General features: G+C 40.0%; 1 protein-coding gene across 1 annotated transcript; it reads right to left on the bottom strand.

The window, feature by feature from the left end:
- Window positions 1-26,930: 26,930 nt before the first annotated feature.
- On the bottom strand, window positions 26,931-38,356 carry muc3a (mucin 3A, cell surface associated; the record flags this gene model as incomplete). The annotated part of the gene is made up of 10 exons (XM_038288197.1): window positions 38,142-38,356; window positions 31,818-35,240; window positions 31,602-31,717; window positions 30,483-30,544; window positions 30,278-30,320; window positions 30,153-30,190; window positions 28,770-28,888; window positions 28,608-28,664; window positions 28,120-28,289; window positions 26,931-26,981 (listed from the first exon to the last, which is right to left on the bottom strand). Coding segments are annotated over exons 1-10 (4,146 nt in total), but the record flags the coding sequence as incomplete, so codon positions are not given.
- Window positions 38,357-65,567: the final 27,211 nt, after the last annotated feature.

The following is a 65,567-nucleotide window of genomic DNA, read 5'->3' as shown; positions in this document are numbered from 1 at the left end:
AGCTAACTTCTATGTTTTCTATTTCTATTTTTTCTATTGTCCTTTAACATCCTGTCAGGTAAATTAGGCCATGAAAAGACAATATCTAAGTTTGGCTACTGCTCTCTAATGAGAATATCTTAGTGGCACTCATCAGATTTAACTATCTGGAAATTAAAGGCGCCAATAAAGTTAAAGCTGATATATTTTTCTCATTTTTATTTCAAAAAATTGACTGTAGTTGACTGTTTTAATGAGTGTTTGGCTATGTAAAACAAATGGCTAGTCTTGGCCACATGAGCTCTCTATGGCCAAGAACCTTTAAAATCACTCATGTTTGAATAACTGAACATTATTCAGGCTAATCGAATTTTACACATATATATAGAAAAGATCAAAGGAATTCATGACATCATCAGTGAATTCCACACCCATTGACTCCGCCCACATTCCATGATGTCTATGATGAGGTCACAAGACTTTGACTGCCCAACCACATTTGCTTTTCCTACGCTTTCCAAACAGGTGGAAACATTTTGGGCGAGCGCGTAAAAAGCCTCTTTTTACACCAGTAATTTACGCAGAAAACCTTCCTGGTAAAAACTAGTACGTTTTTCATATGTAATTAGTCGAAACCTCTTCACACTTAACCCAGCAACAGTGGAATTGGTTAGAATCAAGCGGTTTAATGCAGAATTTTGCAAACTTTTACAGTTTTGCTTCAGTGAAGTTTCAAACGTTTTACGTTTTTTTAAATATTTTTGGTTTCATAATGGAAGTTCAATGACGGAATCTTTGCGTTCCTAGAGTGAGCCAAGTAGCGCTTTCAAACATTTTACTTTTGACAAACAACTTTTGCTAACTCGCTGAATGTTTAAACTACCCATACGAATTATACATCAAAACGTAGGTGATTTTGTCAGGATTCAGGAAATGGAACTCTCAATGACGACATGCGGCTAAACATGTCATCACTGGTCAGATCAGGGAGGGGACCAGAGAAAATTACAGAGTCCAACATTGTTTTGGCTAACTTACACACCGAAGCAACACTAATGTTAGTGACCTCCGATCGTCATTACCGCGTGAATACCCAGTGGGTACGTCATTGAGCGGGGAAATGGGTTAGAAATATGGATGGGTTAGTGGTAACCAGTGGGCAGTCATCTACAACTACGTTTTCTGCGTACGGTTACCCAATCGCATAGCTGCTCAGGCAATGTTAGAGGACAACTAGGTGGGGTGTCTTGGTGGCTTAAAGGTGGGCATATTTTAACACCTGGATGTTCAAGCTAGGCTTTAAAGTGCTTCTGGACAGTTGGAGTTACTTAGATAAGGAGATATCACAGAAAGAAAAAGACCGAGAAGCCTGAACAACAACGCAGCTCAGCAGTCAAAACAGGAAGTGACCGAGATATTTCTAGCTCCATAAGCAGGCAGCAAGGTACCAGAAGAAAAGACTAGTGATCATGACATTTCTAGAAACTAGTGAACCAATCGAGGAGGTTTTAAAACCCTGTGGGCGAGCCAGAGCCCCTGGAGAGAACCCACAGATGCACAGTCACAGCACGCCAACATCACAGAGAAACACAGCAGGTGAGCTTTGAACCCTGCAGTGCAGTGATGCAGCAGTGTTAATAACTATGCACAAGCTTTTTTAAAGAATAAACTAGTGTGATTTACTCACACACATCCCAACAAAGTGGGCTTATACGTACAAAATTCCCCATCCCCCAATCATGTGTGACTATATATTATGCTGTAATATCTTAACACTTCACTGGAACTGAGCTTTCCTGCCACCGTCTCCACAGATTGTTCCTCTGAATCTGCTTCAGAGGTCGTCCTCATCTCTGGATCAGTGGAGGTTTCACATCCAGGTTGGGACGTCCTCATCTCTGGATCAGTGGAGGTTTCACATCCAGGTTTGGACGTCCTCATCTCTGGATCAGTGGAGGTTTCACATCCAGGTTGGGACAGCTGTGAAACCTCTTCTATTTCTGACTCACTGTCTTGTGAGTCGGTTTGCTCGGATGTCTCACTTACTGTAGTCTGAAAGTATTTAATGAGCGTCGCGTCTTTTCTAAAATAGGGCTCAATATCATCAAGATATTTTTTCATATCCTTCATTTTCTTCATGATGGAAGTTATTTGTTTTTCAATCTTGTGTTGCTTCGTTTTTCGCAAGAAGGGGAACCATTTAGACATAACAAGTTCCAAGTTTTGTTTTTCTTCCTGAATCTTTTGTAATAAACTTTCTTCAGTTTTCTCCAACTCAGCAACCAATTCTTGAGTCTCTCTGTAACTCTTATCCAGTTTAGTTTGAAATGAGATTTCTTTTGTCAAGCTCTCAATCATTTCCATCAATATCTTGTTGTTTTTCTCTAACTTTTCCTCCTGCGCTTTTGCAATTTTGAACTGAAGCTTCATTACAGTTGTATTGACTAACTGTTCTTCTGCTGTTTTTGCCTGCTGCTTAAGTTCAGCATTTCTCCGACGTAAAGCTTCTACTTTTTCCTCTTCCTGATGTTGTTTCATCCGGAAAGCCTCCTGGGCTTTGAGTTCCTGTTGAAGCTCATGGACCCTTTTTTCCAACTGTTTGCTCAACTTTATCTCATTTTTAATCCAGCTGTTAGCATCACATGTAAAGTCTATTTTAGGAAAGTCCTTTTCAAGTTGCTCGTTCAGTCCACAGAGGTGTTGGACGTTTCTCCTATTCAACTCACGCAAGTGTGTTAAATCAATATACTTTTTCAGGAAAGGCATTTTGTGATTTCTTGCAGTTTAAATCCAAAAGAGCTTTGAGGAGCAATAATAGTCAGCTTACCTGCTGGGAGCCTCAGGTAGAATGATACCACGACTCTCAAAACACATCGATATAGAAAAGACTCCGCCCACATTCTTTTTTGTGGACTCCGCCCACAAAAAAGAATGTGGGCGGAGTCCACAAATTTATTTATGTTTACACCCCGCCCACAAAAAAGAATGTGGGTGGAGTCCACAAATTTCATTTTGTTTACACTGGTGTAAACAAAATGAGAAAATAAATCTGTCTAGGTCTAAGTCTTAGGCGGCTGGCCAAGGCTTGGAGCCTTTGTTTGGCACTTTCCAGTGCTTCAGTTATGGGCATCTGGCTATACCTCTTGGCAGTGTTGTGCCTGAACGCGTTCATTGAACGAAAGTTCATGAACTCGTTCATATTTTGGGCGAACGTGAACTGAACGTACTGCATTACTGCCTGATGAACGTTATTGTGAACTCGTTCATTCTGGTGTCTGTGAACGGCACGCTCTCTCAGTTCAGCTCCGTTCAATCGGTTGCCAGATTTCTATAAAGCCCTCCAGGCGACACCCCGGCTAAATCAAACCGTAAACAGGCCTTAATATGTAGCGGGAAAAACACCCAATCTGGCAACACCAGCTACCAGCGTCGTAGCCTACAGCCGCGTGCATCATCAAAACAAAATGCAGCATGGAGGCGAACGTGGAGGCGACAAAGCAGCAGTATTGATCACTTAAAACAGGTTTATGACCAGGTGGTCGGTGAGGATGATGGCAACAAGTTTGCCCGCCGGCTTTCAGTAAAAAAATCCGCACTTCAGTAACCTTAAATTCCTACCTCAGCCTGGTCCCTCAGTTTGTGTTAGTAAAATCTTCTTGAGCGGAGGTCTTCAACAGGGGATCCGCGACCCCTAGGGGGTCTACGGAGGTACTGCATGAGGGTCTGCATGGTTAGTTGATATTTTTATATTCCCCCCTGCATTTATTTTCCCCACTAATTGAAATGTCTTTAAATACTCATTAACATGAAATCAACACACTGTAGTAAACAGATAAATGGAGGCAGAAGATGTCTTTCAGTCATCAGTGCTCACATTCAGCGACACACAGGAGCTCTTTCAAGCTGGGCACCGTTTCCTTCACAACACCTGTCCCATCAACCAGGAATCAGAATCAGAAAAACTTTAATAATCCCAGGGAGAAATTAATTTCTTTACATTACTCCATCTGTAATAGAGTGACTATAGGACACAATTTCATACAATATATATAGTTAGGGGGTCCCCGCTCCATCTCGCCATCAGTTTGGGGGTCCTTGGTCTGGAAAACATAGAAGACCCCTGTTCTTGAGGGTTTTACTATCCATGTAACTTGTTTGTTAAACCTGCCTGGTATAATTTTCCAGGATTCCAGTATTCCTTTTTAGTATGTATTGAAATGGAATTTCAAATGGAAAAAATTATTTAAAAAAAAACAAAAACATTTGCACCTTAAAGACTACTTTCCTGTTTTTCTTTTAATAATTCCTCATAAAAAAGACCATTCAAGCAGCACATTTTTCCTGATGTTTTTGAGAATATACTGTAGGGGTGAAAGCTGCAGCTGCTACTAGTGTGAAGTGATGGACAGCAACAAAGCGTTAAAGCAACAATGGGGAAATGCTGTCCCCTCAATGCTAATGGAAACCCTGGTTGGATAAGGATTCAAAACTGGATATGAAGATGAAATCTGACGCACAGTTTCAGAGTTACAACTGATAAAATAATTGCTGTCTGTGGTTCTACAGTAGGCTATGGTGTAATTGAGCAATATATGAAAAAAAAAAAAAAAGAACTATGAACTAGTTCATTTTTTGGTTTTGAATTATGAACTATGAACTGAACTAGTTCATTTTAAAATGTGTGAACTGAACTTTGAACTAGTTCACGTAGAAAGAGAACTTTGCCAACACTGCCTCTTGGGTACCTGCTTTTTCATTGTAGGCCTACCTCTTAAAGCCTCGGTTAATTGACACATTTCTTTCCTTGTTGCCTTTATATTATCCTCAGCCTTCTTTTCTATGGTGGGTATTTCATCACATGGTTGTTCTTACAGCCAAGTATCTCTAGGATTACCGCTGCTGTGCAGTATACAGCACTAGCATTAGTGTCAGTGATGGTTGAGCTTCATTCACGTTTGCTAGTAGACTTTCTGATGGTAACTCACTTAGTCTCTGTAACTGGCTTTGGGGTCTCCTGGTGGACATCTTTGTCATGATCTTATTTTCAGGTCAGTTGCTGCCTCCTCCAGTGTGGGTACGCTTATTGGAGTGTACACAATCTCTGGTGGGGGGGCTGGTGTTAACTCCCCTCTGACCTGGGTTTCTAGTTCCTCCTTGCTAAAACAGTGGTTTTGGTTTGGTCAGTTTCAAGTTGTCAAAGCAGTTGTCGTTTATGTCAAAAGGGCTCGAAACCTTGGATAGGGGATGTCCAAGACGAAGTCGTAACAGAACCAAGTTCCAGAACTGATCAGACTAACAGAGCAGACAGGGGCAAAGCAAAACTCGGGATCCACAAGACAGAAACCAGTCACAAACAGAAAAATCAGAATTATAGTCAAACGCTAGAGTTACTCTCACCAAACAGAATAAAATGGCACCGCTAGCTTGAAAACAAACAGTATATATAAGAGCTGGAACCAGGTGGATCAGATAAGCAATGATGAGAAAACAGGCAAAGTTAAACAGCTGGGTGGAATGAGCAATCAAGCCACCAGAGCCAGGACCATGACAGTTTATGAATGTTAGAACATTGAGTTAATAGTTGTTTGGCTGTGATTGTAGACTGTGGGTATTTAAGTCTCCATTTCTCCCACATCCTTTGCATATAGCCTCTCTAATTAGGGTTATTTAGGTAGTAAGATTGTAATAGAGCCCTGTTCCCGCATCTGGTGTTGTTCCAGTAGCCCATTTGACATCAAGGTAACCACATATTGACCATTTTATATTCTCCCAGTCCTCTTCTGGATCCTCCATAGGCTCTCTGGCAAACTTCAGGTGGGGACGGACATGTCCTGCCTCTAGCAGGGTGACACGTCTGGCACTGCAGGATCTGAGACCCTCTGGGTGTAATGTGTTACTTATGGTAGCCTTTGTTTCTTTGTTCCCAGCTCTCTGCAGGCCATTCATCAGGTCACTCCCTGTAGCTCTGGGATTTTTGCTCACTGTTCTCATGATCATTTTGACCCCATAGGATGAGATCTTGTGTGGAGCCCCAGATCCACGGAGATTATCAGTGATCTTGTATGTCTTCCATTTTCTTGCAATTTTTTTTCCCACCAAGCTGTTTGCCTATTGTAGATTCACTCTTCCCAGCCTGGTGCAGGCCTACAATTTTCTTCCTGGTGTCCTTTGACAGCTCTTAGGTCTTGGCCATGGTTGAGTTTGGAGTGTGACTGTTTGAGGCAGTGGACAGGTGTCTTTTATACAGATAACGGGTTCAAAAAGGTGCCAATAATACAGGTAATGAGTGGAGGACAGAAGAGATTCTTAAAGGAAAAGTTTCAGGCCTGCGAGAGCCAGAAATATTGCTGGTTTGTGGGTGACCAAATACTTGTTTTCCACCATAAAAAGTTTTTAAAAGTCGTAGGGAAGCGACCGTTCCAACCGTTGCATTCCCGAATTCTCCCGAGTGGTGCCCGACTTTACACAAGTGAATAAAGTGTATGTGGTCGTTTATCAAGGAGGCGTGGTTTGTTGTGGCGGAAGGTTCGCAAGCAAGTTTGGTTGTGGCCGGTTTGTCGGAATCATCTTGCTAACCAGTTAGCAACTTAGTGCTAGCAGGTTCCCAATGGGAAATTCCAAGCAGAGGAGAGTTTAGTGTCGGAGGTCGTGGATGAGTCTCCTCCGTCATCCATTTTTTATTTAGAGGAGGAAAGCGGGGACGAAGATGTTGTGGAAGAGGACGCCAGGGCGGCAGAAGCTTGGTTTGGTGTAGAAGGCTTCCAGCCGTACATGTTTGAGCCCTTGCCTCGCAACGCTGCCAGTTCTGTTAGCTCTACGCCTGCCGAAGACACAGACGTCCATCCCCGTGAACACTGGGACGCAACTCAATGGGAAAGGAAAGGATTCTGATTTCAACCGTTGCATATATTAGCTGCGACACATGAATCAAGATGCTATGACCGAAAACATTTGATTGACAGATGACCGTTGATATATGATTGGCCGAATTTAGATGTTCAGGCTGACATATAAACAGAGATGGGAAGTAACGAAGTACAAATACTTCGTTACTGTACTCAAGTAGATTTTTCTGATATTTTTACTTTACTTTACTACTTATTTTTATGGCGACTTTTTACATCTACTCTTTACATTTTTACACAAATATCTGTACTTTCTACTCCTTACATTTAAAAAAATTGGCTCGTTACTTTAGTTTTGAATCATTTCAATGGAGTTACCGTTATTATTCTTCACGTCATCAATACCAAATTCAATCTAATTGGATGGGAATCTACGTTGCATTTGATGCACCACTACAAGATGAATCGACAGATTCGGCGGTAATTATTGGCGGCAAATCATTGCAGCTTGGTGGCGGTGGCGTTAGCATAGTAGCATGGACGACGAGATGATTGAAAATGAACACAACGGAGATCTAGTCCTATTGGCAGACATCCATTTAAAATGTAGGCAACGGCATGAAAAAAGTGGTTTCTACTTTTGCTTTTATACTTTAAGTACATTTACAAGCCTGTACTTTGTTACTTTTACTTGAGTAAAGAAGTTTAATCAGTACTTCCACTTTTACCAGAGTATTTTTTTAACACAAGTATCTGTACTTTTACTCAAGTACGGAAAGTGAGTACTTTTGCCATCTCTGCATATAACTAACTGGCCTGCATAAGATAATGGAAAAAAACAGATTTTAAGACAGGATTTTTTTTTTAAACAAATGTTCTACATTTTGGGACAATAATGTCTGATAAAGAGAACATTTATATACGTGTTTAAGCCAGAATGATTTTAAATTTAAATATAATTTCCCTACGACTGTAAAAATCCTACAATGTGATTTCCTGGATTTTTTTTTTTCCTCATTTCATCTCATAGTTAAAGTTGACCTATGATGAAAATTACAGACCATTCTCATTATTCTAAGAAGAAACTTGCACAATCAGTGGCTGACTAAATACTATGCGGCCCCACTGTATATTAGTCCAAATAATATGAATTAACAATCCGAGGGCCAAGGAAAGAAGATGCTAATATGGAGAAGTTCTACATGGAGGTACTTATTAGGACAATGATTCATCTTAAAGACCATAAACTAAGTATGTTTTTTTTATCCATCCATTATCCCTGCTGGGGTGGCGAGGGGTGCTGGTGCCTTTCTCCAGCTGTCGATGGGCAAAGTTTTCTTTCTGTTTACAATAAATATTTAACTATTAATATGAATACCAATAAATACCTTTCTGCCAATGACCCAAACTGATTGAGCATTTTACAGTTTCACTGCATCAGCAAGCATTTATTAGAGACATCCAGTTTTGGCGGCAGAGGAATGAGAAATAAAGTGAGCTGCTGTTGGTCTCCATCCAGTAGGCTAATCTCTAATGGCACTGGGAACAGTGTTTGCTGCTGAGCCAGGGCTATCATCTAAATGCAGCCGCAGCAGCGCTGTCTCCGCATCATCTATCAATCCTCTTTTTGCTTAGCCTCACTGTTGCCCCACTTCATTTGGATTTTCTTTTATACGCTCTGTACTTACAGACACCAACACACCCAATGCGGCTCTTTCAATTTACAGTCCTTCCTTAGTCTCCGTGTTTAGATCTATTTCTCTCCTTTACGGGGAAAGCCTAAAATGTCCAGATTCCTCTGACATAGCATCTCTACTCTGCAGAGAAATTTACTCTGTGACAACCAGACATAAATATGATCCATACATGTTGATGGTGAGCACAACCTTAGCATTAAGGTAATGGTTCTATTTTGACGATCAACAGGAAACAAACACAAAAATCTTACTTTTTTTTTTTTTTTTACTTATTGATGAAAGAGAGTTTAGAGAGCCCAAATTATGCAGAACAAAGGACAAGTTTAACCCCTTAAACCCTGAGGGTCTTAGGAGCAAATTCCTCCTGAAATTCCATCTATGAATTAGAGTAAATCCAGCTCCCAAATTGGAAATACAATTGTTTGTATTTGTGTGACAGAAATAGCCTCGTGAGACCATCCTGATCTCGCGAGCTTTCAAGGTTTCACTCGCTAATCAGTCTGGAGACTCTCCGTTAAAGAAAGTTTGGAGCCGTTCACCAAACGAACGTCCAATCAGCGTTGGCTTTGAGGCGGGTTGAGGTGTGACGCAACGAGAAGCGCAACAGTGCAGTCTAAAGAACATGGCGGCTTCAGCCGATGAAGCTAGCGTTAGCGTGGCTATCGAGCAAGTTATATGGGAATTACAGAGTATTTCTTCACTGAAAGAAGAGCAAAACACTGCTCTGGAGGCTTTTCTCAGAGGAAAAGATGTTTTTGCTCTTCTCCCCACTGGTTTCGGCAAGAGTAAGCCTGGCTTGTGGTTGTGTTTTCGTCGTTGCTCTGTTAGTACGTCATATGCTTCGGTGATCTGATTGGTTTATTTGGCCCGTCTATCACCAACATAGGCCAATCAGCTAACCAGCATTTTCGCCCCTTCCCAAAATTACTTCAACAGAAGGTTTCCAGATGGATATGCGGAGCAAATCCATCTGGCGGAGTCAGGTTATGATAGAAAGCCATTGAGGAATATCTTTCAGGTGGAACCACTATTTTAAATGTCACCATGTCTGATTTATAGGTGATTAAACAAAGAAAAAAAAGAAAAAAAATGTAACCTTGCCACTGAATCAGTTGAAGCATGTTTGTTCCACAAAGGTTTTAGTGGGCAGTGCGCTAGGAGGAAATGGGATTTTAGCACAATACCTAAAGTGCAAAATGCATTATTTCTCCTCATCAAAGGGAATCTGTTCAGACAAATATTCTGATTTCCATTATTGGAGACCTTCTGCATGAGGCAAAGCCTTTTCTCCCAAGATTTAGTCGTTGTTTCATTGAAATATACCAATAAAATCACCAAACTGAATAGAAATTAAGAATAACAGAGCAGCTAATGTAACGCATGCCGGTTACATCACCTGAAATGGTCGCACAATGACCTCTGACCCCTCCTTGGAAAGATCTGAGCCTCTAGTTTCCAATCATTTTATTTGTTTACACAGCTATAAAACAAAAAGCATTTGTGAAAAAACTATTTTGAAACACGTTTTAGAAATTTTAAAGCCCCATTTGAAAGGTGTGTGGATGAAACACCATGTGACTGCGTTTGGGCCATTTCTATAAATAGATCATAATAATACATTTTATTTAACAGCTCCTTTCTTGACACTCAAGGTCACTTTACAGAAAATACAAAAAATAAATAAAAAGGAAGATGAAAATAAAAATACAGATACAGGAACATAAAAACAGTCATGGATAGGGAAAAGAGCCGTGTATTCACAGATATGCGAGCTGGAACAGATGGGTTTGGAGTCTGGCATTGAATCAGGGGAGAGAGTCAATACTGCGGAGGATGGGAGGAAGCTCTGCTCCCCATTTCTGGTAGATGGTTTTATAATATTCATAGAAAAATTAACTTTATGAGAAAAACAGCGAGGAATAGAAAGGAGGAAATAGTGATATAAAGGTTGCGGTTTGGCCATAAGGCTTAAATATTACGCTGTTTAAAATAGGGAAACATGATCCAGGGAAGGAAACAGTGGAGTACGTCAAAATGTTTTGCACTAAATATATAAATGAGAGAAATTAATTGATAAACAGATAAAAAATCAATAAATTAAAGTTAAACTTAAAATACATTTTAGACTTGGATTCTAAATCAGAGTGTTTTTCTCTTACTATTGAAATTTCTTAAAAAGACACATTTTCAAAAAAATTTTTTTTTTTTTTTTTTTTTTTTTTTTAGGATATCGACTTAGTTAATTCCTGATCCAAACTCAGTTGGTGGCAGTAATGCACCAAAAAGTTGTTTCCTAACCGCCATAAAAAACAATAAGAAGAAGAGAAGCAGCTGCTAATTCTTGCAAGTTGTGTGAGAGACGCTTCCTGCAAACTAGCTGCAGAGAATGGAGGACCCATGTAAAAAAAACCTAAAGAAAATTGACTTTTATATAGACTCTTACTGCTGCTGCTGTGTTTAATTTATTTATTATGTGTAATGTGAGCGGAGTCCTCCTTTGTTTTGTTCTCCTTGATTTGAAAATGGCTGCAGTGATGTAAATAATTTGGGAAACATGTATCCATGTTGTGCTCTATGGGGTTGTAATTGTGGTTAAATATCTGGACAAGGTGCAACATGGTGGTACATTTTGTAAAACTCTGTCATGTATATATGTAGATTAGATTGGTTCAATTATTCTGCAGCCATTTATAGTTTATGTGTTTCCTGAATATTATGTGTTCACTGACCGTCCTGTTTTTCTGTCCAAAGCTTTTTACCTGACTGTTGTTAGGACTGACCACATAAAGGGGAAATAAAATAAAAAAGAATGGAAAAAGTCTCTAATGTTGAGTCTGACCAGCTGCAGTCTTAAGGTCATGAATCCATCGCTTTCAAGTCCTAAAGTCATGGTCCTGCTGCTGCAGCTGCTGCAGGAACTTACAGTCAAGCATCTGGGACTGGATCCACAGCACCATCTGCTGGTAGGCAAGGCAAGGCAAGGCAAGGCAAATTTATTTGTATAGCACAATTCAGTACAAAGACGATGCAAAGTGCTTTACATGATTAAAATACAGGAAGATAAAACAGGATAGAAGCAAGTAGGAAAAAATAAAAATAAATAAAATAAAATAAAAAAAATACAGAAAAAAAAAAGAATATTAAAGCAGTTGGACTAAAGAAAAAAAAAAGTTGAACTAATGATGTTTTAGTTGAACTGTTTAACTAGAACAATGGAAGGCAATCCTAAACAAATGTGTTTTTAGTCTTGATGTAAAGGAACTCAGGCTTTCTGCACTTTTCCACTTTTCTGGAAGTTTGTTCCAGATCAGTGGAGCATAGGAACTAAATGCTGCTTCTCCATGTTTAGTTCTGGTTCTAGGTCTGCAGAGCAGGCTGGAGCCAGAAGACCTGAGTGGTCTGGAGGGTTGATACACTGATAGCAAGTCTGTGATGTATTTAGGTGCTAAGCCATTCAGAGATTTATAGACTAACAGAAGGATTTTAAAGTCTATTCTCTGAGATACAGGGAGCCAGTGGAAGGACTTTAGAACTGGGGTGATGTGCTCTACTTTCTTAGTCTTAGTGAGGACACGGGCAGCAGCGTTCTGGATCAGCTGCAGCTGTCTGATCCACTTTTTGAGGCAGACCTGTGAAAACACCGTTGCAGTAATCAATTCGACTAAAAGTAAATGCATGGATTAGTTTTTCCAGATCATGCTGAGACATTAGTCCTTTAATCCTGGAAATGTTCTTCAGGTGATAGAAAGCCCACCTTGTAATTGTCTTTAAATGCTTTTGGAGGTTCAAGTCTGAATTCAGCACTACACCTAGATTTGGGGCCTGATCAGTGGTTACTAGCTGAAGCCACTGAAGCTGTGTGCTAACTTTAGATCTCTCCTCTATTGGTCCAAAGATTATTACTTCAGTTTTGTTTTTATTCAGTTGAAGAAAATTATGGAACATCCAGGCATTGATTTCTTCTAAGCATTTCCTCAGTGCTTGAACTGGTTCATAGTCACCTGGTGACATGGTGATGTAAAGCTGTGTGTCGTCTGCATAGTTATGGTAGCTGATGTTGTTTTTTATTAACTGAGCAAGAGGGAGCATGTAGATATTGAATAGGAGGGGACCCAGGATGGACCCTTGGGGAACCCCACATGTGATTTTTTGTCATCTCTGATGTAAAGTTGCCTACTGACACAAAAAAGTCCCTGTCCTTTAAGTAGGATTTAAACCAGTTGAGAGCTGTACCAGAGAGGCCGACCCAGTTTTCCAGGCGCTCTAACAGGATGGAGTGATCTACAGTATCGAATGCTGCACTGAGGTCCAATAGTACCAGCACTGTGGTTCTTCCGCAGTCTGTATTTATACGGATGGCTGCTGGTGACAAAGAGCAGCTGCAACCTTGGAGAATATAGAAAATGATTGCCTAGAATCAACATTTATAAGAATATTTGACAGAAATGGGAGCTCAGATTGGCTAAAGAAGGTCTGATAAAGAAGTTAGCATCATTTTGAGATGGAGATAAAAGCTTTAAGGCCGGCGGGTCCGGTACAGGGCCCATCTACCACCTGCTCATGTTTATCTATAAACACAGTCACATGGTGTTTCATCCACACGCCTTTCAAAATGAGGCTTTAAAATTTCTAAAACATGTTTTAATTGTATAACTTTATGTTTTATAGATGTGTAACCACATAAAATGAGATGTAAAATTCCACCTGACATGTGTGACTGTTGGAGGAAAGCAACAGCAGGTGTTCATTCTTGGCCACACCCGCTAAAACTTTTTTTAGTGTCTCTGCTGTTAGAAATATTGTAAAGAAAATGCAGAGAGAAAATCAAATGTTCAACCTTCATAACTGAAATATGTTTAGCACATATTTTACATAGTTCGTATGAAAAAATATTTTGAAAATTTTCTTGATGTTTTTGTAAGTTTTTTTGATGTCTGATTCTCGTTTTAAATAAAATAACCCTGTTTGGTGACAAAAATTGTACAATTTGTCTTATTTTCAATTCAGTTTGGGGATGGTATTGTGTGCTCAATGCTAAATTTGAATGAATCAATGACTAAATCTTAGGAGCAAAGGCTTTGTCTTATGCAGAAGGTCTCCAATAATGTAAATCAGCATATTCTTTTTTTATGTGTAGAAAAATGCATTTTTGCACATTTGGCACCACTGAGCTCAAATCCCATTTCAACCTATCACTCTGCCCACTAAAGACTTTTTGGAACAAACATTCTTCAACTGATTCAGTCCAGATTTGAGGGTTCAACCAGAGTTTTAAATGGGCTTTCAGGAAGTTTTGCAGTGTTGGCTAAATATTTTTAACTTTTATCTTTGTCGATTAACCTGGCTATAAATCAGACATTTTCACATTTAAAATAAAAAATATCCCTCAATGCCTTTCTTTCATACAAATACACACAACTGTATTTCCAATTTATAGTTTAGGAGCTGAACTTGCTTTAATTCAAATATGTAATTTCAGGAGGAAATTGCTCCTAAGACCCTCGGGGCTTAAGGGTTTAGCCACTAACTTCTGAAAACGAACGATGGATAAGGAGAGAAATCAGAAGGTCCAGTTTATCAAATGTTCAGGTTGAACCGGGGAATATATCCTGAATATTTCCTGTAGAGGTCTCTGCAGAACGGAGGAATGCAATTGGTCTAGTAAAAGGCTCAGGAAGTAGGTATTCCTAATAAGGAGAGAGGAGAGCACAATATGGAGCTAACGTTCAATAAGTTCATGAGTTAAAGAATGAAAACTGTAAATATCCATCCTCTGACATTTATTGAATGAGGTTTTAGTCGATTCGCATCTGTTGTTTGATTCAAAGGAATCTTTCAATGGTGGACGTGTTTCTGTTGGGAAGAGTTCATTGATCTGAATATTAACTCAAGTTTAGAAAAGGCAGCGGGATCTTCTAAAGCTTTAACTCACTGAAACTATAGAAAAGATGGAAATAAATATATTTATATTCATATCAGAAGTTTTATACAGCGTGCACGAGCCGGGCACCGCCTGATCTCTGACATTCTGGAGGGAGAAACACAGGTAAGTGACCATGATCACCTGACAGGAGATGATTATCAGAGTGAGTCACTTACCTGGTTTGTAAGTTCACTCTATCCTCTCAATTATAGGCAGGATCAGCCGATGCGCTCACGACGAGATACGGCCCTGAGCCGCCTAGAGTGTCCCTGATGCTGCAGCCCAGGAGAACATGCAGGAAACCGATACAGGTCAGGGGAAAACAGATCAGGCCGGAACAGTTCCAAGATCCAGGGGTCTGTAGTCCGACCAGGGGTGCTTATCCGCTGAGGAACAGATAGATCCTGGGTTCCGGGAATCCTCAGAGCGTGGAGGCAGGTAGAGTCCAGACGTGTGCCCAGACAGACAAGCACAGAAGCAGACAGGCAGGATCAGATGCAGAGGGGTAGGCTCAGTGGGTGAGAGAACAAGACGTGGTACCAGAAATTCTGCAGGAAACTTTAAACTGGTCTCCTCCTAGTACCCAGGCTTGCAGGAATAAAACTGAGCCTCTCAATCCGCTGGCAGCCTGGAACCAGGGAATAAACTAAAACTACCAAACAGAAAAACGGAAAACAAATAATCATCTGGTCACTTGGGCTGAACTGAATATAAAGCACAGACGCAGGTGGAAAAGATGAGTGAAAATTAGGAACCGGGCAGAACTAGGCAGGTGAGTGAAATGAACAATTAAGGTGAAGCTATCAGGCCAGATCATGACATACAGTGTCTGCCTGTCCACCCTAACCCCTAAATCCCTCCATCACTGTATAGAGCGGGGACTATGTAGTGAACTTTATAGTGAACTCAGTTAACTGACCGTTCAGACAGATGATCCCTGCTTTTTGCTCCGTTGGTCACGTAACTCCTCCTCAACCGTGCGGTGCCTGCGCCATTATTGTTATTAGTCACCGCTGTCGGGTAGCAGCAGCCTATGGCGACAGCGGGCCACTGTGACAGCAAATCCCAGAATGCTTTGCGCAGAGAGCTCAAGTATTCCGGGGTATTTCTGCTTGTCACTACCCGATCCGTCCCAGAAGCACGAACGGAATAAAATCTGTATTGTGGTACTGAATATACTTATTTATATACTTAAAACATTAAAGAATGCTAAACTACATTGTATAGAAAATATGGATGGATACGTTTTACATTCTCTCCATTGTATTGGGTGACGTCATCATCGGACACGCTCAGAGCAAACATAGTAACTTTCCAAAGGCTAATTAAGTGTTTTTCTTTTTTTTTGTTCAATATTTACGCAAATACAAAAATATTCAAAAGGAACCCCCCACTGGAAAAAGACAAAAGAATAAAAGAGTAAGAAAAACAGATTGCCTTTCTGGAAGTTATTCTGTTCGCACATTCTCAGGAAGGATCGTACTTCCGGGACGGAAGTGACAAGCAGGATTTGTCAGACCTGCAAACCTCTGTTCACGTCATTTTTCGGGAGGTTTGAGTTTCATCCAGCAGGAGCTCAGCACAGCGGGCTCACAGCAAACAGGGCTCTAACCACTAGGCCACCACTCCCCATGTGTTGGGAGCTTAATGCCTGGTAAAGATGTTATTTTTATGATACGATCTTAGATGTTCTGATTTTAAAATCTTGACTGGATGTCTTCCAGTGATTTTTCAGCTAACGGCTCTACTGTGGAATTAGACGTTTTGAGTTGTGCAGTTTTTGCTCCCCCAGTGGTCTCTTTAGCATGTGGTAGTTCCATCTGGTTCCCATCCATGACTTCACAGTTTAATAAATGGGTTTCTCTGGAAGTAATTTTTTGTGGTTTAAGACTAACATGAAGAAGTGTCTGATCTGAGCTACTTAGGATTCATTTTAGTCATATATGCCATGGGGTTTTATTAGACTATGCATGAATCCGTGGCATTGTTCTGTCAGACCAGCATACCCATAATCAATACCCGTTTATCCCTTTAGTTCAGTCCTTTAGTCATGTACAACAAAAAACAAAAAAATGTTTTGGCCATCCCACCTTAAATAGTTTTTTGTGTACATGACTAAAGGGATACACGCCTGTTAAAGGTAGCTTAAAGTCTATTTTCCATACAAAACCAAAGGGATAAATGCAAATCTGCCATCTTGTGCATGCATAATGACTATAGGTATGCTGGTCTGACAGAACAGGGGCCTATTGGTTATGACATACAGCTAATTTATGTGATGAAGGCTTCATAATAAAACTGAAATCTTGATTACAATGTAAATTGTAGTTGACAATAAACAAATTGATTGACTGATTGATGATGTTTAATTGTTAAGTGATTTTTGTTTTTTCTTGTGTACCCCAAAAAGACTAGCTCCTCCCACTTTTGGTGACATCTAATGTGAATCTTTTTCAATAATGAACAAACGACTCAGCGTGGAGAGATGGCACTTGGTGGACTTGTCAATCTGGATGAAGACCTAACTCGGCTTGTAGGTCTGCTTCAACAGCATGACTTGCTCATGAGCTCCTCGCAAGGGCAGACTGAATTTCAAACATGTTAGATTTTCTCCTGCCCTTTCGATTCCTGATCGGAAGGTGGTCATTAGAGGCTGATCGCCCCTGGTTACCCCCGTACACTACACAGTGCATGATGCACTATGACTGAAACTCTCCCCGATCAAAAACAGTTTTGCACGACTAGGGAACCGGCCCGTAAAAGGGCAGAAACTCGTACAGTGTGCATTAGCTGTAAGGTTTATTCAATGATGATTATAAAGTTAATGTGTGTGCATATGATATATTGAAGAAATAAGATGCTACATTCTGTCCTGTGATTCAGTCAGGATGTTGGGATCTGGAGATCTGCCACCTGTCTCCAGCAGAGAGCGCTGTGGGCTTCCTGAGCTGGAGTCCTCACCACACCTGAGGATCATCAGCTCATCAGAAGACCACCCTTCATAAGCAGCAGTCAGACCTTCCTTCGACGCCGCAGTGTTGACTAAGTTTGGTTAGCGAACCCGAGCCTCTAAGAATTTAGGAAATCTTGTAGACTCTAGAGAGAAACAAGCTTTTCTAATTTGCCTCTGTCTTCTTTAATCACAGGAAATCCCACCGATGTCTGAAGCTCTGGATGAGCTTAATCTGAGATCCTGCCTGCCTGCCAAGTAAGCCAAACCTGAAGATCGCAATCTGGATTCCTTCATCAGCTCTCAGAGGAAGAGCTTGGAAACATACTCAAGTCTGAAAACTCTCCAGCTCGAAGCTAGACGCTGCTGCTGCTTAACTCTCTGCCTCTTCAACTGTCTCTGGACCCAACCGGTTCCCCCTCTCATAGGATCTGTCAGAACCACTTCAGGTACATTAAAAGATTCAACTCTCTCATCATACAATCAAACTGCAAAGCTAATCAAACTCTCATCTCTCCAGAAAGGAGTTGAAACCAGTCTCGGACCAGCACCTGAACCAGTCATTACATTCTCTGTGTGTGTTTCTCAATAAACTTTGTTCAAACTTTTACTCAGTCTCCAGTAGTGTTCTGCGTATGGGTCAAGTCCTTAGCCCATCATGACACAGGAGGGGTAATTTTGTTTATTTCAGGGTCATTTCACTTTATGACCTGTCTCCAGCCAGTTGGTCATAAAGCAGGGTCATTCTGTTTTATGACCTGCATCCAGCTAATCATTACAGGGTCTTCTGTCCTAAGACCCACCCAGTTGCTTGTGATCTGTTAATAAAAGACTCTGCTGTTCTGGTGGGGGGCAGAAAGAAAGGTGCTGAAATGTGAGCATGCAGCCTTTCTCCTCCTGCAGGAAGCTGAATGAAAATCCCTTGGTGTGTCAGATTCATATTTTGTCCTATATGAACTCACAATTTTTAAACCCAACATTATTGGTGCCGAAACCCGGGAGTCAAGATCCAGTTGTCCAGGACCGTGCGGGACCAAGGCCAAGAAACTGTCGACAGCCGTCCCCCCTTCGCCGGACGGGGCCAATAGGTTGGTCCAGCCCTGCCCTGGGCATCCTGGTGACGACTCTCGCTGAGGACTGAATCTGCGCAGCGAAAGGGTAGGCCTGAAAGCTTTTGATCAAAAGTTGGTCTGGGACCATGTGAAAGCTATAACTGGTTGTAGTCGCAAGAATATTTGACAAACAGGGTTTTGTTGTGATAGATCTGGGATCGGTATTCTGTGCGTTTGGGTCTGGGACCCTCTGTGTTCTTTTAGATAAGAACACAGCTAAGTAAGGTTTGCAGCTGCCGCAGCAGGGATATTTGACGAAACCAAGTTTTGTTGACAGATGTGGCATCTGGGTATCCGGTGCATGCGAGGGCCTGGAGTTTGAGACTCCAAAGTGTACACGTAACGATAGGTGTTTTGCGTCTATATTGGTTAAAATAATAAAAAAATATTAGAATAGGCTTTCAAAAGTGTGACTGTGTGGAAGTGTGTGAGGAAACAATTGAACCTTTAGGTTCCGTTGTTTCATACTAAAACAGCAGGAATTAATACAGTATAGCTCTTGTGGATGCAGAGGCAAGAATTTCTCACCTGAAAAGGTAGAAGCAGAAATTACCACAACAGTTTTTGGGTGCTGTCCTGCTGAATAAACATCCAGTGCGTAGAATACCCTAGGTGTTTGTACTGGACTAAATTCTTTAAAATGGGAAAAGGTCAAAGTAAAATTAGAGATAATTTAGAATCTACGATTAGAAGTTTGTAGAAGCGCAGGATCCAACAAAAAATAAAGGCTTGAATATATGGTTTTAAAAAAATATGGGTTTGAGGGACGCCTCTATTCCAAAATAATAAATAATAGACCTTAAGAATAAAATAACTAAAGAGTGCAAGGGAGATTAAATAATTAAAAAGGATGGGTTCGGGAAAGAGTATAGAGAAGATCATAAAAGGGATGAAAAGTTTGTGTCAGATTGATCCAAGTAATTTAAAATACTTGTAGGAGTGGAAGTAAAAGTATGAAATAGATGGTGTGTGGAAGTAGCAAAAATAGATAAATAAATAAATATAAAAATAAATAAATAGATAGATAAATAAATAGATAAGCTCCAAATGGCGAGGTGTAGGTATGATGCATGCACAAAGTAGATACGATGAAAACCTAAATAAATAGATCTAATGTTGTGTTTGTCCGTCTTTAAATGTTATGTGTTTCCGTCTTTAAAGTTATGTTTGTGGGTTTTTTAAGTTGTTTGTGCGTCCAAAAGCTAATGAAACACAGTTTAGAGGGAGACAGCTTGAATTTGCAGCAGCGGGGGAGTATGTCTGTGGATCAATGACTGCAGCGTTGATCCAGCAGACAGCCTTCCTAATGCGTCTGCAGGTTTAATAAAAAAAATTAAATAAATAAATAACCCACCAGAAATCCTGTTAAAAGGGAGTTTTTCCTCTCCACTGTCGCTACAAGCATGCTTAGTGTGAGGGATTGCTGAAGAGTCAATGAGTCGATGCAATCAGCTGGTTTTCCTTAGATAGAAAACTTTGAATCAATCTGACTGGATGATCTGGTTGAACTGGAAAGTGCCTTGAGATGACATGTGTTGTGAATTTGGCGCTATAGAAATAAACTGAATTGAATTGAAATGTATTTTAGTCATGCAAGCTACATACAGGGAATAAAAAAAATTAGAGAGGTTAAATAAGTGGATTGTGCAAGTTAAACATAGAAAAAGCTATGAAGTGTAGTTTGGGCCATAATTGGGCTGAAGTGAGGAAACAATCAGAGATGGCAAAAGTACTCACTTTCCGTACTTGAGTAAAAGTACAGATACTTGTGTTAAAGAATACTCTGGTAAAAGTGGAAGTACTGATTAAACTTCTTTACTCAAGTAAAAGTAACAAAGTACAGGCTTGTAAATTTCCTTAAAGTATAAAAGTAAAAGTAGAAACCACTTTTTTCATGCCGTTGCCTACATTTTAAATGGATGTCTGCCAATAGGACTAGATCTCCGTTGTGTTCATTTTCAATCATCTCGTCGTCCATGCTACTATGCTAACGCCACCGCCACCAAGCTGCAATGATTTGCCGCCAATGAATACCGCCGAATCTGTCGATTCATCTTGTAGTGGTGCGTCAAATGCAACGTAGATTCCCATCCAGTTAGATTGAATTTGGTATTGATGACGTGAAAAATAATAACGGTAACTCCATTGAAATGATTCAAAACTAAAGTAACGAGCCAATTTTTTAAAATGTAAGGAGTAGAAAGTACAGATATTTGTGTAAAAATGTAAGGAGTAGAAGTAAAAAGTCGCCATAAAAATAAGTAGTAAAGTAAAGTAAAAATATCAGAAAAATCTACTTGAGTACAGTAACGAAGTATTTGTACTTCGTTACTTCCCATCTCTGGAAACAATATACTGGGCGTGGAGGAAATCCAGCTGAAATTTTACCTCTGGGGGATGGGGACCTAGAAAGACAGGTTAATGCGGTCTGTGAGACAGCCCAACGTCTGTGCAGACAACCTCCCGTTCTAATTAAATCTCCGTCCAGAAATTAGAGGTCATTTGGAAAAACATTTGGTTGGATGGAAAACTGCAAATTTTAACACATTGATGGAGTATGCTTTGCATGCTCAGGATTGGGAAACTAAAAACAAAAAGACTCAAATCCACCTAGTGACTGATAGTTCAGTCGTGGGTAAAATGTCAGGAATCCATTATCAGGACTCCAGAGCTAAAAGCAGCTGACACACACGTGATACATTCAGGCTCATCCCCAAAAACATTTTACTACCTGGATCTAACCACCCAGGGGAAAAGATGAACCATAGGAGGGGTTATAAAAATTGTACGTGGATGAGTCAGTTTCCAGAGAGAAATTAGTTGTTTTTACAATTGTAGATGAGTTAAAAAAAAAACATTTTGCAGTGCTGCCTTAAAATCATCATATTCTAAGTAAACTGCAGAGATTGTTGCACTAACAAAGCATGTGAAATTTCAAAAGGAATCAAGGATGCAGGGGCAGTCCTAGGAGCTAAGGGGGCTTTCAGCCCAGATCAGTAAAAGCAGACCAGGAAGGAAGAGTCCACACGGCAGTTCTTCATCTGAGGTGCGACTAGTCATTAAAATAGTAGATGTGTATGAAGCATGGGGGATATTAAATGCATTAAAGGAAAAAACATGAATAGTTCTAACAATTATTAGACAAGCAGTTAGACTTATATGCGATTCAGGAGCCTGTAAAATTTGCATTAAAGATAACGTATGACTAAAACCATCTAAAATGCTAATTTTTGTAAAATCAGCAAATGGTCAAATGGAATACCTTTAAAAATAGAAAACCTTCAAACAGGAAAAAGATTGCAAGGTTCTATGTTTCTGTAGTAATATCACCAACTCACCACATTAATCTGTTAGGATGGGAATTGATGGGAAAATTAAGCAATTTTTCCCAAACAGGGGGGCATGAAGGCCGAATGTGTGGAACATGTAAATAGCGTTTCAACAAAATCTTCTTGTGTCTATATTCACTATGCTAGAAGCACATTGTCAGATCCACAGGATGAAAGTCTGTTAGTTGAACAGTAGAACACTTTGAATTTGTGCAAAACAGTTTCTGAAACAAGACATTACTATAATGGCTACACAAATTATGTACACAGATGGGGGTTCTTAGCGGCAGTTACTGTTATGCTTTCTACACAGATGTAAGGAATGTACCGCTTATCATGGGTACATCATTTGTCATTGTTAAAGACCAGTGAAGCACAGTGGAGAGACACAGGCCTGCGTTTAGAAGCTGCAGAAGGCGCATCTGATTTCTATCTATGTCTGCACCACACGAACCCAGGCTGGCTCTATAGCCCTAACACAGAAACAGCCTTATATAATTCTGTTCAATGCAGAAGCTTGGGTCCAAGATTTAGCATGAAATAAAATAACTCAGCATTCTTTGCTATCACAATCTGATAAAAAAAATATTTAAAAGATATTTTAAATGCTTTGTGGTCTACAGGTGAAAATCCCTTGGTGTGTCAGATTAATTTTTTGTCCTATATGAACTCACCATTTTTTTAAGCTAACATTAGCATTGTCGGCCTTGGAGTAAACTCTGATCTCCATGTGATTATAGTTAGCATCAAAATGAAGCAAGACGATAAGCATTGAAAAGCTCAGACAGCATGTGCATAAGCACAACAATTTTATTCTTCATTTTGCCTCAGATTTTGCTCTTCAAAGGCTAAAAATTACAACCATGGTACATTTAAAAAAATATTTGTTGCATAGATCTTAAATAAGTTAATAAACATTCTTCACTATATTTTCAAATCTAAATGTTCACAGTAAAACTGTGAATTCTTCTCTTGCTGCTCATTGTGCAAATAAAGCCTCTTTAGTTGCTTTTTAAAGTGCTAATCAACCAATTGAATTCCCTGACCAAACCCAGGTAGAGGCAACGCTTTTTAACCACTATCCTGCAGAAAAAACTGGTAATAATTGTGTGTATTATGGAGTATTTTTAAAGCTCTTTAAAGTTTGAATAATGTGCCCCATTATCCAACTCATGTATGTGAAACTGAAGTAAAGATTCAGTGCAACCTGTTCCCTACGTTAAACTACGTATTGTAACCTTTTCCTGTATGATGATGATGTGGTCAGGACGCACTGTGTACGTCTGGATTAAGATGAAAAGAAGTTGAATTCAAATTGATCTATTTCAGCTCTATTCAAATCAGGTAGATTAAGCTGTGCTATCTGTGAATCAAGTGGATTGTATTTGTGCTAAGCTTTCATGCATCATTAAAAACTACATTCAACTGTTTACTGCATTGAAACTGGAAGAAATATAATTGTTTTATACATTTTGTTGAGTTCACAATATATATTTATTTCTGGTTATGAAGCCAGTGGTTGCCAGATCCAAGTAGCTTCATAATGGAGCCAAGAAATATTTTCTTTTACAGATATTTTTGTAAATCAATGGTGGAAAAAAAAGAGCAAAATGAAAGAGAATATTGGTCAAACTTTGGAGCTTTGGTGCCAATTTAGCAAGAAACTCAGAATGAACAAAGATGTGTTGCTTATGTTCAATCTTTGCTAATGCTATTGTTATAAGTTAATGTTAAGCAGTAGCTAATGTTAATTACTAATGTTGATTAAGGATAAAATCTAGCTAATAGTGCTATTAGTTAAAACAATAGCTAATGCTAATGTTGGCTAGCATTAGTGGACCTGGAAACAGGCTGTGAAACAGTACGGAACAAGAGCCGGTGAGTTTGAGGGCGCCCCCTCCTGGCCAGGAGGAGTTAAACTTGTAGCTATCACCTTTAAATTTCTAAATGAAGGAATATTCAGACTTAAAAGAATTGTGTTTGATGGGCTGATCTTTCTTCCTAATGGCAGGAAATGTTACCTTAATATGTCTAATAGGTTGAAAAATTTGCTATGGGCACATGTTTTAGGTATCAAATATGATATGACTCAAATGTCATATTTTCAACAACTAATACCTGAGAAATCTAGCAAAACAAATTATATAATAAACATCTACAATATAGCAGCTAAATATATGTACAGAGACAAATAAAAGGTACAACATGAAAAAATGTCCGTTTCTTCATCAAGGAGTGCTGTGCCTATGCGTCATAGGATGCGCGGGTGTTTGGCCTGAGGGATCTCATCTTAGGAGGAAAACAAAAGGACAAGTTAGAAAACCAGCAGTTTCTTAGAGAGAAATCTCCATAAATGTATATTTGTCTTTACTAACCGGTAGATTGGTTCTGTTCATCATGGTGGGGAAGGTTGAACCGCCCGGCTCGGTATGTGCCACATTAGAAAAGGAGGAACCCATTCTCTGCATGGTCTGTGGCGGTATAAACATGCCTACTGATGCGGTGGAGCGATGGCTGTCATACGTGGAAGGATGTGTCTGATGGACTTCGTACATGTTTTTCTCTGCAAAAGAAAGTTTAATTCAATCCTCAAGGAAACAACAGTGTGAAAATCACTGGAAGACTCTGACCTATTGTCTCCTATATGTCTCTCTTTGTGGCATTCTAGGTATGTTAGCCTTGCCTGTTCTCGTAAAACATTTCCTTGAAAGATTTCCTTGAGAGGGGCGTGAAGGAAGCCATTTATGTTAAAAGAGAAAAACCAACCTTAAACATGGGGTTTAAGGTTGGTTTTAATAGAGTTGATTCCTTCCCAATACCATCTCAACCTCCATCGCTATGTAAGGCAACACAATATCTCGCCAGGTCAGCCAGATCAACAATGACCCTTACTGACTGCCTTTCCAGAGGAATGGGCCGGTATCGGGTATTGCTAATGTATTCTTAAGAGGTGAAGCTGGTTTTGCAGATTCAATGTTCATGTCTTCTAAGCCTTTTAAGGCTTTGTTGGGCTACTTTATAAAAACCTGGAACTAAACGCTATTTCTGACATTTTTAATTGAAAAATCTTCCTGGATGGAAGAGAAACGTCTTCAAACTTAGAAACAAAGTCCAGTGGTTTGATTTTTTATTTTTTTTACTTTTTTGGAACGTTGAAGATGGAGAAACTTTGAAGTCTAAGATATCCTAACTGCAAATTACGGAGGTGTTAGCATCATTCCATCGGGGAGTTCTGCTGCAATCAGGACTGATGGACTCAGCAACCTGATGGCATCTTTTGGACATTTATGGAAAAATGGAAGCAAGATATAAGACAACAGCCAAGATGTTTGAACGTTGGTGAGACTTGTTTACAGGAACCCTTTTACTCATCTGATATTTATAATTAAAACATTTCATCTTACAGTAATTGCTCTTTAAATAAATAAACACGACATTTTATCTGCTACCTTTATTTGTCAGTGTGTGGTGTGAGCAACATCATTACACATCTGGGACCCATGACTCAGATGGATGGGGGTCGTTAAATTAATTAGAAACTTACTGGCTCCAGCTGCTCCTGATGGGCTCGTAGATCTGGACCACTCAACGTCGTCATCCATCCACTCGTTCACCAGTTTTTCTTTCATGTCTTTCTTTCTGCAAAAAAGATATAAAAAAATGTTATTTTAGAGATTTTTTACGTCCGGCCTGCCTCAGAAGTTCCTAGTTATTGCTTGGTCTAATCTCTGAATTGGTGAAACACTGGGCGCGATCACCATACACATCAAAAAGTACGAAATGAAATAGTTTGTTTGCACAGGACTACCTGTTGAGGTAGTTTAAAGTGTATTTTTTGTACAAAACTAAAGGGATAAACTAAATGGGTATTGACTATGGGTATGCTGGTCTGACTGGGTATGCTTATCTGACAGAACACCGTTCCTGGATAAAAAACATGAATCTGAGTAAGTTTAATGTAACTTGCGAAAATAAAAAATACATCTATGTTTTTGTTTCAATTTCTGGGTCTAACGATCAACCAAGGTAATTGAGGTTATCTCGGGGCGAGAAACCTTTTTGTAAAGCAAAGAGGGTGAGCAAGAAATGTTTCAGGACTAAATTTGGCGCCATCATTTCACCCTGGAACAATGAACAGTCTTCCTCCTTTGTTTTTAGCGTTTTCATGTTTTTATTCAACAAATAAATTCCCATGACCACTTACTTTGATTGTTTGTTTTTGTTGACCACAGTGTAAGCGACCAGGCCTCCCACGGCGGCCAACATTACGACAAGGGTTACACTCAACCCTGCATAAAAAGGAATTTTTTGGATGGGCATGTCACAGTTGTTTCCCAGGTACCAGATGCTATCCACTGAAGTACAACTAGGGAGGGAAAAAAAAAATTCCAGTTAAGACAAACAATGGAGTCTAATGAAGTAACATAAGGGTGAATCATTCAAAAGTTAAGCAATTATTGAAATGTACAAATTGATAAATATAAAAAAAAAACAAATACGATGGTGGCAGGAAATGCTATGCTGTCTGTATGTATCATTTATAGTTCTGCATGTCACTACCCGATCCATCGCGGAAGCACGACCCGTACCAGCATCTTATTCAAGCAGCCAGATTTATAGCCAGGTCTCCCTCCATTTATTTTGTAAAAAAAGACCTTAATTACGTTTTTTTCCTAGTAAGTGTACTAAACTTTAAAGTATTAAAGGTTAAAGTCGCAGGGAAGCGGCTGTTCCAACCGTTTCATTTCTGAATTTTCCCAGTGGTGCCCAACTTTACAAGAGTGAATAAAGTGAATGTGATTGGTCGATTATCAAGGGGGCGGGATTGTTGTGGTGGAAGGTTCGCAAGCACGTTTGGTTGTGGCCGGTTTGTCGGCAGCGTCTTGCTAACCAGTTAGCAACTTAGTGCTAGCAGGTTCCCAATGGGAAATTCCATTGGGACCAAGTAGCACTAAATTGGTGACTTAGAAACGACGCTGTCAAGGAACGCTATGGACAGCGGAAACATGCAAGAGGAGGAGAGTTTAGTGTCGGAGGTCGTGGATGAGTCTCCTCCGTCATCCATTTTTTATTTAGAGGAGGAAAGCGGGGACGAAGATGTTGTGGAAGAGGACGCCAGGGCGGCAGAAGCTTGGTTTGGTGTAGAAGGCTTCCAGCCGTACATGTTTGAGCCCTTGCCTCGCAACGCTGCCAGTTCTGTTAGCTCTACGCCTGCCGAAGACACAGACGTCCATCCCCGTGAACACTGGGACGCAACTCAATGGGAAAGGAAAGGATTCTGATTTCAACCGTTGCGTATATTAGCTGCGACACATGAATCAAGATGCTATGACCGAAAACATTTGATTGACAGATGACCGTTGATATATGATTGGCCGAATTTAGGTGTTCAGGCTGACGTAGAACTAACTGGCCTGCAGAAGATAACGAAAAAAAACACAGATTTTAAGACAGAATTTTTTTTTTTAATACACATTTTCTAACTTTTGGGACAATATGGTCTGATAACATTTACATATATGTTTAAGCCAGAATAATTTGACATTTAAATATGACTTCCTATGACTTTGATAATGTATTTCCTGAGAAAATAAATGCATTAAAATCCTTTCTGTCTTATCACTCTGTTCCCGATTTGCACAATATTGGGATGCTACGCTACTTCCAGGAGCTAACTTTTTGGGTTTTGGATTTTAAACATAAATCTAGTCTTTTTGAGTTTAATGTTTTCGTTTTAACCTCATGCTATATAGTGCGTAATCTAAAGAAAGAAACAACTAAAATGCAGATAAATGTGGCCTGACTGTTCTGAACATGTCCCATGATGACGTCAGAGAAGCAGTTTTTTTTTTTTTTTTTGAGTTTTTACGGCACTAGTGGCTCGTTTTTCTGACAGTAGCCTGACAGAAAAGGGGGAATGAGAGAGGGGGAGGGACATGCGGCAAAGGACCACAGGTCTCTTTCTCTCCGAAGAGAGAAAGAGAAAAATGAGAAAGCATTTTTTTTCATTTCTTTGAGATATATTTTCAATTCTGATAAGTAGAGAGAGAAAATAAATCGGTTTATTCTGATGCTCAATAAGCTACAGCTTAGTGAGTTAAGATTCTTCATTTCTGCAGCACTAAAACATTATTTGTAAAATGATAAATGAAAAAAGATAAAATGTCTTCTAAGATGATTAGAATATAAATAAAAAAAACAATACTATTAATTGTGAGCTAGTGAATAAAAAACCTTTAATAATGAAACCAGTGTTAAAGAAGTAAATCCACGTACTTGCAGACCTCTCCCACGTCTTTGTAGAGTGTACACTTTCCCCCATTTTTGCAGTTTAGAGGATCTGTGGGGTGTTCTGGGTTACATCTGGTTAGACAAGCTAAGGATCCATTCCCTAACGTTGTCGGAGTGAAATATTGGGCTAGATCATCGTCGTTAACTCTTTTCATACATTCAGCTGAAGAAACAAAGACACAAGATTTTAGCATTAGGCGGAAACACAAAGTCCACACAGACAGAAAGACTGCGGCTAGGAGTCATTAGAATCACAGATCAATATTATTTCAGCTCATAACTTTCACAGACATTTTATAATCATTCAAAATCCATTATGTGTCCAAAATAATCTTTCCTAAATATTTACTTTGCTGCAGAATGTGACTCGTTCCAAGTGATGGGAATTTAGGCTACATTCCTCTACGATCAGCTAAACACTCTTATTCTGTGATAACTCTGAGGGATTAATAGTTTGTTTGTAGAGTAATTTAACCCTTACCTGTCTCATTAAATTCAGTTTTGCTGGTAACGCTGCTGGAAACACTAAGCTCACAATCTGTCAGAGGAGAAAGAAAACCCATATTTGATCTCAACAGGAAAACATAAGGCAGTGAAGATTCATTTGATTTGTGATTTCTTTGAGAAAGACTCTCAGTATTACCTTCTTCACACGATACCATCTCTTCCAGGACATCTACTATGTCGTCAACGCCTTCATCATATTGTTGTGTATAGTCAACGTTGGGAATTTCCAAAACCACATCATGGTCCACTGTTACACTGAAAAAGACAGATTTCTGTTAACATTAGGACATTAATTTTTTTTATTTAAACCCTTTTATTCCATTGCTGTTATTTATCTAATATATGCAGATATAAAAACTTTTAAGATCGTTTGATCCTGGAAATTTCTCCTCTCCATATAAATATTTGATTCCCTGTGAAAAAGTGCCGATCATTCTTTAATAAGATCCTTGTCAAACGGACACGAAATGTTTGCTTTTTAAACTGGATATGTGTAACACACCCAGTTAATTATATGTTTTTTATACGCAGAACTATGACAAAGATCTGACCAAATCAGGAAATAAACAGAGATGGGAAGTAACGAAGTACAAATACTTCGTTACTGTACTCAAGTAGATTTTTCTGATATTTTTACTTTACTACTAATTTTATGGCGACTTTTTACTTCTACTCCTTACATTTTTACACAAATATCTGTACTTTCTACTCCTTACATTTTAAAAAATTGGCTCGTTACTTTAGTTTTGAATCATTTCAATGGAGTTACCGTTATTATTTTTCACGTCATCAATACCAAATTCAATCTAACTGGATGGGAATCTACGTTGCATTTGACGCACCACTACAAGATGAATCGACAGATTCGGCGGTATTCATTGGCGGCAAATCATTGCAGCTTGGTGGCGGTGGCGTTAGCATAGTAGCATGGACGACGAGATGATTGAAAATGAACACAACGGAGATCTAGTCCTATTGGCAGACATCCATTTAAAATGTAGGCAACAGCATGAAAAAAGTGGTTTCTACTTTTACTTTTATACTTTAAGTACATTTACAAGCCTGTACTTTGTTACTTTTACTTGAGTTTAATCAGTACTTCCACTTTTACCAGAGTATTTTTTAACACAAGTATCTGTACTTTTACTCAAGTACGGAAAGTGAGTACTTTTGCCATCTCTGGAAATAAAACAGCGTGATTGGCTGTAAGGAGAGCGGAGACAGAGGAAGAAAACCTGCTGCTGACCAGGTTAGCTCTGGGAGGATGTTACTATGGCAACAGAAATGGAAAAGTCAGAGTCTTCCTGTTTTCAGGTTAAAAAACGTAGAGTTTTCAGTAAACCTGCTTCATGAAACAGAACCCTGGAATCCATTCTGTTATTGATCCGGTTTGTTATTTCTTATTAATTAAAGTTTATTTTCATCTAGATTATCATTTTACAGCCGCTTGCAGAGGAAGCTTATTTTTGCAGTGTATTGTTTATTAGACTCTATAACAATAAGATCTGGAGTAATTTACCCGTCTGCCAGCGGTGCATCCTCTTTGACTGATCTTTTCTGAAAAAAGATACAAAAGATATTAGTCGGTCATATAATCCAATCTCTGGATTAACAGCTGGTTATAACGTATTTAAACGGCATTACCTCTTTCACTGTGTGATCTGGTTTTTTACCAGCATTCCCAGGACTGAGAAAATGAAATGAAAGAAAGTCATTATTAGTTTGCCATTTCACAAGTTATTCACACTTTATTATCTTACATCATATCACTTAAGTACCTCATTTAAAAATAATATATCTAAAATTTCAAGCATATAAAATGGTTGGCATCAATAGATTTTTTTTTTACCTTAGTTTCTTCACAAGGATCCCTTTGTAATGTTTTACTTTTCCGTAGTAGGTTTTGTTCATCTGGAAAGGAAACACAATAATGTGTTGACAAAGTTAAAAGAAAACATCCTGCTGTAAACATGTTCTCCTATTTGGAAAAAAAACATTTAGTTTGGCCACTTAAAAATGTGTAAACATTTCTAGATATATATAAAAATAATTCTAACTATTATAATTTTGTTTTGTTTTTTTACCTAGTTAAAAATTATTGAACTAATTCATAGCAGCCGTTGTGGAACCAAACACTCAGAGTTCCCGACTTTTGGCTAGATCAAATTAAAGTTGTGGATTTAAATCTGAATTTGTTAAACCTGCATCAATAACCAGACCCCTGCTCCCTATCAGCTGATTTGTTCTGTCTCCTATATATACTCCTCCTATGCTGTTTCTCATTGCTGGATTCTCTTAATTGCTTTGATCCTCCAGTGTGTTTCTCCCTTGCATCTCCTGATTTTAAGTTACTGTTTATTATTCCTGGATTTTTTCTTCTTTTGCCATCTACATCTCATTAAATCTCATCTCTGCATTTCGGCTCTCAACGAACTTCCACCAATCCTTACAGTGAGCGGTATCTAAGCTCCTACCTTTATAAATATTAATGGGGAATATAAAGTACAACACTGTTAGTAAAAATTAATGGTAATAATATTCAGATTTTTCCCAGTGAGTGAGTTAACTTCTTTTAAATGTTGTGAGTTTGTTCTACAGGAACAAAAATTGGGGGAAATAAATGTTTTGTTTTAATGTTCTATTACAGGTTGCAAAAGAAAGATGGAAGGTAACAGAAAACGAGACATTTTTCTGAAATTATGATTTAAGATCACATTAGTTAACGTCACATAATGTATTTTGTTCTCCAATTACCTTGTACAACGACACATTGCTAAATAATTCAAGGACATAAAACAGAAAAATTAAATTCTTTGAGGTCTGAATTTATTTTTTATGTGTTTGAATGACCAGATGGAAAAGTTTAGTAAATAGTTATTAACTCCCATCAGTCTCTGCAGACCAGAAAAACAACAGAGCATTCAAGAACAGCACAGTTCTGTCACTCATGGATGTGTTTCTACTTTACCTTTTCTTTAAAGTCCTCTACAAAGTCTTTGTATTGAGTTGAGTTTTCGTCCTTATACGCTGGAATAAATGGCTTAATGATCACCACCACAACAACCACCTTCTGCTCAAACTTATCTGCGAAAATAGAATAAATTAATTAAAAGGTAAAACATAAAAACAATTAATGATTTAAAATTCTTGTGTGAGAGGAATAAAATTAGTAAATCAACTATACCTGGCAAAATACTTTGAACCTTTTCACACCTTTCCCCTTCAAATCCAGGACGACAAACACAGATCATCCCATTCGGAGTACCACCATTTTCACAAGTCGGGACCTTCTCTGTAGTCGTAGATTTTGTTGTTGTAGGTGTGACTTCTGGAACCGTGGTGTTAGTCTGTTGTGATGTTGAACCAGTGGAACCAACAGATACAGTTGTCTCAGACCCTGAGGCAGTTGTTTGTTGAGATTGTGGTGTAGTATCAGTTTGCTGGGCTGTAGATGACTCAGGAGCTGTTGGTGTTTCAGCTCCAGTAGTTGTTACAACAGCCTCCGTTGTTGCAGTATCAGATGGACTGGTTTCAGGTCCTAAAGTTGACTGAGTACTGTCAGATGTTGCAGGATCAAGAGTTGTTGGCTCCTGTGATACTGTAGAACCACCAGATACAGTTGTCTCAGACCCTGAGGGAGTTGTTTGTTGACTCTGTGATGTAGTATCAGTTTGCTGGGCTGTAGATGACTCAGGAGCTGTTGGTGTTTCAGCTCCAGTAGTTGTTACAACAGCCTCTGTTGTTGCAGTATCAGATGGACTGGTTTCAGGTCCTAAAGTTGACTGAGTACTGTCAGATGTTGCAGGATCAAGAGTTGTTGGCTCCTGTGATACTGTAGAACCACCAGATACAGTTGTCTCAGACCCTGAGGGAGTTGTTTGTTGACTCTGTGGTGTAGTATCAGTTTGCTGGGCTGTAGATGACTCAGGAGCTGTTGGTGTTTCAGCTCCAGTAGTTGTTACAACAGCCTCCGTTGTTGCAGTATCAGATGGACTGGTTTCAGGTCCTAAAGTTGACTGAGTACTGTCAGATGTTGCAGGATCAAGAGTTGTTGGCTCCTGTGATACTGTAGAACCACCAGATACAGTTGTCTCAGACCCTGAGGGAGTTGTTTGTTGACTTTGTGGTGTAGTATCAGTTTGCTGGGCTGTAGATGACTCAGGTGTTGTTGGTGTTTCAGCTGCAGTACTTGTTACAGCAGGATCCATTGTTGTAGTATCAGATGGACTTGTTTCAGGTTCTGAAGTAGACCCAGTACTTTCAGATGTTGTGGGATCAAGAGTCGTTGGCTCCTGGGATGCGGTAGAAGCAACAATTGAAGTTGTTTCAGACTCTGTGGGTGTTGTTTGTTGAGATTGTACTGTAGTGTCAGTCGGCTGAGCTGTTGATGACTCAGGAGTTGTTGGTGTTTCAGCTGCAGCAGTTGTTACAGCAGGCTCCATTGTTGTAGTATCAGATGGACTTGTTTCAGGTCCTGAAGTAGACCCAGTACTTTCAGATGTTGTGGGATCAAGAGTCGTTGGCTCCTGGGATACTGTAGAACCACCAGATACAGTTGTCTCAGACTCTGAGGGAGTCGTTTGTTGAGTTTGTGGTGTAGTATCAGTTTGCTGGGCTGTAGATGACTCAGGGGTTGTTGGTGTTTCAGGTGCAGTAGTTGTTACAACAGGCTCCATTGTTGTAGTATCAGATGGACTTGTTTCAGGTCCTGAAGTAGACCCAGTACTTTCAGATGTTGTGGGATCAAGAGTCGTTGGCTCCTGGGACACTGTAGAACCACCAGATACAGTTGTCTCAGACTCTGAGGGAGTCGTTTGTTGAGTTTGTGGTGTAGTATCAGTTTGCTGGGCTGTAGATGACTCAGGGGTTGTTGGTGTTTCAGCTGCAGTAGTTGTTACAGAGGGCTCTGTTGTTACAGTATCAGATGGACTTGTTTCAGGTCCTACAGTTGACTGAGTACTGTCAGATGTTGCAGGATCAAGAGTTGTTGGCTCCTGTGATACTGTAGAACCACCAGATACAGTTGTCTCAGACCCTGAGGGAGTTGTTTGTTGACTTTGTGGTGTAGTATCAGTTTGCTGGGCTGTAGATGACTCAGGTGTTGTTGGTGTTTCAGCTGCAGTACTTGTTACAGCAGGATCCATTGTTGTAGTATCAGATGGACTTGTTTCAGGTTCTGAAGTAGACCCAGTACTTTCAGATGTTGTGGGATCAAGAGTCGTTGGCTCCTGGGATGCGGTAGAAGCAACAATTGAAGTTGTTTCAGACTCTGTGGGTGTTGTTTGTTGAGATTGTACTGTAGTGTCAGTCGGCTGAGCTGTTGATGACTCAGGAGTTGTTGGTGTTTCAGCTGCAGCAGTTGTTACAGCAGGCTCCATTGTTGTAGTATCAGATGGACTTGTTTCAGGTCCTGAAGTAGACCCAGTACTTTCAGATGTTGTGGGATCAAGAGTCGTTGGCTCCTGGGATACTGTAGAACCACCAGATACAGTTGTCTCAGACTCTGAGGGAGTCGTTTGTTGAGTTTGTGGTGTAGTATCAGTTTGCTGGGCTGTAGATGACTCAGGAGTTGTTGGTGTTTCAGGTGCAGTAGTTGTTACAACAGCCTCCATTGTTGTAGTATCAGATAGACTTGTTTCAGGTCCTGAAGTAGACCCAGTACTTTCAGATGTTGTGGGATCAAGAGTCGTTGGCTCCTGGGACACTGTAGAACCACCAGATACAGTTGTCTCAGACTCTGAGGGAGTCGTTTGTTGAGTTTGTGGTGTAGTATCAGTTTGCTGGGCTGTAGATGACTCAGGGGTTGTTGGTGTTTCAGCTGCAGTAGTTGTTACGGAGGGCTCTGTTGTTACAGTATCAGATGGACTTGTTTCAGGTCCTACAGTTGACTGAGTACTGTCAGATGTTGTGGGATCAAGAGTCGTTGGCTCCTGTGATACTGTAGAACCACCAGATACAGTTGTCTCAGACTCTGAGGGAGTTGTTTGTGGGGTAGTATCAGTTTGCTGGGCTGTAGATGACTCAGGAGTTGTTGTTGTTTCAGCTGCAGTGCTTGTTACAGCAGGATCCATTGTTGTAGTATCAGATGGACTTGTTTCAGGTTCTGAAGTAGACCCAGTACTTTCAGATGTTGTGGGATCAAGAGTCGTTGGCTCCTGGGATGAGGTAGAAGCAACAATTGAAGTTGTTTCAGACTCTGTGGGTGTTGTTTGTTGAGATTGTACTGTAGTGTCAGTCGACTGAGCTGTTGATGACTCAGGAGTTGTTGGTGTTTCAGCTGCAGTAGTTGTTACAGCAGGCTCCGTTGTTACAGTGCCAGATGGACTTGTTTCAGGTCCTGAAGTAGACCCAGTACTTTCAGATGTTGTGGGATCAAGAGTCGTTGGCTCCTGGGATGCGGTAGAAGCAACAGATGTAGTTGTTTCTGACTCTGTGGGCGTTGTTTGTTGAGATTGTACTGTAGTTTCAGCCGGCTGAGCTGTTGATGACTCAGGAGTTGTTGGTGTTTCAGCTGCATTAGTTGTTACAGCAGGCCCCGTTGTTGTACTATCAGATGGACTAGTTGAGGTTGGTTCAGTAACTTCAGATGTTGAGCTAGTAGTTTGCCCTGGTGATACAGTAGAAGTTACAAGTTCAGTTGTCTCAGAATTAGTGGGAGTTGTTTGCTCTGATGTTAAAGTAGCTTCTTGCGTTGTAGATGCCTCTGTAGTGGCATTTGCTAATGAAGTAGTTAAATCTACTTGCTGTGGATATATAACTGTGAAATGAAATAATAGTTGTCCTAATTTTTGTGTAATTTTGAGGTTCTTTTGTGGAGGAATGGGGCTTCATTTGCCAAATGAACTCGAAGTTGTTCATTTATAGGTTTGAAAACTTCAACTATGAACGTTATCTAGTTCATTTTCATCATTGTGTACTGAACTTTGAGCTTGTTCTTTTTAACAATGACCTGTCAACATTGTCCCTATCAGCCTCTAACGACCACCTTCCATTGGTTGAGTGATGGCTTTTCTTGTTCTCATAGTAAGAACAAACGAAAAGTTGGAGACTGGTGATGGGGATTTTCGTAGTGTAGGGGATTGGGAATTTTTAGCATTTGCTTGTTGAGATTATAGATATTTTTAAGAAGTAATGTCTATGTTCCTGACATTGAGCAAAAATCTAAACAGGATCTGTGCTAAGAGGACATTTGGAGTAAAGAAAGAAAAGGCGAGTTTCTCTTTGAATCTTTTTGAAACACTTGAGCATCAAGAATGTCTTTACTAAATGCTTGCTTCCATATGATGATCGTCTCCCCCTAGTGGTTGGGAGAGCTTCTGCTATCTTGAGCTAGTTTGCATGTTGTCTTAACTTTTAGTCACTTTTGCTACTTGCAGCCTTTTCTGTTGTTTTGTGTGTTAGCATTATTGGTGTTTTAGCAGTGCATTTGTACTTTGCTGATCTTCATAATCAAGCATCACAGCGTTTCTGTTTCAGCATTTTTCCTTTGCATGTGTGTTGTATGTTTGATAAAAATGTTTTTGTTAGCTAGCTACATTTTGCATTTGCAGTACTTTTTGTATTTGCTGCACATTTTCAATACCTTTGCACATTTGGACCATTTTATAATATGCAAGTATGCATATTTCTACAAAAGCAGAAGACATGGTTGGATTAGGTCACATAAGATAAATAAAATAATAAAAAATAATAATAAAAAAAAACTTGGTGTTGATTTTGACATCTGGTTTTGTAAATAGCGCCCTCTACATGCCCTCTCTGATCTAATTTAACGTTACTAGTGACTTTCTCTTCTACAGTTTATATTGAGTTTCCTCATTTTTGTTATTTTTCTTTTAATTTGACATTTTGATAAGTTAGTGTAAAAGGATCTTTATTAAATTTTGTGCTTTGTGAGGGCTCTGTTTCAATGTTATGATACCAGAACATTCTTATGGCAGATTAAGAAGTTTAATGAATGATCAATTAATTAATAAAAATCATTTTCTGTTGGATATTTTATTCTTTTTCTCTTTCATGATAAGATGGCAACCCGAGGGAGAGCTGCCATCGTATCGTGGTGGAGGGGGGTCACCCAGGGCAGACAGGCCCTAGGTGAGGGACCAGACAAAGAGCAGCCCAAAGACCCTTTAAGATAAGCAAGACAAATGGACATAATGTTCTGGACTGAGCCAGTCCCTCCGGGAGGACACCCAGGGGGAGACCGAGGACACGCTGGAGGGACTATGGCAGCGCCTTGAGATTCCCCCGGAGGAGCTGGACCAAGAGGCTGGAGAGAGGGACGTCTGGGCCTCCCTACTGAAGCTGCTGCCCCCGCGACCCGACCCCGGATAAGAGGAAGATGATGGATGGATGGATGGATGGATGGATGGATGGATGGATGGATGGATGGATGGATGGATGGATGGATGGATGGATGGATGGATGGATGGATGGATAAAGGATGTTTTTTATTTGTGAGTGGGAAAAGCTTAGACTGTGTTTCTCACTAAATGCCCTGTCATGTGTATGAATAAGATGTTCCCCATTGAAAGTGGTTCAACATTTATTTTTATCAGTGATTTTTAATGAAATAACAGATAGTGAAATAAACAATGCAGCTGAAAAAGGGGTTTAGGGTACGAAAGGATTGATTGATTAATTTATTGATTGATTAATTGATTGCTAACCAGCCAGTTGCTGACATCTTGCGGGCGCAAATAAAACTTCTATTTTCAATCATCAGAATTATACTGACACATAATTGTTTAGATTTTCACCCTATTAAAATATGAATTTGAAATATTTAAAATGTATTATTTATATCAGAGATTTCCAAACATTTCAAATTCTGACCCATAAATTATTGGTTTGATTACAAACCTTTTTTAAATAGAACATATTCACCTTTAGCATAATAAAAATATAATCAATAAACAACGTATTTGGTTTTCCTACTTCAAGGTGATTTTTTTGACATCTTCAAAATGCTTCATTATCCCCGTTTTATCGGCTTCTTCACTGCCCAATTTCTAAATAAAATGTTCTTTTATTCACTGGTTTTTAACATTTAGCTTAAACAATTTTTTATCATTGCCTTATTTTATATTTTATTATTTTTAGCTGTGCTCAGCACTTTGTTTTAGCTGTTTTAAAGCTCTCCACTGATGATGACGATGACCTTAGTTTGGTTTAAATTTCTATAAAGACCCTGTCCTTGACTCCGGCTTTGGGAATCAATGTTAAATAATGATTTAGTTATTTTAACCAGTTAAAAATACGACCTAAGATGGGTAAATAAAACCTAAGTTTGTATCATATGTTTTACAACAGACCCACGATAAGATTCTACACATGTCTTTATAGACTGTTACATCATCGTGATAATTAAATATTAAAATTTTATAAATATAGAAAGAAAAAGTTGATATAAATGTATTTACAAATGAATTAATTGACTAAAACATCATAAAATATAACATTAATTTCCTTTCTAAGCATCTTAATGGGAAACAGATGTGAATCTTACCGCTGACCAAACACAAGCCAATGATCAAAAAAGGGAAAATCATCAGACGTAGAGAAAAGGCCATCATCTGAATGTTCACTATCAAAGCCGAACGAGAGGGAAAAAAAGAATATCTTATAAATAAAGTCCTTCTGGCTGCAACACGAACGCGCAGCACATCCCAGATCGTTTGCTGAACAAAGTGGCGTTCTTCAGAAGATAACCCTCTATAATAAGGAACCCACCCATAATCCAGGTGTTATGTAAAGCAACATGTTCTACTATAGAGATAAGAGCAATAATATAAATGACACTGAGCGAGTCACCAGTTTATTGCATCTAGTTTCCGATGTCATTACCTCCCATCGTTCGCCATTTCACAATAATTGCAGTAATTCATTCACTTCAGTCACGGCTCAAAGTCACAGCCAAGGTCGACCGCTTGCATCATCACTTTGCACACCGCACTTCACTAAGCGTCAGAAAGTTTAAACCCAAACTAAACTAAACCTTTCATATCTGAAAAATAGAGAACAAATTGGAGAAATTCACCTTCTGCATTTAAGCCGCCCCCTTGGGGAGCAGTGGGCTCCCCAAGGGGGCGGCAGTGGGCGGCCATTGTGCGGCGCCCCGGGAACAACTAATGTATTAGAAAAAGTACTTAAAGGATTAATACTTCAATGATGATAAAAAATATTCTGACTATAAGAGATGAACATTAAAAACACAGATTTAATATTTTGTTTTTTTCTATTTCTTTTTAATAAAATAATTGCTTTCTGCCTTGATTTTAGAAGGTAAGCGAGAAAATATTTCAGATTTTAAATTATATCAAGTGCGCAACACCTAAAGATCTTAAATTCAGCAGAAAATACTTTATTCTTATTGCTTAAATTGAGGCCAAATACATTCAGTCTAAGAAATGTTTATTATTTGTGGTTTTTGCAGTTTCTTTTTTTTTAATGTCAATTATCTTTGTTTTCTTCAGAAAAAGCTCAGTAAGAGATTAATGAATCAGTGCTAATAAACAGACATTTGTTATTATTTATACAGTAAAGTTGCAGATTTATTCAGATCACCAGTAGATTAAGGTTTGTTTTGTTCTTTTTTTTCTTAAAAATAAACGTGTATCTTAGCTTGTCATGCAGGTGTTCGCTGCACCGCGCCCTACGACTGTTGGACATTACGGTTCAAAAGCTGTAAATTCTTATCAGATATGTTATGTCAAAACTGGGTCTCTTTCTGTCTTTTAGTGAGCACCTTTTATCAGCCGAGGTGGGATCTGTTGCCATGTGACGACAGCAAAGGGTCATTTTCTGGCGAAGCAGTGAAACAAACACCACAAATCTGGGTCATTTATTTCTTTCTGTTGTTTTGTTCTGTCCAATCCAATTTATCTCGTCTGGAAAACATTTTTCTGCTTTAAATGAGACAAATGTTCTAAATAGGATCTAATTTTCTTGTTTTGAGAAACAACTTCTGCTAAAGGGGTGAACAAAAAGTTGCTTAATAAGAATCCTTTAAGTGTATTGAATGCATTTCTTAAACACTGGAAAAAAATCGAAATCTAGATAAGTCATCTTTTCTTTAAATGAGTGCATTTGTTCTTTGATTGAGGAGGTAAAAGAGACATTCTGCCAATGGAACAAGACAATTTACACTTAGAATAAGAAAACAAAACTGCATTGTCTTATTTCAAGTGCATATTATCTAATTATCTTATTTTAAGAGTAAAAATACTCCTTCCATTGGCAAACTATCTCATTTACCTACTTAAATTCAGGAGAAATACACTTAAGATATTTTTACTTATTTCTAGATCGTTTTTTCAGTGAATGGAGAGGATGTTTAAGTGAAATTATTTGGTGCAAAATTCACTTGCTGAGAAACATTTTCTTTAAAAAAAAAAAGGATTTTAACTTCTTGACGACTGTTTTTTTTCCAGTGTATTTAAAACAGATTAGAAAACATTAAATGGTCAAACCAAAGTGTGAAACAATCGGAGAATAGTTCAAAGGAAAACAATCAGAGGGAGAACAATGTTTTATTATTTTATTGTTTGAAATAAAATATTTTATTGTTTGAAACAGCATTGCCTGAAACGTGACTGAGTGTCCTGCAGAACGTGCGGTAGCAGCCATATAAATGGCCCTTCCCAGCCCAATGGAAGCCCAATTCCCTGCAACTCCCGGCTAAATCTTCTCCAACTTCCAGTCACTGCAGTGACATGCATATTGTTTTACTCTCCCTCCAGCCTTTGACTGAATTACAGCGTCTGACCAGGAGTTTTTTTTTTCCATTGGTCCTTGATTTTCCGTTATTCCATCATGTTCTACTCTCCCATCTGAGTTTAGTGTCATTTGGAGCCGTTCTGAAGATATTCCGTTAGGTTATATCCAGTAACGTCTTCCTATGGGTAACGACTTGAAGGCACAAACTAAACTGTTCATCATTTATTCTTTATGGTACGCCAGCATTCAGAACATGGAGGCCAATCACTGTCCCACAGACATCCACACTTAGATTTGTTATATTTATATCTTTTATAAACAAAGCGGGGTGTGTATGACGTCATCCATGCATCCGGACTGGAGTTGTGACAGGCAGCCTGGGCCACAGGCGGCTACGCTCTACCCCTTCTATTCATTCGGCAAGCTAATCTGAACCGAAGCCAATTGAATCAAGCAAAGGACCAGCCAAGGACCAGCCAAGGACCAGCCAAGACCCAGCCAAGGGCCAGCCAAGGACCAGCCAAGGCCCAGCCAAGGACCAGCCAGGGACCAGCCAGGAACCAGCCAAAAACCAGCCAAGGACCAACCAAGGACCAGCCAAGACCCAGCCAAGGGCCAGCCAAGACCCAGGCAAGGACCAGCCAAGGACCAGCCAAGACCCAGCCAAGGCCCAGCCAAGGACCAGCCAGGGACCAGCCAGGAACCAGCCAAAAACCAGCCAAGGACCAACCAAGGACCAGCCAAGACCCAGCCAAGGCCCAGCCAAGGCCCAGCCAAGGACCAGCCAAGGCCCAGCCAAGGACCAACGAAGGACCAGCCAAGGACCAGCCAAGACCCAGCCAAGGGCCAGCCAAGGACCAGCCAAGGCCCAGCCAAGGACCAACGAAGGACCAGCCAAGGACCAGCCAAGACCCAGCCAAGGGCCAGCCAAGGACCAGCCAAGGACCAACCAAGGACCAGCCAAGACCCAGCCAAGGGCCAGCCAAGGACAAGCCAAGGGCCAGCCAAGGACCAGCCAAGGACCAACGAAGGACCAGCCAAGGACCAGCCAAGGCCCAGCCAAGGCCCAGCCAAGGGCCAGCCAAGGACCAGCCAAGGCCCAGCCAAGCGCCAGCCAGGGACTAGCCAAGGACCAGCCAAGGCCCAGCCAAGGACCAGCCAAGGACCAGCCAAGGCCCAGCCAAGGACCAACGAAGGACCAGCCAAGGACCAGCCAAGGACCAGCCAAGGCCCAGCCAAGGACCAGCCAAGGCCCAGCCAAGGACCAACCAAGGACCAACCAAGGACCAGCCAAGACCCAGCCAAGGGCCAGCCAAGGACAAGCCAAGGGCCAGCCAAGGACCAGCCAAGGCCCAGCCAAGGACCAACGAAGGACCAGCCAAGGACCAGCCAAGGCCCAGCCAAGGCCCAGCCAAGGGCCAGCCAAGGACCAGCCAAGGCCCAGCCAAGCGCCAGCCAGGGACTAGCCAAGGACCAGCCAAGGAGCAGGCTAGGACCATCCTAATGAATTTAGCGTTAATCAGTAAAAAATAAAGACAATAATTTTCATGGTGATCACTGCGTCTGGGAGCGGCCATCTTTGCCCAAATCTAGTAGCCCCTCCCTCCTGCCATCTTCCAGCAGTGACGTCACGGTGCGGTTAGCCTAGCTCCATTCTCCCCGCTTTCCAAGCTAAATCAATGGGAACTACTAGACACATCTGCAATCAACAACAATTATTGAAGATTTCCAGAGGACTTCACCATTGAAATTCACCAGAGCTATAGTGAAACTGACAATGCCCACGTGCATGGCAGCTGGATGCTGGAATACATCGGGTAAAAGTGAAAAAAAGAGTTATTCCACCTTTCTGATTCCTGATCCTCCACGGACGGGTTGGTCGTTGGATCGCCAACTTGAAGAGGGAGGATTTGCCATCGAACTTCTGGCCAGAGAAAAAACCCGTAATATGTAGCCAACATTTGGAAGAAGAATGTTTTCAAGATGACTTGGATAATAGCGCGTTGTGACAAACACCAGATACAGCACTGGGACTTGATCAACAGCCGATACCGCACCGTGACGTCACTAACCAGTAGGTGGCAGTAGTGTTCTTTGACAAACATGGATGCCTCCAGTAAAGCACATTCACATGAAAATTACTCTGAATTAAAAACACTGATCATTTATTGAACAGGATGGAATCATTTCACATTTAAAGAACTTTCAGAAGTTTGGATTCTGAATATAACCACCTTGCTTTCTTAAGGTTTAACTCGTCGCTGTTTTGGCTGAATGGAGCTAACTCTACAGGACCTAGCAAATGTAATTTACCCAGAATGCATTGCTGCATAAACATCATGTAACATGTAAAAATATTTTATTTCAGTTTATAAAAACTGCTTACCGTATTTTTACTGTATTTATTCTATTGTTGCATCTAATTGTTGATCCTTCAGCCTTGTGCCACATCTGGCTATATTGCTTGTTTTTAATATTCTGTGACCTAAATCGGTTTCCCGTCCAGAGTGTAGCACTCTATCTAGGTCAGAGCAACGCCTTTGGAGGCACCTGGACCTCAGAGCCTTGTTCCCATATTGAACCCAAGTGCAGAATCAAAGAAAATACATTTATTGTTTGTTTTAATTGGCTAAATAAATGATGGTATTTTTAAAAATGCTTCATGAAATAAACAAATATCCCAGATTAATTGTGACAGTACAATCTTTAGGAAAAATAAAACCAAACTACCTACATCTATAAGGTTTTTCATCTACAAATCTAGAAGTAAATACATGCTAAATGTGATTATGCAAATATATTATGAAATAAACAAGATACTAGATTCATTACAAAAACTTAATACCAACAATAGAAAAGGCCACATTTTATTTAGTTATATTAACCAAATTGTTGTAAATTAAAAGGTGCACAAATTGCATTTTACAATATAAGAAACTTAAGTATTTTTTTTGCAATTCTAAATATAGTTTTTATCTTTTTATTGTACTTCTAAAACTGAATGAATGTTTTTATCTCGTTTGTTTTATGGGACAATAGATAGAAATGAGCATTTTTGCTAAATCTGGTATATTTTAAACAAATGAAGCTCTAGCGAAAGTTCAATTGAAGAAACTCTGACTTACCTCCATCAATCAGAAGCCGATCCGTCTCTGAAGCGAGCCAATCAGCTTTGAACTACTCCACCACGAAGCCCAATCAGCGTCCTGCTTCCACTTTATAAACTCCCTCAAATCTCACCACAGCCGCTATCCTGCAATCGCAACGTCGGATTTCGATTCAGATGACATTTACCCACCTCCATCCCCTTCTCCGCCATCGCAGCTGAATCGTCCTCCATGACACGACTTCACCTCAACCTCATCAGAGAGTATTAATCCCAGTTGTCACCATCCCTCGTCTCATCGCATTGGTCCGGCAGAAGACCACCATGTTGAGCCCGGTTCTGCCAGAGGTTTCTTCCCAAAGGGGAGTTTTTCCTCTCCACTGTCGCTTCATGCTTGCTCATCATGGACACTTCACGGTACCTGCATCACCGAGCAGGACCTCTATATCCCGAGTCTGAGTGAAGCCCCGGCGTCAGCTCCCTCAGTCTTCTAGTCCCACAATTCTGCCCAGCAGATCACCTCGTCAACCAGCTCGGATTAAACCACCACCAGTTTCAGGCCGGGGGGGAACATCCCTATTCACATTCATCTACTCATGCATGTTAAAGCATAATTCAGCATGAATGTTCCTGCCGAGGTCTGAGCGCCAAAGACTATACTTTCTTATCAATAAATTATTCTAATTATCTTTTCTCTCTGTGTGAGTTTTTCAGATTGAACATATGTTTGTTAATATACGCTCAAAGTTTACTTTCTTGTACAAAAAGTAAAACAGCGTAAATTTTAAATATTAGAAATCCAAGACTGATCCCAACTTAAAGAAATTCAGATAATCTTTTATTTTCTTTTTCACATGCTTGTTCTGTTTTTTACGGAAGAGGATTAGGGCCACTGAAAAAAAAAAAAGTAAACTGATTTTTACATTTTATTTCAGTTTAACATGGGAAAAAAGTCAGAATTCTGAGATTAAAGTCAGAATTCTGACTTTTTTCTCAGAATTGTGACTTTTTTCTCAGAATTCTAACTGAATTCTGACAATAAAAAAAGTCAGAACTCTGAGAAAAAAAAGTCAGAATTCTGAGAAAAAAGTCACAATTCTGACTTTAATCTCAGAATTCTGACTTTTTTCCCATGTTAAACTGAAATAAAATAAAAAAAATCAGTTAACTTTTTTTTTTTTTACTACCAGTGGCCCTAATCCTCTTCTGTAGTTTTTACTGTCAAATAAGTTTGAGATTATTCTCTGTTGAGAGAAAATGTACAAAAACAGCAGGGAGAAAACTAGTTCAACCGTTTATTGAAAAGTTTATTTTGCCTTTAAATCCACTGAGTCTGATTCGCTAAGACTCATTTTTACTCTGACTCTCTAAACAGGCTGTGTTTGAAAACAGATTTTTCTATCTGTATGACTTTTATTTCTCTCTCTGTAATTTCTATATTTTCCTGGGAGACGTAGATTTAGAAGTTTTCTTTCAATCAATTAAATTGTCTCCTGGATTAAACTGGTAGAGAAAGCCCCCCAAGAACCTTCAAGGATGGGGGAGTATAGCTGGATGCATGGATGGTTTCTGAAAAGAGACACTAAATAACTGAAAAAATCAAAACTTTATTTCACAAACAACGCCGTTCCTTGGAAACAGATTTGCAATAATGCCGTGTGACAGACAGTCTCCTTGCACGTCTCTAGTATATTATTTTATTGCAATAAAAAGGTGCAGTATCTGACCATGACTTGCAACACAGTTTATTATGAAATCATTTTTTTTTCCAAAGGCTGTAAACTCTTATCAGCAAACACTTCTTGTCAACACCTCCCCTCTCGGTGGGTTTCATTTACCAGTAAACGCCTTAACTCACATGGTGCCATAACGCACATGATGCCATTCGTCGCTATGTGGCAACGGTAAGGTCACAGAGCCGTAATAAATCTCAGGTTCAAACACGATGGGGAAAGATTTATATTCTATATCAACAGAATATCAATTTATCTGCCATGTTCTTGCAGTGAAAACACAAGGGGAAAGGGCGCTATTGTGAAGGAGGGGCAGGCGTCCAGAGATATTATTAGGGACATGTAGGGTTGGGAATTGAAAAGATTTTCACGATTCCGATTCCCTTTTCGATTCTATGAAACGATTCGATTCTTTATCGATTCTTTTTTCGATTCCAATTTGGGGGGAAAAGGAGAACAAACAGTTTGATTATCAGAATCAACTTTGTTTACTTAACTATTGCACAATCTTACAAACTCAACAAGATCAAGATGTCCACAGGAAATGTGAAACTGGAGTAACATCTGTGTTTAAATGAAAAATGAATACAAGAACAAACTTAATAACCAACAATGTCTAATAACAAATGATGGGATAATAACCTATTTTAAATAACAAAAAATACTAATTATAAAACAGTAGTAGCACTGCAAAAAATGTAAATCTAAATAAGTCATTTGTTCTTAAAATAAGTTCATTTTTTCTTGAATTGAGTAAGTAAGTGAGACATTTTGCCAATGGAACAAGACAATTTACATTTGAAATAAGAAAAAAACTATTGCATTGTCTTATTTCAAATGCATATTATCTAATTATCTTATTTTAAATGTAAAAATACTCATTCCATTGGCAAACTATCTTATTTACCTGCTCAAATTAAGGGTAAATACACTTGATTTAAGATATTTTTACTTAATTTCAGATCGTTTTTGCAGTGAGGGAAAATTAACAGTTCTTTTGCAGAAAGATGAGCATATCTGCTTTTTCTGGAAGGATACGGGATCTTTCAGCGCTTAAGGTGTCTCCAGCCGTGGAGAACACCCTCTCAGATGGGGTGGAGGAAGCCTGCACAGAGGTAGTTTTCAGCCAGTCAGATAGCAAGGGCAGCGTATCTTGCTTGTTCCACCACCACAGTGTGGCGCTATCCCTGCAGGGGATGGAGGGCAAGCTTTTATAGAGCTGGATTTCCTGATCTACCCTCTGGGCTAAGGAAAGATTCACAAAGTGACCGCAGCTCGTTGTCTTCCTCCTCGAATAGTTCTTCCAACTTGCGTAACTTGCGTAACTTGCGTAACTTACGTAAAAAACGTGACGTAAGTCGTGCTCCCCAGAGCCGGCGCTCTAGGCTCTGGTGCTGCGGGAATCGAAAAAAGAATCGTTCAGCGAGCTGCCAAACGATGCCATGGAATCGGAAAATACGGAACCGGTTCTTAACAGGAACCGGTTTTCGATTCCCATCCCTAGGGACATGTACTAAAAAATATATACTTATGATTTCATCATCAACCTTTTCTTAGCATTCTGCACCGAGATTTAAAAATGAAATAAAATGCTGCAGTGCTTTGCATGATAGAAATGTATACAGAGATATTAGAGGCGTTACAATATCTGTCAGGGTTCCAGAGCTGGGTGGAAGACCACTTGAGTCCAGCTGGTTTCCATTACCTCAATCAGAGGTTGCTTTAAGAAGGAGCAGGCTCCCTCAGGCAGATGGCAGATAGTTATTGTATCCAGAGTACTTCAGGTTAAACTCTGGCAATGACTCTAATTGCATCTACCCCCCAATGATATCATTGGGTAATGATATCATGGGTCCATTAACACCGATCTGTGGAGACCTTGGAGCAAAACACTATCAGTGCGTGTGTCATTTCCAGAAGGTCATGTGACCGATCCAGGAGTTGTTTCTAACTGACTGACTCACTAAACCAGGTTTAAAAACGTATCTGTCAACATGATTCATCTGCTAAAAAAATAATTATCATTTGGAGCATCGTAAAAGGAATAGGAAAGTTTCAGCCGTTTTGTTTTTAATTAATTTTTCTCATTGTGTCATCCTTTTCCTGTCAGTTATCACTCAAATTATCTGAATTAATGTTAATTTCAAATTGACTCTTAGTTTATTTACTGTTTTTTATGTACTTATTGTTTTAAAAAATACCATTTAAAAAATTGGTCCACAAGCATCCTCATTCACATTTCCCCTTAAATGTTCCCGTTATCATATTGTCAGGGTTTGGTTGAGGTTTTGAGGACCCAAATGCAGAGGTGAGTTCTTTAGTTTTAATCGAGTTCTCACAGGCAACAGAGGCAGGAATCCAAAAATCCAACATAAAAATGCAAAACAAAACACAAATCATGGAGACTTCAGGGAAAACATGCATGAGGAGCCAGGGAAAGAAAAGAAACCACCACTGAGGAACTGCACAGGGAGAGTATTTATGGGAGACTGAACAAAGACTTGACTAATGAGCTGATTGGGAGCAGGTGTGAACAGAGGACTCTAGAAGGAGCTGGGGAAAGGAGACCAACCCAAGAGGCCAACAGGGGACAACAAAGAAAAACCTAAGAACTCAAATATATCAAGAAACTGCAATAAAATAGGAATTAAACCAATAAAACTAGAAAACAAAGAAAAGCATGGATCAACGTGAACCTGAACACCCAAAAGAAAACTTAACAGAACCAAGACCGTGACAGATAAATGTTTACAGGCTGCATCTAAAAATATCAAGTACATTTTCAATTTAAACGTAGATATGAAATACTACAATATAACCCACAATAAATTAAATGACATCATTTTAATAGGTCATCATATCAGTTAAGTTTAGTCTGTCTAATAAGCTTGTAGTGTCTTTATATGTCCAGCAGGTGTCAGTATTCTGTGAGACAGTATCAACACAGCATCAATACAGTTTGGCAAAGTGTTAAAACCCTTCAAGATGCCTCATTAACCAGTCACTAGCTAATATTAGTGTGAAGATAGAAAGGTGCGCTAATGTTAGCATAGTGTCGAGTTAAAAAAATATCAGCGCTGAGAGTTGATGTCCAAGAAAGAAAATGTTTTATTTTACTCTGCAGAGGAGAACAAAACGACCAGCCTAATGCAGCTCAGTGTTGATCTGAGGCTGCAGCATCCCAACCCCTGCATAAAGAGGGGACTCCCCACACCTTAACATTTCCCAAGAGAAACACTTTAGCTCATCAAAGGACAGAGATGACAATTGTTTTCTATTCACACCAGGACGTGAGAATCTTGACTTGTTTCCCCCTTATCTAACCTAGGGGGAAACTTCCTTTCAAACGTCCTTCCTTTCCTTTCATCTCAGCAAGACTTCTAAGTAATCACTTTTATTGAGGAAAAGAGAAAAAACAGACTTTAACATCACTGACAAACAGGCCAAAGAAAAATACCATTCCACAATGGTGATAGCAAGGTGGGCTAAGTTTAGCATGGTGATCGCAAGGTTTGCCAATGTTAGCATGGTGATAGCAAGGTTGGCCAATGTTAGCATGGTGATAGCAAGGTTGGCCAATGTTAGTATGGTGATAGCAAGGTTGGCCAATGTTAGCATGGTGATAGCAAGGTTGGCCAATGTTAGCATGGTGATAGCAAGGTTGGCCAATGTTAGCATGGTGATAGCAAGGTTGGCCAATGTTAGTATGGCGATAGCAAGGTTGGCCAATGTTAGTATGGCGATAGCAAGGTTGGCCAATGTTAGTATGGTGATAGCAAGGTTGGCCAATGTTAGCATGGTGATAGCAAGGTTGGCCAATGTTAGCATGGTGATAGCAAGGTTGGCCAATGTTAGCATGGTGATAGCAAGGTTGGCCAATGTTAGTATGGCGATAGCAAGGTTGGCCAATGTTAGCATGGTGATAGCAAGGTTGGCCAATGTTAGCATGGTGATAGCAAGGTTGGCCAATGTTAGCATGGTGATAGCAAGGTTGGCCAATGTTAGCATGGTGATAGCAAGGTTGGCCAATGTTAGCATGGTGATAGCAAGGTTGGCCAATGTTAGCATGGTGATAGCAAGGTTGGCCAATGTTAGTATGGCGATAGCAAGGTTGGCCAATGTTAGCATGGTGATAGCAAGGTTGGCCAATGTTAGTATGGTGATAGCAAGGTTGGCCAATGTTAGTATGGCGATAGCAAGGTTGGCCAATGTTAGCATTGTGATAGCAAGGTTGGCCAATGTTAGCATGGTGATAGCAAGGTTGGCCAATGTTAGTATGGTGATAGCAAGGTTGGCCAATGTTAGTATGGCGATAGCAAGGTTGGCCAATGTTAGCATGGTGATAGCAAGGTTGGCCAATGTTAGTATGGCGATAGCAAGGTTGGCCAATGTTAGCATGGCGATAGCAAGGTTGGCCAATGTTAGTATGGCGATAGCAAGGTTGGCCAATGTTAGCATGGCGATAGCAAGGTTGGCCAATGTTAGCATGGTGATAGCAAGGTTGGCCAATGTTAGCATGGTGATAGCAAGGTTGGCCAATGTTAGCATGGTGATAGCAAGGTTGGCCAATGTTAGTATGGCGATAGCAAGGTTGGCCAATGTTAGTATGGCGATAGCAAGGTTGGCCAATGTTAGCATGGCGATAGCAAGGTTGGCCAATGTTAGCATGGTGATAGCAAGGTTGGCCAATGTTAGCATGGTGATAGCAAGGTTGGCCAATGTTAGCATGGTGATAGCAAGGTTGGCCAATGTTAGTATGGCGATAGCAAGGTTGGCCAATGTTAGTATGGCGATAGCAATGTGAGCTTATGTTAACATCTTGGTATCGCACAGAAATGGAGAAAAACTACTATGGGAATCCAGAAAGCAGTTCCCTTGTTTATTTCAGCTTCTAAACCACTGTAAGTGTCTAGAACCTTTTTAAGCCCAGGATCCCTGACCCCCACTTTGGTGGGAAGCAAGATCTACCCGTAGAGGCGTTGCAGGAAAAATAGCCTAGATACTTCAAATTTGAAGCCTTTTTTATTCATGAAAAAATCATGAATCAACTGTTTTTGAATTGCATAAAATGTGTGAAGTGAAATGTTGACGTATGTCTTTTCTCAGTTTCGCAGGGTTCAAGGGGAGGTAATGAGAGATAAAAATAACTGGTTGGAGCTCACTCAGCCTCCCCCATTGCATGAAACGAAGACAGCTGTTGTGAAATATTTAATCCGGCTACTGAAAGATGTATTAACAACAGGAAATGTCCTTGGCATGGTGACGTTGTTTTTCCTGCAAGAGGTACTATAAACGTAGGGGTAAACAGCCACCCTAGCAGAGCTCACTCACAGTTTTACTGGAAGTGCTGCCTCTCCATCTGCAGATGTATTAATAAACCTGTGTTCTTCCTTGCAACATGGCCTGTGCCTCAGTCCTCTACTACTCCACAAATTGGCATCAATGAACAGGATCCTTCGCAGATCCGTTCGCTCGGTGGATTCCAGAAGAGGGCTGATCACCAAAACCAACTAGGTTTTTCCTCTACCTCCAATAGAGTATTTTAGAGAAGGACTCTTCAGACGCTCCACTGGGTCGATCGATCATGACAGGATCGTGACTACAGGAGACTGAGAGAGGAAGAAAATAAATTAAAAAACTCCTTTTAAAGTAAATAGCTGTAAAGTATTGTCATAACAGTAAGTAGACAGTCAAAGACTGACGAGGATAAAGGTAGGCCTTTTATACTGATTAAATAGGCCAAGGTAGGTCTTTCTAGACCAAGTATTAATTGTAGACCTCTTGCATGATTAAACAGTCTGAGGTAGGTCTATCTAGACCGAGGATACATTTTAGGTTTTCTACAGAGAGACCACCTTGTGGTCGTTGTAGAATCTGCTTTCCTTGTTCAATAAAAGCACATGAAAATTCAACAGGTTATGGGCCCAGTCGGTCCCAGTCGGTTCCAGTATATTAGCTTTAAACAGTGGTTTTACATTGATTTTTTGTGGAGTACTCCACAAAATTGGATTCACAATGGAGGACAGAATGTTTATCGGCAAGCTGAGTAGACGAGACAACTGGGCTTACGTGGAAATTCCAGACAGAGAATCTGCTAAAACCTCGAAGAGACATTAGCAAGAGATGCTAATTAATGATTGTGACATTATTGGATAGTCTTCCACCCAGATATGTAACAATTGTGACTGCCCTAGAGACAAAGATGGACAGATTGACTCTTTAGTTAATGCAGCAGTCATTGGTAAATAAGGAACAAAAAAAAGTGAATTTAAATGACAGCAGCAGATGGTGCCTCTGCAATGGCATCTCAAACTGTGGGGAGCCACAGACTGAGAGACTGGATGGATCCAAATGGAAGTGTCTTGGAAGTGGGAAGGAATGACATCGCAAACACAACTGTCCAAAGTTAAAGAATAAAAATTAAACCCATATAGCTAAACGAATGACATGTGAGGATAATGAGAATTGTGATAGTGCAAAGGGAGTGAATTTGTTGCCAGAGGCTAATCAGAATAAAAAAAAGTGAGGCAGGTTGAATGGCTGTGCATCAAAACACACACGTTCAAAAGAAATACTTCGGGACTACCAAGCATTCACAAAACCACGGTCCATGAAACTGGGCTATGGCAGAATAGTTGATACCCATCCATCCATCCATCTTCCTCCGCTTATCCGGGGTCAGGTTGCGGGGGCAGCAGCTTAAGAAGGGAGGCCCAGACTTCCCTCTCCCCAGGCACTTCTTCAAGCTCTTCAGGAGGAACCCCAAGGCGTTCCCAGGCCAGCCAAGAAACATAGTCTCTCCAGCGTGTCCTGGGTCTTCCCCGGGGCCTCCCCCCGGTGGAAAGTGCCTGGAACACCTCACCAGGGAGGCGTCCAGGAGGCATCCTAACCAGATGCCCGAGCCACCTCAACTGCGGCTCTACTCCGAGTCCCTCCCGGATGACCGAGCTTCTCACCCTATCTCTAAGGGAGAGCCCAGCCACCCTACGGAGGAAACCCATTTCGGCCGCTTGTATCCGCGATCTCGATCTTTCGGTCATGACCCAGAGTTCATGACCATAGATGAGGGTAGGAACGTAGATCGACTGGTAAATCGAGAGCTTCACTTTTTGACTCAGCTCTCTCTTCACCACGACGGACCGGTACAGCGCCCGCTTCACGGCAGACGCTGCACCAATCCGCCTGTCGATCTCCCGCTCCCTTCTTCCTTCATTCGTGAACAAGATCCCAAATTACTTAAACTCCTCCACTTGGGGCAGGACACCCCCCCCTGACCCGGAGAAGGCACTCTACCCTTTTCCGGCTCAAGACCATGGCCTCGGATTTGGAGGCACTGATCCCCATCCCGGCCGCTTCACACTCGGCTGCGAACCGATCCAGCGAGAGCTGCAGATCACGACCTGATGAAGCCAATAGGACCACATCATCTGCAAAAAGCAGAGACGCAATCCTAAGGCCACCAAAACGGGTCTCCTCAACACCTTGGCTGCGCCTAGAAATTCTGTCCATGAAGGTAATGAACAGAATCGGTGACAAAGGGCAGTCCAACTCTCACCGGAAACGAACTCGACTTACTGCCGGCAATGCGGACCAGACTCTGACACCGGTCATACAGGGACCTGACAGCCCGTATCAAAGGGCCCGGCACCCCGTAGTTGATACCCAAGAACTCTGAAATGTAAAAATGAAAATGACTTTCAAAGTTAGTGATGTCAAAGATGTCACGATATATGATGTAATGTATGTTCTCAAGATGTTTGGAAATCTTTTCTCAGTGGGAGCTGCTGTGAAAAAGGGGAATACGGTGCAGTTCAAGTAGAACCGGTGCTACATACGTGGAAAAAATGGAGATCTTCAAGAAATAGGAACACAGCAATCCAGTGGATTATATCAGTTCGATTTGGAGGGGAGTATGCCTGTCACTCATACAACAGGAAGTGCATCAGTCGCAGCCAGCCTATGGCATCAAAGACTGCGACATACCGCCATGCTGAAGGAGCTTAGATCTCTGGTGAGTGGAATGGACTTTTCTGCAGAAAAAGAGAAATTCTTCTGTGAAGCGTGTCTGTAGGGCAGCTGTCTAGAAAGCTTTTCATTCAGTGGGAGAAATGCGCTCAGAGCGCAAACTGTAGCTGATTCATATAGACTGAATCCATAGGTGGATCAAAGTACTTTGTAACATTCATTGATGACTACTGTGGTTGGAAAATTTAGTTTTTTCTATTTCTATTTCTCTCTATTAAGGTTTTCAATCAGCCTTTTTTACCTGCAAGGCCACATAATTCCCCTGAGTGATGGTGTTTGTTGACCAGACGTAGCTTCTTTCCATAACAATCCAGATTCTTTCTCAGGTTTATTCATAACATGTTACCGTTTAACCAAAGTGTCTGTAATTTATTTAGACTCTGACTACTTTCCATTATTGTAAGTAAAGAGGAATGAACGCTGCTTGGATCAGAACAGGACTGATTACTGAGCAATAATATGATGAACTGTTCTCTCTTTGCAAAGATAAAAATAAAGTGCCTACTGAGTGAAATCCATCGATCTCCATTTGCTTAACTGGAGTAAATACCTGAATACTTTTTTCGCGTGAAACTACTCAAGACGCTGCAAGGCATACTTATGAGACAGGAAAATTAAGCACCCAGAAAGTTCAAAGAGTTCGAGAAAACATTCTCCAAATGAATGTGGATAAAAGATTAGAAGACTGAGAACAGACAACGGTGGGGAATACATGTTGAAAGAAATATCAAGCCTTAAAATGTTTAACCCTATACACAAAAGCAAAATGGTGGAGCTGAAAGAACAAATCAGACTTTAGTTGAAGCACCAGTGAGTTTGCTGCCTCATGCAAAGCTGCCAAAGATATTTTGGGCACAGCCTATGGTAACAGCAGCCTACTTGCAGAACAGGTTACCCGCATCAGTTCTGAAGCATCACATCCTGTAACAGACCTGGTGTGGCAGGAAGAACATCAGCCACATCAGAGAGTTTGGCTGTTCCAGACGTAGAGAGGAGGAAGCTGGACAGGAAGGCGGTGAAGCTTTGCTTTGTGGGATATGCCTGCAATGCCACGGGTTATTGTCTGGAGATTCTCTTCAAAGGAACAGTTGTGTCTCTATGCTACATCTTGAGGCCGAGTATATGAGACGGTGATCATCTCCCTCTAGTGGTCTGGAGCACTTCTGGTATTCTGAGATCTTTTATAGCTTTTTGTAGATTTCATTTGGTTTTGCTATTTGCAGCATCTTTCCTTTGCATCAGTTTTGAGTTGTAGCAGAATTTCTTGGTTATTATTTTTTTTACAGTGGGTAATTTTTGTTTACAGCAGATTTTAACTTTGCTGCTCTATATTTTCTGTGATTGCACCATTTCTTCTTTACAAGTGTGTTAGTCTGATTTAAAAACAGGAAAACAGCATCTTTGCTGTGATAAACTCTGAAGCCTGTGTTAACACTTCTAACAGTTCATTACTATGTAGGATAGTCGCTACGCCACAACTTCTAACTCTGTATCCGTACCAAGGGAAGTATCCAATAGACTTTACCTTTTTTAAATCCTTTGGGGAAAATGACAAGGAATTTAAGAATTAAAAAATTATAAAAATCCTACATATTTTTAATTGAGCATGGTTTCTCAGTGAATCACAGATGCTAGTTCAACAATTGTGCAAACTAATAGAAAATGAATAACCCACATATATATATATATATATATATATATATATATATATATATATATATATATATATATATATATATATATATATATATATGTATATATATATATATATATATATATATATATATATATATATATATATATATATATATATATATATATATATATATATATATATATATGTATATATATATATACATATATATATATACACTCACCGGCCACTTTATTAGGTACACCTGTCCAACTGCTCGTTAACACTTAATTTCTAAGCAGCCAATCACATGGCGGCAACTCAGTGCATTTAGGCATGTAGACATGGTCAAGACAATCTCCTGCAGTTCAAAGCGAGCATCAGTATGGGGAAGAAAGGTGATTTGAGTGACTTTGAACGTGGCATGATTGTTGGTGCCAGAAGGGCTGGTCTGAGTATTTCAGAAACTGCTGATCTACTGGGATTTTCACGCACAACCATCTCTAGGGTTTACAGAGAATGGTCCGAAAAAGAAAAAACATCCAGTGAGCGGCAGTTCTGTGGGCGGAAATGCCTTGTTGATGCCAGAGGTCAGAGGAGAATGGCCAGACTGGTTGGAGCTGATAGAAGGGCAACAGTGACTCAAATAACCACCCGTTACAACCAAGGTGGGCAGAAGAGCATCTCTGAATGCACAGTACGTGGAACTTTGAGGCAGATGGGATACAGCAGCAGAAGACCACACCGGGTGCCACTCCTTTCAGCTAAGAACAGGAAACTGAGGCTACAATTTGCACAAGCTCATGGAAATTGGACAATAGAAGATTGGAAAAACGTTGCCTGGTCTGATGAGTCTTGATTTCTGCTGCGACATTCGGATGGTAGGGTCAGAATTTGGCGTCTACAACATGAAAGCATGGATCCATCCTGCCTTGTATCAACGGTTCAGGCTGGCGGTGGTGGTGTCATGGTGTGGGGAATATTTTCTTGGCACTCTTTGGGCCCCTTGGTACCAATTGAGCATCGTTGCAACGCCACAGCCTACCTGAGTATTGTTGCTGACCTTGTCCATCCCTTTATGACCACAATGTACCCAACTTCTGATGGCTACTTTCAGCAGGATAATGCGCCATGTCATAAAGCTGGAATCATCTCAGACTGGTTTCTTGAACATGACAATGAGTTCACTGTACTCAAATGGCCTCCACAGTCACCAGATCTCAATCCAATAGAGCATCTTTGGGATGTGGTGGAACGGGAGATTCGCATCATGGATGTGCAGCCGACAAATCTGCGGCAACTGTGTGATGCCATCATGTCAATATGGATCAAACTCCCTGAGGAATGCTTCCAGCACCTTGTTGAATCTATGCCACCAAGAATTGAGGCAGTTCTGAAGGCAAAAGGGGGTCCAACCCGTTACTAGCATGGGGTACCTAATAAAGTGGCCAGTGAGTTTAAATATATATATATATATATATATATATATATATATATATAGTGGGGAAATCCGTCTGCACTTTTATTTTTATCTTTGCAAACAGAGATCAGTTCATCATGCGGCCCTTATTGCTCGGTAATCAGTCCTGTTCTGATCCAGCAGCGTTCGTTCCTCATTACTTACAATAATGGAAAAATAGTCAAAACAAATTACAGAAACTTTGGTTAAACGGTAACATGTTATGAATAAACCTGAGAAAGAATCCGGATTGCTATGAGAAGAAGCTCTGTCTGCTCTACAAACAGCCTCACTCAGGGGAATTATGTGGGTTTGCAGGTGAAACAGGCTGATTGAAAACATTTATAGAGAGTAAATAGGCTAAATTAATATATGAAAAAAGAGAAACTACGTTTCCGACTACATATAACAGAATTTGTCAGAATATTAAGATTTTCTGAGGTATAACTCTTTTAGTGTGCAAATATTCCAGAAATCTAAAATGATGAGAAAAAATATCCAAACAAAACACTTTTGGTTTCTATCTCTCTATTTCCAGATGAGTTCTGATTCCTAAAGCATAACTTTTAAGTTTCAATACTTTTCAGAGTATCAAAATGTTTTATAACGTGAACGCTGGAAACTTAAAGATATAGTAGAGGATGTTCTTTTTCTCAGGAGGGGGTACAGGGATGTGCATGTGCATTTTTTTTTAAAGCGGAGAGGTCGAGTCTTTTCAAAAATCCGCCAGAATCCTCCACTATATATAGCTTTAATTTAATTCGAAACTATTTTTCTGAAGAATTTCAGATAAGAAAAGAACATTAGATACGGGTCATAATTTGATTGTGTCCTTGATCATGGGCAGGTTTATTGAGTGTTAATTACAGCTATCATAAAAGGCTGTGGAACACATCCATATAATAGGAATAAATTAATCAGATCTAAAAAGGGGGGGGGGACAATCAAAGCGAAGAATTCCCGTAGTAGTTTGGATGGGGTTGGTTCTAACATAAGTCTAAGATGATGAATAAGTTTTATCTATAAAAATGCCATAAATCATCACTGCTGAGATAATGGGTGGATAAACAGAGCTATGGCTCGACTGTTTTTATGTTTTATTCAAGATTAAAGAATATGCTGCTCTAGATTTGTGAAAGATCTTTTTTCTTTTACAAGATTGTTTTTTACAGATTTAGCATGACTTCTCTTAAACTTCCTAATGTTGCGCTGTAAGTTTAGGAGAATTAAACCAGGGGATCAGTTTCCTATTGATAATTACATTATCTACATTGCCACGGCAACAAGATAACGCTATTAACAACAACTTTCATTTTTCAACTCATTCATCTGGATGGGATTAAACTGATTTCAGATAATAAAGTAAAAAATCTTGGTGTTATTTTTGATCAGGACCTGTCATTTAAATCCCAGATCAAAGAGGTTTCTAGAATTTCCTTCTTTCATCGGAGGAATATTGCAAAAATGAGCAATCTCCTGTCCAGGGGTGATGCTGAGAAACTAGTCCATGCATTTGTTACTTCAAGGCTGGACTATTGTAATTCTTTACTATCAGGAAGTCCACAAACTGTAGTTAAAAGCCTTCAGCTGATCCAAAATGCTGCAGCCAGAGTTCTGATGAAAATGAAAAAGAGAGATCATATCTCTCCTATCCTGGCTTCTCTTCATTGGCTTCCTGTTAAATCCAGAATAGAATTTAAAATCCTCCTTCTCACATATAAAGCCTTAAATGGCCAAGCTCCATCTGACAGTTGCCTTTTGTATCTATGCTTCTTTTTCTATGTCTGCTTCTGTCTCCTTGAACCCCAGTGGGCCTCAGCAGATGGCCGCTCACACTGAGCCTGGTTCTGCTGGAGGTTTCTTCCTGTTCAAAGGGAGTTTTTCCTCTCCACTGTCGCTACAAGCATGCTTAGTGTGAGGGATTGCTGAAGAGTCAATGAGTCGATGCAATCAGCTGGTTTTCCTTAGATGGAAAACTTTGAATCAATCTGACTGGATGATCTGGTGAACTGGAAAGTGACCTGAGATGACATGATGTGAAATCAGAGAAATGTTAATAGAATAGACATCCATTATCTGTTCTAGGTTGTGTCCCTCTCTTCTTGTCCCTTTTCTTCTTGTTTTCCTCTCTATGTTTTGTACTCAGCTGACTTTTCATGCTGTCTCTAAAGGAATGAAAGATTTTTTCCAAGCACTAAGCTCACTTAGCTGATTGCTCCTTCCTGTGTTTCCAAAAAGGCCAAAGTAAATAACCCAGTCCTTCTTTTCACTGTAGACAAGCCATGATCTGCTTATCTGTTCTCCATTTTTCATTTGGATGAAATAATAGCTGGAAGTAAATCTGAGCTTGTCTCCATTTCTCAGTTCTCCATTAGAAAGAACATCCAAAAGCCTGATGTTTTCCAGAGAAAAAAAACAAAAATAAAACACCTAAATAATTGATTTCTGGTCGTCTGTAGCAAATAAAAACTTGATGCTAAAATGACCCATCTTTAATATGGTTAATAAATACTTATCAGTATAGGGGGACGTCCCCGTCTGCGGTTTAATGCTCACTAGTTGCTCATCTCTTGTTCAACAGGTGTTGCATGAGAAGCTGAGTTTGCTGCTGGTTGTAGCCGCTGCTGCAGTGAAGAAGCTAAATTCAGTCACTTTCAGAGCAGATTTCTACTTTCCTCCTTTATTCTCCTCTTTTCAGCACCACTAGGGTAACTTCTCTTCATCTTTCTTAAATCTTCTTCTCTCTTTGCATGGTTTGTTTTCAAATGGTTTGTTTCTGTCTGTTTGGACCTTTCTGAACATGTGCATCAAATGGACTGAATCCATGTAGTGGATCCTGAGACACGCTTAACCGTTTATATGACACTCAGTGAAATACTTTAAAAGTCAACATTTCCAGCCAACAGGTTATTGGAATCCAGGACAAGACCATATTACCTTTGATTGAAATTTTATGGTTAAAATGAATGTCAATATAATAACAAGAAACAACAACTTACCTGAATATATAAAAGTGTTTCTGGAAAAAATGAATGAAAAACACTCTTAGAGTGAAAGAAACACATTTTATTTGGTCCAACATAACCTTTGAGGCTGGTTCTGACATTGTTTAGTTTATAAACCTAAATACAATTATTAACTAGGCTTATTAACTTTACTTTTTAACGTTTCAATTAAAATTTTTAACTTCTTTCCTGACTTTTAAATTCTTAAATAACTTTTTACCTTTTTTTCTTGACTTGTTAACTTTTTTTTTCCAACTTAATTTCCAGCAGGTAATATATTATTCAAGGGCTCATCTGATTGGTCAAAATCAGATGTGCCGCCATGTAGCTGGATCTATGCTGAATAGCTGGATACAGCTAACCTGACTCCGCCAGATGGATTTGCTCCGCGTATCCATCTGGAAACCTTCCGTTGAAGTAATTTTGGGAAGGGGCGAAAATACTGGTTAGCTGATTGGCCTATGTTGGTGATAGACGGGCCAAATAAACCAATCAGATCAACGAAGCATATGACGTACTAACAGAGCGACGACGAAGAGGAGCCAATTGATAGATCAAACTCTTGCCGAAACCAGTCGGGAGAAGAGCAAAAACATCTTTTCCTCTGAGAAAAGCCTCCAGTGTTTTGCTCTTCTTTCAGTGAAGAAATACTCTGTAATTCCGATAAAACTTGCTCGATAGCCACGCTAACGCTAGTTTCATCGGCTGAAGCCGCCATGTTCTTTAGACTGAACTGTCGCGCTTCTCGTTGCGTCACACCTCAACCCGCCTCAAAGCCAACGCTGATTGGACGTTCGTTTGGTGATTTTCTTTAACGGAAAGTAGCCAGACTGATTAGCGAGTGAAACCTTGAAAGCTAGGCTAGGCTAGGCTACAGCTATAGCTGGGTCTCCATTTGTAAGGGATGGAAGTGATTAAAAATGCTGCCTTGCCCTATAAAGGGTTAATATTATAAGCATTATGATGGAATTTTAGCTGAGGAATTCTTATCAAACGCATCATTAATGTGCACAAATAAGTTATAGTTGTATTAACCATACATGGAAACAGAGTTTTATGGGGGCCCCAGGAGTTTGGGGCCCTATTCATTTGCCTTGTGTTGCCTAATGGTAAACCCGCCCCTGGTTTAGAGCTGCCTTTTTTTTTTTCTACTTGCTTTGATTCTGTTTTATCTTCCTGTATTTTAATCATGTAAAACACTTTGCATTGTCTTTGTACTGAATTGTGCTTTACAAATAAATTTGCCTTGCCTTGCCTTGCCTTTGACTGTTGGAGTTAAACTGCTAACTGAGGTCCAGTTGCCTAATCCGCTCTTATTCTGTTTGTATTTTCTTCTATTCTATTATCTAATTCATGTAAAGCACTTTGAACTGAATTGATTTGTCCAAATAAAATAGCCTTGCCTTATCCATTTATATATATATATATATATATATATATATATATATATATATATATATATATATATATATATATATAAATTGGCAACCTTTATTCCCTAAGGTGGTATGTGCTGCAGTAAAAAAAAAAAAAAAAAAAAAAAAAACAGGTGTTTTGTATTGGCCTGTGACTGTGGATGAGATCCCCGCAGCATTTGGCACGTTGCTCCACATGCGCAACATATTTATTTATTTTTTTTGTTGGGGGTCACTGTAAGATTTAAATTTCTTAATGCACTAGTTTGTACAGACTACAAACTACTGTGCCGCAAACCACAAAACGGGCAAAACCATCATTTAAATAGGGCGTCTCCAACAGTTTTGCACCTTCCACCAGTTACGCAATCACTCTTGTTAAATCACCCGCAAACCATGGTTCAGCCCCTCGCGCAAAATTCCAGTTTGCGAGCGCAAATTACTGCACGCAAAATTGGATCTTGATAAATCCGGCCCTATGTCTCTAATATTATTAAAACCTCAATCCGCTCGGTAGAGTCATCGTATCCTCACTCATTACTCATATCTTGTTTAGTTGGATCTATGTAAATCCCTTTATTTTCCCACAATGGGGAAATTAACTATCTGCATTTAATCCATCCCCTCTGGGAGCAGGTGGGGGGTTAAGGGTCTCGCTCAGAGACACAAGCAGATCTTTTAGTTCTCAGGCTCCTCTCCTGTGGAACCAACTACCAGTTTTAGTCCGTGAGGCAGACACCCTGTCTACTTTTAAGGCTAGGCTTAAAACTTTCCTTTTTGATAAAGCTTCTAGTTAGAGTGGCTCAGGTTATCCTGATCTATCTCTATAGCTCTGCTGATATAGGCTTAGACTGCTGGAGGACATAGGGACCCCTTTTTCATCATTCTGCTTCATTCTATCTCTATTCTCCCACTCTGCAGAATCTATTAGTTCAATCTCTAACGTTCTGCTCTCTCTGCTTTTTCTCATAGTAGCTTCATCTGGTCTGTTCCTGTTTGGCTGTGACTCCATCCTGGAGAGAAATATCAGCTGTGCTGCTGCCATCAACACCTTTGTTTCTAGATGTTGGAGCTTGGCCTGTTTTCCAGTGTAGTCCTGTTTCTCTGACTGTGACTAACTGGATGTGCTCTCTTCATCCTCTGACATGGGAGCTGGCTCGGAGCTCGTCTGCCTGGCTGTGTGTTTCCTGGACGGGGCCGCCTGTGGAGCTGGTTGACAGTTGCCTTTTGTATCTATGCTTCTTTTTCTATGTCTGCTTCTGTCTCCTTGAACCCCAGTGGGCCTCAGCAGATGGCCGCTCACACTGAGCCTGGTTCTGCTGGAGGTTTCTTCCTGTTCAAAGGGAGTTTTTCCCCTCCACTGTCGCTACAAGCATGCTTAGTGTGAGGGATTGCTGAAGAGTCAATGAGTCGATGCAATCAGCTGGTTTTCCTTAGATAGAAAACTTTGAATCAATCTGACTGGATGATCTGGTGAACTGGAAAGTGACCTGAGATGACATGATGGGAATTGGAGCTATAGAAATAAACTGAATAGAATTGGATTGATGGGCATTTAATCAATCTTATACATCCTAGTTTTTAAAGTTTATAAAACAATACACTTCAGCGCCAGTTATATTTGTAAACCCTGTAGTTCAGTGGTTTTGTTACCCTACAGAAGGCTGCAGGGGTCAAATACAAACTGGCAGCTTTCACCTTCAAAAATCACATCAGTCTGAGTTTGTGCTGCAATTAAACTCAAGATATAAAAACTACATGTTGAAAATGTGCAGCGCTGTACAAAATTGAAAGTGCACAGAGTGTATAATGTTTAATCTAACCATTGAATGTATTTTGGGGTCAAAAGTTCTGCCCTGCTCTGCTAGGATAGTGGCTTTGATTGCTTGATTACGGCGTTGCCTTGTGCAATCACACGTTCCCACCCTCAGACACACGTATGCTGGGTTACCTAAAGAAATCAGATGTTGCATAATGCAGCCATTGCAGTGCAGTTAAAAGAGCTATCAAAATCTGAGTGGCTTTTTATATCTGTTAACTACTCAACCTGTCACGAAATCTGCAAATTTACTTTTGCTTTGCTTGAAGGAATTGCTCTGTGCACATTTTATTTACGTGTGTATTCGTTTTTGACAGATCTATGTTAATTCTACTAGAAATACAGACTAGTGAAGTTATTTTTTCTTAAACGCTTTGGGCAGACTATAAGTACCAATACTCAATACTCAAGTATATATGGATAGAAAGCAATATGGCATGAAATTATCACTAAAGACTAAAGTGTTTTTACTGTTGTTCATTTTAGATTCCTGGATTATTTGCACATTAAAACAACGATAACATAAACAACCTTAAAATATTATATGATAATTTTATACTTGGGTTTCTTACGAGGATTGTTGGATAAGTAACGCCTCTGAACAACTTTGATCCAGCTGAAATGTTTCTATATCTAAAGATTAAGTCAAGGTTCTCCAACCCTGGTCCTCCAGATCTGCTGTCCTGCAGGTTTTAGATGCATCCCTGCTTCAACACAGCTGAGTCTAACGACTGAATTAGCTTTTTCAGCATGTTTGGCCAAGGCTTGGTAAAAAGCCTTTCATTAGATTCAGCTGTGTTGAAGCAGGGTTCATCCTTTCAAATACAAAAACCAGATCCCTGCTCGACTATATTCAAACACCTGGAAATCAGAAACCAAAAGTAGTTCAGAGTTGTAATTTGCAAATTAATTTAGAGATATAATTAATTGCACATGGAAAATTTCACTTAGATCAAACAACTGGAAGTGGGTCAGGGGCGTTGCTTATTGAACTCCTTTCATATTTATTTCCACACTTATTTAACGTCTTGAGAAAATATTATCTATATCAAGATTGAAAAAGGTGTTTAATAATGTAAATAAATATACACTATATTGCCAAAAGTATTTGCTCACCCATCCAAATTATTGGAATCAGGTGTTCCAATCACTTCCATGGCCACAGGTGTATAAATTCAAGCACCTAGGCATGCAGACTGTTTTTACAAACATTTGTGAAAGAATGGGTCGCTCTCAGGAGCTCAGTGAATTCCAGCGTGGAACTGTGATAGGATGCCACCTGTGCAACAAATCCAGTCGTGAAATTTCCTCGCTCCTAAATATTCCACAGTCAACTGTCAGCTGTATTATAAGAAAATGGAAGTGTTTGGGAACGACAGCAACTCAGCCACGAAGTGGTAGGCCACGTAAACTGACGGAGCGGGGTCAGCGGATGCTGACGCGCATAGTGCGAAGAGGTCGCCAACTTTCTGCAGAGTCAATCACTACAGACCTCCAAACTTCATGTGGCCTTCAGATTAGCTCAAGAACAGTGCGCAGAGAGCTTCATGGAATGGGTTTCCATGGTCGAGCAGCTGCATCCAAGCCATACATCACCAAGTGCAATGCAAAGCGTCGGATGCGGTGGTGTAAAGCACGCCGCCACTGGACTCTAGAGCAGTGGAGACGCGTTCTCTGGAGTGACGAATCGCGCTTCTCCATCTGGCAATCTGATGGACGGGTCTGGGTTTGGCGGTTGCCAGGAGAACGGTACTTGTCTGACTGCATTGTGCCAAGTGTAAAGTTTGGTGGAGGGGGGATTATGGTGTGGGGTTGTTTTTCAGGAGCTGGGCTTGGCCCCTTAGTTCCAGTGAAAGGAACTCTGAATGCTTCAGCATACCAAGACATTTTGGACAATTCCATGCTCCCAACTTTGTGGGAACAGTTTGGAGCTGGCCCCTTCCTCTTCCAACATGACTGTGCACCAGTGCACAAAGCAAGGTCCATAAAGACATGGATGACAGAGTCTGGTGTGGATGAACTTGACTGGCCTGCACAGAGTCCTGACCTCAACCCGATAGAACACCTTTGGGATGAATTAGAGCGGAGACTGAGAGCCAGGCCTTCTCGTCCAACATCAGTGTGCAACCTCACAAATGCGCTTCTGGAAGAATGGTCAAAAATTCCCATAAACACACTCCTAAACCTTGTGGACAGCCTTCCCAGAAGAGTTGAAGCTGTTCTAGCTGCAAAGGGTGGACCGACGTCATATTGAACCCTATGGATTAGGAACGGGATGTCACTTAAGCTCATATGTGAGTCAAGGCAGGTGAGCAAATACTTTTGGCAATATAGTGTATTTTATGCCTTTAAAATGATTAGTCATTTTCATCCTTTTGGTGTCATAACATCCTCCTGGTTTTGGGTAATCCTCGACAGTTTTTCATACCCAAATGGAAAAGCAAATAACTTCGGCACTGAAAGCCCAAATTCCATGTGTGATACATTATTTGAAAGCTAACGATTGCAGCTCCGTTTTGTTTTCTTTTATTGTAGAAAAGAATAGGTATTTTTTGAACAGTGGTAATAAAGACATTCTTGAGAAAAGGCAGGTCTCATTATATTATATTTGCTCTTCGTGCAGAAAATTTCAGACCTCTAGCTACAGCGGTTCCAGAGCTGGGGGGTTTTGAACTTTTGGTGTTACCAGCGTCTCCAAAAATCTCCAAATGTGCCTAAATTGACCCGTAGAATAACACTGAGGCATTTTGATGGCCACAAAACATTTATAAACCTAAAATATTATAAAAAGCTATAAAAAAATAGTGAAACTGCTGCTTTTCAAGCTAAAGTAATCCCCAGTGCCTTTTCTGAGCCTTAGGAATTGTAGTAAAACAAATATCACACAGTACATTTTGCAGAAATTAGTGTTAGGAAATAAGTATTAGGAAGTAAATATTAGCATCAGCTAAGAATTAGCTATGACCAGGTAACTTTTCTGATGCCAAAAACTGGACGTTTTGGGCAATTTTCTCGTCATGG

The sequence above is a fragment of the Cyprinodon tularosa genome, unplaced genomic scaffold (genome assembly GCF_016077235.1).
Source record: "Cyprinodon tularosa strain WSP-4 unplaced genomic scaffold, ASM1607723v1 ctg1067, whole genome shotgun sequence".
Classification (NCBI taxonomy): Eukaryota; Metazoa; Chordata; class Actinopteri; order Cyprinodontiformes; family Cyprinodontidae; genus Cyprinodon; species Cyprinodon tularosa.
The sequence above is the reverse complement of the archived record's forward strand: the minus strand, read 5'-3'. Positions and strand labels throughout refer to the sequence as shown.